Raw genomic sequence first — 71,794 nt, forward strand, 5'->3', positions numbered from 1 at the left:
CACTCACGGTCTCCCCTACCAGAAAGTGAACACCTTAGGGAAGTCACCGGCCTGAGCAGCACCCAGCACACGGCATTTCTCAGTCGTGTGGGGAGCAGGTTCTCAGCTACTAGAAGAGGTCAGGGTTTCTGCCGCCTATTGGCTGTGTGATCGTGGCCAACTTACGCAACCTTTCAAAACTGCAGTTCCCTCACCTGTGAAGTCTTAACACAACAAGGCTACTTTGAGGATAAAATATGGTAATACATGTGGAACACTTAGAATGGGGCCACGCACATTAGTGAGGACTTAGGAAGTGCTGACAATCATTACTATTCCGTTAGCAGATGAACCTGTTCTCTCCCATGACTCACACTCCTTCCTGAAAACACACCACACCAGGGATGCCACGGCTCCTCAGGTGTTCCCAGGCAGCCGTGGTGCTATTTGTGAGGTCTCACCTAGTCCCGTCCCTCCTGACCTGGACAGTGCCCAGCACTTTGCTGCAGGGCCCTAATGAACTAAGGGAACCCTCCACCATGTCTGAGCCCCGGTCCGGCAGCCTCGGACCCACCTTATCCGCAACAACCAATGGGGCCACCTATCAGGGGTACTCCTACCACGGATACCCACAGTATGCCTGGCGGGGTGAATCTCAGGAGCCTCCTAAAACCAGTGTACGTGTTGGAACGGGAAAGGAAGAAGGACAGCAGCGGGTGGCAGGCGGCCTTAGTGGCGGGCAGGGCTGCCCTCTGCGGCTGCTGCTGCCTCCTGGACAACCTGGGCTGAGCAGCCAAGAGCAAGTGCTCCTTCCGGGCGTGCTGCCTCCTGCAACTGGAAGAAATGACTAGAGCTGCACAATTTCCGTTTCTTCTTTCTTTGAAAAGTACCTATCTACAGACTTTTAAATTTTAGCACCTGTGATGGGTGTCAAATGATATTTCACTATTCCAGTGTACCGTCCCTCATGACTAGTGAGTGACCCTGAACGTAAAAATACAAAATTTGAGTGATTTGCTTTTACAAATCTTTTGAATTGCTTTCATAAATTTTTAACCCATTTTTTCTGTTAGTCTTTTTTTTTACTGATTTATAGGGAGTTTTTAAATATTCCATATACTAGTATTTGTCATGTTTATAGGTTTGCAAGTATCATCTACCTATCTCTTAATCTTTCTTATAGCATATTTTCTAGTATGGCAGTTGTTTAATGTCATGTTCATCAATTTTTCCCTCATACTTTGTATGTTTCAGTCTTTGAAAAATAATTTCCTATCTTAAAGATAAGCCTAATTTTCCTCTAAAATTTTTTCACATAGAATCTTTGGTTCATCTAAAGTTATTTATTTATTTACTTATTTGTTTTATTTATTTATTTTTAGAGACAGGGGAAGGGAGGGAGGAAGAGAGGGAGAGAAACATCAATGTGTGGTTGCCTCTTGCACGCCCCCAACTGAGGACCTGGCCGGCAACCCAGGCTTGTGTCCCGACTGGGAATCAAATCGGTGACCTTTCGGTTCCTAGGCCGGCGCTCAATCCACTGAGCCACACCAGCCAGGGCCTAAATTTATTTTTGATCATGGTATAGGATAAGGTTCTGGTTTTCTTTTTCCATTTTGATAGTTCCAACACCATGCATTGATTAGGTCATCCTTTACCCACTGATCTGAAAAAAAGATTAGTCATACACCAAGTTCCCATAAATGACTGGGCTAGAATCAGAAGCTGGTGTGCTAAGCATCTTCCCCAGCCCCAGCACATGCCTGTTTTTCTCCCACAGTATTGTCTTGGCTATTCTTGGCCTTTCACTCTTTAATCTGGATTTTAGGATGAGTGTGTCAGTTTCTATGGAAAACCATGTTTGGCTTTAACTGGAATGACATGTAATTTACAAAGTAACTGGGGAAAGAGTTGATATATTTACAGGATTATCTTCCTATCATGAACATGGTATCTCTCCACTTACTTTTGTCTTCTTTTAGATCCCTCAATAAAGTCATATAATTTTCTTCAAAAAATAAAACAAAACAAAAACCATACTACACCAGAGCAGGGTTTCTCAACCTTGGCACTATTGACATTTCTTGTTGTGTGGGCTCTTCTTGTGTTTTATAGGATATTTAGCAGCATCCCTGGCCTCTACACTCCAGGTGCCAGCAGCAGCCCCACCTCTCCTGTTCTGACAAACAAAAACTCTCGTCTGAGATTGTCAAATGTCTCAAGGGTGGCGGGGGCGGGGGGAGATCCTCTTCACCTTCTATTGAGACCTATTGAACTAGAATATGCAAATAAGTTATAGAGAGCCTCTAGCCCACCCTAATTTCCCACCATTCCACTCAGCTGCCTTGGAGGAAACATGTGATAGGTGCTGTAAATATCATTGGAGAACTGCAACTGGAGCTCAGGGCTGCCCATCAGGAGCTGGGCCACCTGATCCACCTGAAATAGTGTCTTCTCCAGGATCACAACGGCATCCTCTCCATCCCCAGAGGCCTCATTCACCTGTGGGCAGAGACACAGGTGAGTCCTGGAGAACAGAGGAAGAAACTCCCAAGGGCATCAGAATTCCCAACATTTGGGATTTCCTATCCTATAGTTTCCTTCTGGGCAAGTCTAACCAATGGCACAGATGTTTCTCCTCCCAGAGAAACCATTAACCTAAATCCTTGTAGCAGTGCGCACGTCTTCTAAAACATGCGAAGCTTCTCATCTGTCTTCAATTTTACCCTCACAAGGCCTCTTAAATTCTCCCCATTTTGCAGACATAGAAACAAAGGTCTAGAGAGATTAAGTGATTTGCCCAATATCACATGAATGAGTCAATACTGAAAATGAAACCAGAATCTGGATATCCCAACTAACCTCTAGCTTGAACGCTCTCATGGTTAAAATCTTAAGCAGGTGCTGCGGACTGAAGACAGATGGGGCTGAGAGAACCAGGCAGAACCTTGTGAAAAACAAGGGACATGGAGAGAACCGTGGTTCCCCTGCTCCTCCCAAAATGAGAGCTCCTTCTAGGAGTTCTGGGGAACCCTAATACTTGCCCTTGGCTAGGCCTCCTCACTGGCTACGGGATGGTCTCCAGTCTCTCCCCAGCCCCTGCTAGGGAGCTGAGCACGTGGTACTAGAGCCGCCGTTTGCCTCTGTCTACCCTAAGGCCCTCTGCACTTCTGAAGCTCCGGGGTGGCGACTTGCATCTCTCCATCCCCAGGACCTAGCTCAGCGCTGGTCTCTCAGTGCACGGTGTGTGGAACTGAATTACCCACTTAATACACTCTTCCCTCTGTTAGGGCCGGAGTCCTGTACCGCAGGAATCTTATTTCCTACAGTGCCTTGTCGTTCCCAAGCGCACGGATGAGCTAAACGGTCCGGCAACGTTTACTGGGTTCCTCCCACCTTTACAGGTTGAATGACTAAATGGTGAATGACTTGGAGAATTTAACACTTTTCTTTAAAAATCCGCAACACACCCCGCAAGTGTTAGTGGTTAGTGTTAGCGAACGAGGGGTTAGGAACATCAGCCCTCCGCGAGTGAAGTCTGCAGAACCCCAGGGCTACCACGTCCCCTCCACGCCCTCCGCCCCAGAGCATTCTAGAACTGGGCTTTCTCACCCTCCCCGCCCAGCGATGTGATCGGTACTGCCCGGCCGAGCGCCGACAAGACCCGCCTTCCGGGCCGTGACGGGTCAAACACCCGCGTTCCCGCACAGCGCTGCCCGTGGTCCCCTGCCGTGTAAGAACAGGATCTCGTCCCGCGCGGACTCCCTCGGCACTTTATTCACTCTAAAGCCGGAGAAAGGAAAGTGGACGGGGGCCGAGGTGCCATTCCCAGCGCCGGCTACCTTGGCTTCCTAGTCTTCGGTGCCAGGGCCTTCCGCCCCCGCAGCAGTCAGCTCGCGCGCTCTCTCGCTTGGCGGAGATGCCCCGCCGGCCTTATTGCCCGCGGGAGTGTGCGCCTGCGCGGACCCCGGGCGCGCCCCGCCCACCTGCGTGGCCGGCCGCGACTACAACTCCCGACGTGCACCGGGCGCTGACTCCACCCCGCCCCCCGCGCCGGGAGCTGTCCGGAGGAACCGGTTTCTCCGAGGCTGCGGCCCTGGTTCCCGAAGGCTGGCGCGCCCGACTGGGGCGAGCGGTGAGGGAAGAGAGTGACAGCGAACCCTTAAACCTGCGGCTAGCGCTGCTGCGCGGGGGAGGGCGCCCCGGCCGCCCGGGCCGTGCTCTGAAGTCTTTGAGACCTTGTTCGGAAACCGACATTTTAACAAAAATTATACGAATACTGATTCGTTAACGTGGAAGGAATGCTTCTGAAACTAATCTATTGAGCCTTATTGCTTGGTCGATTTTTTAGAAATAGAGAGCACTTAAACCACTTCTGTTTTTCACCCATTTGACACAGTCGTCATTGCGTTCGGTTCTTTATAGATTCAGCCCTTGCTGAAAAGGCGAGTGAACGGGGCAGCACCACATTTCCGCCACCGGCCGCTTTTCTTGCGGGGCGGGGCTTCGGCCTCGTCCGCACCGGCTTCGCTCACGTGGCTGCTGTGCGATCCCGAGGGGTGACGTGCAGCGCGCATGTGATTCATCTATCAGTTTATTCTCTTCTTTTAAGGGGGAGATATAAAAACTGTATAGTTTCTGCTTTGGAAGTTTCTTCTGTGCCCATTCTTTCTGGCTAGTCCCGTTTTCCTTGGTGTTATTTGACAGATCTAAATCTTGTCAAGACTTGGTACAGCAAGTGTGAGTAAAAAATTCTGTTTTCACCAGTGTTGGTCTTATTTTGAGTTTGTTTTTTTCAGACAAAATAATGGTGAGGGCAATTTTCAGTCAGTCGGTAAATCATGACGTGTGCTATAGGTCAATGACTGCTTTGGGGTTCATTATTTCTACCATAAATATATATTATGAGTTGGGTGAAGTGCTAATTGTTTTGTGAAGCAAAGCGCATCAGTAGGGGAAGCATAGGACCCGGACTAATTATCTAGAAGCACGTGCTGCGTGTCCACAAGTTCCCTGGGTAATCCCTCACCTTCTGGAAATACACGGTAGGAGGTTATAAACTCTGCCACACTAGAACAAAGTGTCCTGGAGCAAAAAGGCAATAGCAAAACCTGCTCAAAACGAGGCCTTGATCTTAACATCTGTAGATGTGCTGCTCTTCCTCCCTTCCTTTGTTTTTTCTTTTTCTTTCTGTCCCCTCACTCCATCCATGTTTTTTGTTTTTTGTTTTTTTAATTTTCTTTCTTGTACCTGCAAAGATAATTTGAGCAGAGTAGCTGTGTTTTAACAAAAAGAGTCCTGATTTGGGAGCCATGAAGTCTGGCCCCAACACTGACTAGCTGTGCAACTTCCGGGAAGTCATTAACCCTCTCTAGGCCTCCATTTCTATTTGCCAGACGCTCTCCATCCTGAGTAAGACAGAACACTTCCATGTTCATAGAATTCATATTCAAATAGAGATGAGTAAACAAATATGATACTTTTAGGTAATGATTAATGTGTTATTTATAAACAGCAATGGGGAAGAGCTGGGCACAGGAAGGACTTTAGATAAGGTGGTCGTGGGTGGCCTCTCAGGAGGTGACATTGAGCTAAGACTTGAATGATAAGAAGGAAACAGCCAGGACTGGCCCCTCACCCACATGTGGTAGATAAAGATTCAGAAGGATATCTCAGGAGGGAGGAATTCCAGCCCCACACCAGGCTCCCCAGCCCAGGGTTCCAGTGCCAGGAAGATAAGTCCCCATAAGTTCTGGCTGCCAAAACCAGCAGGGATTGAGTCAGTGGAAGAAACTGCAGGAACCCTAAGCAGTTCCTCTTAAAGAACTCACATATGGACTCACCTACTCAGACTCCCTCCCTCTGAGCTCCAGTGCTAGTGTAGTAGCTTGAAAGGTACCAGCGGCACACAGGGAGAAACTGAAGTGTCTGGCATCAAGGCTAGCATAGGCCATTGTCTCTTTTCTAAAGCCTCCCCCAACAGAGCTGGCAAACTCGTGCCATATCTGAGACTCCCATCAACCTGGCTAGCTCTGTTTGCCCTGCCCTGGAGAGCCCAGGAGACCCTGCCCCACCCAACTTACAGGCCCACTCAAGATGCTTTTCTATATGAATGACTGGTCTTGGCTCAGGCTGCACAACTTCCTAAATCCCATCAAACAGGCAACAGCTGGCCTCCGTGGGCCCCAGGCCTGGCACTAGCAGCAGCCAGCCTAGATTCACAGCTTGGCTTCCCCGGGCAATCTCCAAGCCCAGCACATGTAGCAACCATCTCAGATTGCTTTATAGCTCATGTAGGATGGCCCTGGGCAAAACATAGGTGGGGGCTGACCTTGCCCTGCACCACCAGGGAAATCCCAAGACTAGCGCACTCAGTGGACAGCTACAGACCACATCGGAACAACACCACCCTGCCACTGCACAGCTGATCCTCCAAGGAGGGCGGAGGTTGGTGGTAAATGGTCAGAGCCAATCCTTGCAGCTGACTGCCCTGGGTAAATCCCTCCCATTGATCTGCCAACAGCAACCAAGGCTCAACTACGAGAGGAGGGTGTACTCAGCCCATACAAAGGGCACACCTCGAGTACCCAGCTTGGGTGGTAGGGGAGGTTGTGCCACTGAACCCTACATGGAACTTACTACATTAGGCCACACTACCAAGATGCAGAGTCAAAACAGCTCCACCTAATACATAGAAACAAATATAGGGAGGCTGCCAAAACAAGGAGACGAAGAAACATGGCCCAAATGAAAGAAAAGATCAAAACACTAGAAAAAGAGCTAAACAAAATGGAGATAAGCAATCTATTAGATGCAGAGTTCAAAACACTAGTTATAAGGATGCTCAAGGATTGAGTGAGGACCTCAAGAGCATAAAAAAGATCCAGTCAGAAGTGAAGGATTCACTAATTAAAATAAAGAACAATTTGCAGGGAAACAACAGTAGACTGGATGAAACCAAGAATCAAATCAATAATTTGGAACATAAGGAAGAAAAAACAACTAATCAGAGCAAAAAGAAGAAAAAACAAAAAGATGAGGGTAGTATAAGCAGCCTCTGGAACAACTTTAAGCAGTCCAATATTCACATCATAGGGGTGTCAGAAGGTGAAGAGAAAGAGCAGAAACTGGAAATGTATTTGAAGAAAATAATGAAAGAAGACTTCCGTAATTTGGTGAAGGAAATAGACACACAAGTCCAGGAAGCACAGAGAGTCCCATACACGATGGATGCAAAGAGGCCCACTCCAAGACACACCATAATTAAAATGCCAAAGGTTAAAAGATGAAGAGAGAATCTTAAAAGCTGCAAAAGAAAAGGAGTTACCTACAGGGGAGTTCTTACAAGGCTGTCAGTGTGTTTCTCAAAAGAAACTTCACAGGCTAGAAGGGATTGGCAAGAAATATTCAAAGTCATGAGAAGCAGGGACCTATAGCCAAGATTGCTCTACCCAGCAAAGCTATCACTTAGAATGGAAGGGTAAATAAAGAGCTTCCCAGACAAGGTAAAGCTAAAGGAGTTCATCATCACCAAACCATTATTATATGAAATGTTAAAGGGACTTATTTAAGAAAAAGATCAAAACTATGAACAATAAAATGGCAAAAAATACATATCTATCAACAATTGAATCTAAAAAACAAACTAAGCAAATAAGAAAAACAGAGACAAAATCCTGGCTACAGAGAGCGTTTTGATGGTTTCCAGACAGGAATGGGTGGAAAGGTGAAGGGATCAAGAAGTACAAACAGGTAGGTACAGAATAGCCGTGGGGATGTAAGATACAGTATAGGAAATGGAGCAGCCAAAGAACTTATATGCATGACCCATGGGGGCTGCTGGGTGGAGGGGTGGCAAAGAGGGAAAAATCAGGACAACTGTAATAAAATAATCAATAAAATTATATTTATAGTAGTAACAAAAAATATGAAGTATTAAAGAATAAATATAAAAGATGTGACTGACCAACCTGAAAAAGATATAAAGCTTTACCAAAATACATTTAAAGACATCAGAAAATGGACACATACCATTTTTGTGAAGACAAAACATAAAAATCTATTTTACTAAATGAATCTCTCAACTTTATGACAGCCCAATAGAAAAAAACAAAGAAAAAAAAAGCATTTTCCTGGACCTTAACAAGAACAGGCATGTTCCTAGAAACTGAAAAAACAATTTCTATGAAAGAGTAAAGGAAAAGTCAAAGTGATTTTGATGAATAAGAAGGGTAGGAAGGACTGACATGCAAGTTATCAAGGATAACTAAAAACCGCAAGAAGCCACGTGCTACTGATACAAGGAGACACAAACACCAATGGAGGTGACCGGAGAACCCATGACTAGACCACATATGACAAGCAGTGACATTACAGTCAGTGGGGGGTGAGGATGGGCTAATAAGTAAATAACAGCTGTTCAAATGGGGACAAAAAAGGGATCTCTGACTTATAAGCCAAGAGTTAACAACAACAAAAACAAACCCAAAGAAAACACCTGGGCGCACTAAAGACCTATGTGTGAAGTATAATACTTCCGAAAGAAAATGTAGGAGTAGGGAAGCATTTCCTCAGGAAGACAAAAAAACACAGACTACAAAGTAATAGGTAAAAGTTTTTATATTAAAAAAATTAAAACATCTATTCTTTAAAAGATACTGTCATATCATCATGTTTTTTTAAAACTTCTTATAATTTAGAGGAAAATACTTAAACATGGAGGAATAAAATAATGCCTGGGATTTACTTCGGAAGATTGGGGGTTGAGGGAATGAGTAGGGTAAATGTTGATATAGGCTTAGCTCTCAGTTGGTAGTCGTTGAAGCCGGGTGTTAGGGTTCATCATATAGGGATTCATCAGATTTTCATTAAAAAGGGAAAAAGGACACTGGCTGGTGTGGCTCAGTGCATTGAGTGCTGGCCTGTGAAGCGAAAGGTTGCCGGTTCAATTCGTGATCAGGACACATGCCTGGGTTGTGGGCCAGGTCCCTGGTTGGGAGCATTTGAGAGGCAACCAACTGGTGCAACTCTTGCAAATCAAGGTTTCCCTCCCTCTTTCTCCCTCCCTTTCCCTCTCTCTAAAAAAAAAATAAATAAATAATCTTTTAAAAAAGGTAAAAAGGAAAATAAGAACATTATGATAATAGGATACCAGTTTTCACCCACCAGATGGGCAATTCTTTTTTAAGATTTTATTTTCAGAGAGAGAGGAAGGGAGGGAGAAAAAAGAAGAGAAACATCAATGTGTGGTTGCCTCTTGCACACCCCCAAATGTGGACCTGGCCTGCATCCCAGGCATGTGCCCTGACCAGGAATCAAATCGGCAACCCTTCCGTTCTCAGGCCAGCACTCAATCCACTGAGCCACACCAGCCAGGACAGCAGATATTTTTAAACCTGCTAATTCTAAGTGTTAGCAAGAACATCAAATAGTGGGAACTCATATACAAATGATAGGAATATAAATTGCCAAAACTAACTTCCAAGAAAAATTGGTATCTTTTACTAAAACTAAATGTGTATTCTTTACTACCCAGCTGTTCCCCATCTAGGCTAAATCCTAGAAAAATCTTGCTCGTGGAAACATACAAAAATGTTCATAAGCTCATTATTTTTAATAGCAAAAGAAAAGAAACTAGGAACAAGCAAATGCTCATTTGTAACAGAATGTGTGACTCTTTAGTGGTATGTTTACATAGTGGATTGAAAGTGAATTTACTGCAGTTACGTGACTCAACATGGAGAAATCTTACAAACATGATAAAAGGAATTTGCAGAATACAACATCATAATGCTATTTATCTAAAGTATAAAACCATGTAAAAGTAAGTAGGTTGTCAGAGATGCATACATATGTAATCAATTTGTAGACAAAGGCTGAGAATGATAAATTCAAAATTCAGAATAGCGGTTACTTCTGGTGGAGAAGGGAGGAAAATAATTAAGGGCACAAAGGGAGCACACTCGGGATTGTAACGTTTTGCTTCTTAAGCTGGGTGGAAGGTACACGAGTGTACATTATAGCATGCTTTAGTCCTTTTGTATGTAACAAAATAATTCATAGTCAAAAATTTTCACAATATATACAAATATCAAGTCATACAACTGAAACCAGTATCATGTCATATGCCAATTGTATCTCAACTACAAAAAGATATATGTATAAATATTTTTCAGTGTAAGGAGGGGGAAGTGAGAAAAGTATGCATTGGTGGAACAAAAAACTCAACAACCAACTTTTACTGAGAACAGGTGAACAAAACCGTGCCTGTCCTACGAACTACACAATCATCTGCCAGAAGAAAAATGCAGGCTTCTCTCGGTGCAGAGGTGAAGCAGCTAGAGAAAAGCATGAGTTCTAGCCAGACCCCTGATGAGGCCCCCATATGTCAAAGCTCTAGTGGGTGGGCTTCTGATTCAAGGTAAAAGGTCTGAGCTTTCCTTCTCTTCACCCCACCTCCTTACAGTCCTCTCCTGTCTATTCAGATGGTTTCTAGGTTTGAGTCTTTAATGACATGCATGCAGTAAAAATAAATACAGAACCACGTTGAGTGTATTTTTCATGTAGCTTTCTGAAGTGAAGGAGGGCAAGAGAATGGCAGCAGTGTGAGTGTGAAAGACTTGACACCTTTGCCTTCCTCCTGACATCTGTGCCAGGGCTTTCCCAGGCAACGGGAAAAGCCATCCATGCCGAGACATGCGCTCTAGGCTTCTGGCTGATTCGTCAGGTCAGTCACCTGCTCAAGAGGAATGCATCTCTATACCGGTGCCCGACCTCGGGGGAAGAAGACTTAGGAATGTCCCAGACTCATGTCCAACAAGGAGAAGGCAACACATTGGTGGTCATCTTGGTATCGCCACCTCTTCCTACCGCCTCCAGTTTCTAGCTTCCCCATGGCCTTCCTCGGGAGTCCCCAGCTTCCTCATGGCCTTCTGGGGGAGTCCTCAGATTCCCAAGGGCTTTCCTAGGGGAGTCCCCAGCAATAATGGAAGCCTGCTGGGCAATCTGATCCCCCAATCACATACAAAGTGTGATCAACTCTGGCTCCTTAGGCCTTGTCACACCTGCTGGATCCAAGGCCCTGGGCTCTCTAACTTGAGTTCCAGCTTTGTCCCAGATTTCCAGGTCCCATGGTGATATCAGAAGTGTCATCTGAGGGTCTTCAGATCTGAAAGAGACCAAACAGAATCACAGGGCTTGTCACCCTTCCCATATCCAGCATCTGTTTCCCCCAACAGGTCTCCACCTCCTCTAACTTTTTATGTATTTACTTCCAAAGCCACTGCCATATAATGTCCTCCCCTAGGTACACTTACTGGAGGCAACTCTTCCTTGTTATTTGTACCATTTTGCCTTTCTACACCAGGGTTCCTCCTGGTATTTTCCCAGCTCTTGGTGGCCATCCCCAACCTGACCTCCGTAAGGGACACCCATGCTATGAACACTAATAATGATGATAATGACTAAGCTTATTGAGGACTTGACGTGTGCCCGTTACGAGTACATTCTGTGCCAGGCCCTGCTCTGAACACTTACTTAGCAAATATACTTATTGAGGTATATGGTACCAGTCTCATTTTCCCAATGAAGAAACCCAGGCACAGAAGCATTAAGTCACTGCCCAAGAAGCACACAATGCTTCAGAGCCTGCATTTTGAACTACTGGGCTCCAGGGTCTGTCTCCTGAAAGCCCAGGCAGATCAGGCGCTGGCCCCCCTCCTAGACCCCTCCTCGAGAACTTACAGAGCAGGATGGCCTCCTTGACTTGGTGGAAGCCTCGGTCCGGGCCCCGGCCAGCCACAAAGTACGTGAAGCGCGCTCCGGCGGGTAGGCGTCCCTGGCCAGGGTGCGAGCAGGGGGATGGTGCGGTCCTCGGCGCCCGGGGCCTGGCTCAGGGCCTGCAGCAGCTGGTACCTGCACCACAGGTCACGCAGGAAGCCAGGAGCGATGAGCAGCACTCGGCAGTGGCTGCTGTCCAGCGCGCGGCACAGCTCAGACACGATGGCGCTGCCGGGGCCGTGCCCCGCAGCTGCAGGAAGCAGCGGAGGCTGGCGGAGCTGTCCTCCAGGAAGGCCACCAACTGCTGCGCGGCCGCCAGGTCCTCGTCGCTGTGGCACACGCGCACGTCGTAGTCCTTTGTCCAGCGGCCACCACTGCTACTGCTGCTGCTGCTGCTGCTGCTGCTGCTGCTGCTGGCGGCGCCCTCGTGTGCAGGGCGCAGGGTGGGAGATGCGGCCGAGGGGGCCGAGCTGAGGCCCGGGGGTGGGCGGTCGTCCTGCGGGCACCGAGGCGGAGCGTCGCTGGGGGCGCTTTCCTGGGACACAGGCATCTCCTTGGGCTTCTTCGACAGGGCCTGCCTGAGCCGGCCTGCGGGGACACTCCGCTCAGGCCTGATTCTCTCCGGGCCGCCGCCTCCCTGCGGCAGAGAGCAGCCGGCACCAGGAACCCAGCCCACCTCCCTGCACTGGTCGCCCGCCGACTCTCAGACCCACTGCCCGGCTATGCGCACACCCTCGGGCCTCGCCCAAAGTCCCCGCCCCCTTAAAGTTTTCCAGAAGACATAAGAACCCCGACTGCTTTATAAGTCCTGGGACGTCAAGTACAGCCAATGACTGTTAATAATACCATACTGAATATTTGAAAGTTGCTAATAGATTTTTAAAGTTCTGTACACAAGAAAAAAATTCTGTATGGTAACAGATGTTAACTAAATTTGTGCTGATCATTTTGCAATATATATATATGCATGTTGTACATCTGAAACTAATATAATGTTGCATGTCAATGACATTTCAATTTTAAAAAGCTAAAAAGACTCCTCGTTATAACAACACTATGAAGAAGGAGGGGGAGGCGGGAGAGGGGGAGGAGAGACAAGGAGAGGAGCACGGGGGTGGGGGGTGAGGAGAAGGAAAGGGGAAGGATAAAGAGGAGTAGGAAGTGGGGAACGAGAACAGCGACAGGAGTCTGCTTCCACGCACCAGCCATCTTGCCCAAAGGCTTCTTAGACTTGGAGCCAGAAGCTGGGAATGAGGTGGGTGATGCCCTAGTGTCAGGCTTAAAACCGACCCCCAGAGACCAGGCATTGGTGACATGGGAGAAGGGAGGGGACCCAGTCTTGACCTCATGGAACGGCCATCCTACAAGACACAGAGAGAGAGAGAGAGAGAGAGGTTACAAAAGCTGCACTCACCCTATTCTCAATCCCAGGGGCGGGCTCCCATGTTCTTTCTCCCCTAACGCCTGACAGCAGCTCAGCCTCCGAATGGGCCCCCAGCGCTCCTGGGAGAGGCCCCACTGTGACTGCGGCTGGTTTCTAGAAGCACCCAAGCCTGTGTGCTGTGGTCAGACTTACAGAGGATGAGTTCAGCATGACAAGGAGGGGCCGCTCTCTGCTCCACCTGGCCTGGAGTGCATTCGGGGTCTGGGGAAGGGCAGCTAGCAGGCAGGTCTTGACAGGGGCTTCCTGTGTAAATGCTGAAATGGGAGGACAGTTGTTGCTTGGACAAATTATTTTGTATCCAGGTAGAGATGCTGAGCAAAAGAGAGTAAACACATGCAAGAAACCTCGGGAAACTTTCCCTCTGAATTGGCCTTCCCCTGAATAACTCCCTCCCTCCTTCCCTCCCTTCTTACCTCCCTCCCTCCCTCCCTCCCTCCTTCCCTCCCTTCTTACCTCCCTCCCTCCCTCCCTCCCTCCTTCCCTCCCTCCTTCCTTCTATCGCTTCCTCCCTCAGGTATCAGCTCAAGGAAGCAGTGCCACATAGTGGCAAAGACTGCAGCCCGTGCAGGCCAAGGCCTGGGCTCTCACCTTCTATTAGCTATGGCCTTTAGCAAGCTACTTAATGCTGCTAAGTTTTAGCTACTCCACCTGTGAAATATAAATCATACCAGAACCTGCTTCTCAGCATTACTGTGAAGATTACATGAGATCATTTATGTAAAGTACTAATGGTACATGGCATATAATGCTCAGAAAATCAACAAGGAAACAGAGGCCTGAAATGACACACTACAGATTAATTTAATTGGTATTTCTGAACATTTCCCTGGGAGGTCCCCCATTCCGCACGCAGCTCCCTCAGTGCAGATGAAAGAACTGACTCAGAAACGAATTGTCTGAGGAGAGAGGAGGGTGAGTGTCTCTCACAGGAGATCACCAGTCACGCTTATCTCAGTCAGGGTTTTATTGAATTTGCTACATGCAAAAATGCACGCGGTAAGCATGCAGACTTCCCCCAAATGGTTGGGAGAAACAACAAAGGGAAGGTATGAATCAGCACAGGGAGACAGGCAGCAAGACAGTGAGGCGCCAAGGCATATCATAGAACTCCAGAAGCCTCTTTTCACTTAAACATTTTGTTTTCACATCCTACTGATAAGAATGTGGGGCTACACAGAGCAAGCAGGCTTTATCAGCTTTAAAGAGTACATTGCATTCCTATTGTACTTCTAAAGTCCCCCTGGAGTGTGGGACCTGCAGTATGGTACGTGGGGTGCATTTGCCAGCCATTTAAGTCTTATAGGTCCATATTCTGGTTCTGGCTCTACACAGCGACCACAGCCCCTTGTGCTATACATACCCATTTCCCACATTTCCCCCAAAGAAGCAGAATATACATTCTTTGCAAGTGCACATAGGACATTTTCCAGGACAGACCGCGTTAATATACAAAACAAGTCTCAATAAAGGTAAAAAGACTGAAATCATATGAAGTATCTTTTCCAACCACAATAGTATGAAACTGCAAATCAATTACAGGAAAAAAAAAAACGGAAAAACATAAATACACTGAGACTAAATAACATGTTACTAAACAATGAATGGGTTAAAATGAGAGAAAGGAAGAACTCAAAAGATACCTTGAGATGAATGAAAATCATAACAATCTAAAATCTATGAGACACAGCAAAAGCAGTCCTAAGAGGAAAATTCATAGCAATGCAAGCCTACTTCAAGAAACGAGAAAAATCTGAAATGAATAATCAAACCTTACACCCAAAGGAACTAAAAAACCAAGCAAACACAGTTCAAAGTGGGTAAAAGGAGGGAAATAATAAAACCAGAGTGGAAATAAATGAAATAGAGTCTAAATTTAAAAATACTATAGATTAACACACACACACACACACACACACACACACACACAAGATCAGTGAAACCAAGAGCTGGTCTTTTAAAGATAAACAAGATTGAGAAACCTTTAACCGTACTTGAGAGAGAGAGGGAGGGAAAAAGAGAGAGAAGCACCCAAATAAATAAAATCAGAAATGAAAGCGAAGTAACAACTGACACCACAGAAATACAAAGGATTATATTATATGCCAACAATTGGAAAATCTGGAAGAAATGGATAAATTCTTAGAAACACACAATCTTTGAAGACTGAATCAAGAAAAAACAGAAAATCTGAACTGACCAATTTCTACCAAAAAAGAAGCAGTATTCAAACAAATTAACAAACAAAATCCTGAACTGGATGGCTTTAGACATGAGTTTTACCAAACACTCAGGGAGGAATAACACTTATCTCTCTCAAACTATTCCAAAAAATGCAAGAGAAGAGAGGATTCCCAGTCTCATTTTACAGGGCCAGCATTATTCTGATTCTAAAACCAGATTAAGACACTACAAAGAAGGAAAACTATAGGCCAATACCCGTGATAAACATAGATGCAAAAATTCTCAACAAAATATTAGCAAATCGAATCCAGGAATACATTAAAAAGATCCCACACCATGATCAAATGGATTTATTCCTGGGATTCAGAGATTGTTCAATATCTGCAAATAATTAACCACAGAAACAAAATGAAGGATAAAAAGATGCAAAAAAGGCATTTGACAAAATCCAGCAGTCATTTATGATAAAAACTCTGAGCAAAGTGGGAATAGAGGGAACATATCTGAATATAATAAAGTCCAGCCATATATGACCAACCCACAGCTAACATCATACTCAATGGGGAAAAATTAAAAGTGTTTCCCTTAAAATCAGGAACTAGACAGGGATGTCCACTTATTCAACACAGTACCAGAAGCCCTGGCCACAACAATCAGACAAAAAAAAAAAAAAAAAGAAAGAAAGAAAACACATCTAAAGGGCCCTAGCAAAGTAGCTCAGTTGATTAGAACATCATACTGATATGCCAAGGTTGCAGGTTTGACCCCCAGTCAGGACACATAAAAGGTCAACCAATGAATGCATGTATACGTGAGATAGCAAATCAGTTGAGCGCTCTCTCTCTCTCTCTCTCTCTCTCTCTCTCTCTCTCTCTCTCAGTTAATAAATATAAAAATAAGATAATTTAATTAAAAAGAAATAAAACACATCCAAATTGGAAAAGAAGTAAAACTGTCCTATTTGCAGATGACATGATAATATACAAAGAGAACCCTAAAGAGTCCATGAAAAAAACTACTAGAACTGATAAATGAATTCAGTAGAGTAATAGGATACAAAATATCCAGAAATCAGTTGTATTTTATACACCAATAATGAAATATCAGCAGGAGAAACAAAGAAAAAATCCTATTTACAATTGCATCAAAAAAATGAAATAAAATATTTAGGGATAGGTCTAACCAAGGCAGTAAAAGATCTGTACCCAAAACATGATAAGACAGTGAAGAAAAAATTAAAGAAGATACAAATAAAAGGAGGTATATACTACGCTCATGGGTAGGAAGAAATAAAATATCCATACTATCCAAAGCAATCAATAGATTCAACGCAATTTCAACAGGAATACCCATGGCATTTTTCACAGAACTAGAAAAAAAATCCAAAAATTTCTATGGAACCACAAAAGACCCCAAATTGCCAGAGCAATTTTGAGAAAAAAGAACAAAGTTGGAGGTGTTACACTACCTGATATCAAACTATACTTCAAGGCTACAGTAATCAAAACAGCATGGTACTGGCATAAAAACAGACACATAAATAAATAGAACAAAATAGAGCCCAGAAATAATCCCACACCTATATTATCAATTAATATATGACAAGAGAAGCAAGAATATACAAAGGGATAAAGACAGTCTATTCAATAAATGGTGCCAGGAAAACTGGACAGATACATGCAAAAAACAAAAAAGAAAGAAAAAGGAAACTAGACCACATTCTTACATTATACATAAGAATAAAGTCAAAATGGATTAAAGACTTAAATGTAAGACTTGAAAATATAAAACTCCCAGAAGAGCCCTGGCTGGTGTGGCTCAGTGGATTGAGCACCAGCCTGCGAACTGAAAGGTCACCAGTTCGATTCCCAGTCAGGGCACATGCCTGGGTTGTGGTCCAGGTCCCCAGTTAGGGGCATGAGAGATACAATGAATTGATGTATCTCTCGCACATTAATGTTTCTCTCCCTCTTTTTCTCTCTCCCTTTCCCTCTCTAAAATAAAGTAATTTAAAATAAAATTTAAAAAAAAAGAAAATATAAAACTCCCAGAAGAAAACATGGGCAGTAAAGTCTCACATATTTTTATTTGCAATATTTTTTCTGACATATATCCTCAGGCAAGGGAAACAATAGAAAAAATAAACAAATAGGACTACATCAAACTACAGCAAAGGAAACTGTCAACAAAACAAAAGACAGCCCACTGAATGGGAGAAGATATTCATTAATGATATATCTGATAAGGAGTTAATATTCAAAATTTATGAAGAACTCAGACAACTCAAGCCAAAAAACAAACAAACAAACAAACAAAAAAAAACATAAAAACAACAACAAAAAATCCAATTAAAAAGTAGGCAGGAAAGCCCTGGCTGCTGTGGCTCAGTGGATTGAGTGTCAGCCTGTGAGCCACGTGTCGCTGGTTCGATTCCCAGTCAGGGCACATGACTAGGTTGCACATCGGTCCCTAGTTGGGGGCACAAGTGAGAGGCAACCACACAGTGATGTTTCTCTCCCTCTCTTTCTCCTTTCCCTTCTCTCTACAAATCAATAAATAAATAGACAAACAAATACATAAATAAATAAATCTAATGAATGTTTAAAAAAAAAAAAAGTAGGCAGAAGACCTGAATAGACACTTCTCCAAAGAGGACACACAAATGGCCAATACACACATGGAAAGATGCTCAATGTCACTCCTCATCAGAGAAATGCAATTAGAGCCACGATGAATTATCACCTCATAACCATCAGAATGGCCATCATCAATAAATGAAAAAACAACAAGTGCTTGCGAGGATGTAGAGAAAGGGGAGCCCTCGTGTACTGTTGGGAATGCAGATTGGGGCAGCCACTGTGGAAAACAGTAGGAAGATCCATAACTGCCTTATGACCCAGCAAATGCACTTCTGGGTTATATTCAAAGAAACCCAAAACACTAATTTGAAAAACATATGCGCCCTTACGTTCATCCTCCTGTAAACTTATTCAAATCTAAAACCTTGGGTATATTTCAGTCACATAAGAACATCTCTTATTGACCAAACATGAATGGAAAATATAATTAATGTGCTATATTTTGCAAAAAAGTAGCAAATTGGTCTTCTTATTTTTACAAATTCCCTTCATTTGGAAACCATATCATATATATATTAAAGGTCATTTTAAGCTAAAACGATATGAATTTATTGTGTAGTTACTTTGCTGCAGGTCTCATGTAAATGCACAAGCACTGAGTGTAGTACAGATTGTGTCAGCAGTGAACTTATGGATGGATACACTTAACAAATTAAGCCAATTACATATCCTTATACATCAGTCCCCTTGATTTACAAAATGACTACCTTTTTTAGATTTTTTAAAATGGCTTAAAAATACTTAAGATCTTAAGGATGAACAATGCTGAGGACTTCCACTACCAGAATAATAAAGACATTATAAAGAACCAGTAATTAAGGCAGTGTGATATTGCAGAAGGACAGACAGATGACTGGAAGAACAGGGTGTCCAGAAGCAGACCCACATCTGTGCAGTCTAGCTCATGACAAAGCTGGCAGTGGGGAAAGACGGCCTTTTCAATAGATGGTGCTGGATCAGTTCAGATAGACAGCCTTGTGCGGAAAAAAAATCTGGGTCCAGGACTTCCGGCCAAGATGGAGGCTTAGACGGACACGCTAGGTCTCCCTCTACATCTATAGAGGAATACAACTACTTCAAAACAAAGGATAACTAGAAATTCCAGAAAATAAAACTACACGGAAGTCCAACATATGAAGTTATAAACCAGCGGTGCCATTTGGGCAGGTAAGAGTTAAAGTGGGCAGTGCTGTTTGCGGTGGCACCCGGAGCCGCGGCGGCGAGGAGTCCCGGCGGGCCCCTGGCGGTGCGCGACCCCGGCGAGGAGTCCCAGCTGCGGCCAAGCCCTTGCCGGTGCGCGACTCCGGCGCTGGGGAGAGCGGCCACTGCATCGCCTTGAACAGTGAGGCCCAGGGGGGCGGGAGGACGGATCCTGGTCTCCTAGCTGAATAACTGTGTGAATCCATCTTGGACCCCCCGCCCCCAAAGAAAGCACCACAGGGCTGCGAAATAGGTCGCGGACAAGCAGGCGCGGTCGCTAATTTGTGACGCGTACACAGGCACTGCCCCCGACAGCCAGCCCAAGAAAACAAAAAGCATCTGTCAAAATGAGGCAGGCAACTTTAGAAATACCGGTAACACAACTCACCAGGCAGCAGATAGAGAACCTGACAGATGAACAGATAAGAAACCTGTCAGAGGCTCAGTTCTGGGCCATTGTTATCAGGTGGCTTACAGAATTCACAAAAGAGCAGGAAAAAGATATGAAAGAAGCGAAAAACTTTCATAGCGAAAGGAACAAAACAATATACGAGACAGAAGGAAAGGAAATAAAATCCAGAGTTCATTTCAACAAACTGGAATATGGAGAAGGAAAAAGCAGTCAACCAATGCAGCGAGAGGTAATGGGAAGCAACAACGAAAGGATCAGAAACCTCTGGGACAGCTATAAAAGGCCCAACATAAGAATCATTGGTTTGCCAGAGAATGAGGAAGATGAACTAGAACTTGAAAAATTGAGTGAAAATATAATAAAGGAGAACTTCCCAGACTTGGGAAAGGGAATAGACCTGCAGGTCCAGGAAGCAAGGAGAGTTCCCAAGAAACTGGACCCAGGGAGAACCACTCCAAGACACATTATAATCAAAATGTCAAAAATTAAAGATAAAGAGAGAATCTTAAAAGCAGCAAGAGAGAAGAAAAGAATTATGTACAAAGGGGTCCCAATTAGACTATCAGCTGACTTCTCAAGGGAAACCCTACAGGCAAGAAGAAACTGGCAAGAAATATTCAAAGTAATGAAAATCCAAAACCTACAACCACGAATACTCTATCCAGCGAAATTGTCATTCAGAATAGAAGGACAGAGAAAGTGTTTCCAGGACAAAATAAAACTGAAAGAGTTCATTAGATCCAAACCACTGTTATATGAGATGTTAAAGGGACTGGTTTAAAAAAAAACAGAAGCTAGGGAGATGAAACAAAGGCAAACTAAATAGGCAACGAGAGGGGAAGAGGAACTGTGGGTACGGGAAGCATATTGGGGGGAGGTCAAGAGGGAGGGGGAATGGGGAAAGGGAGGGAGATGATATAGGAATTGGGGATCAAGGTAGGAGGGAATGGAATAGACGGAGAGAGGTTGGGAGGAACTGTATGCACAACTAATGGACATAATCTAAAAGGGGGGGACAACTGGAGGGAGGGGGGCCACCGGGTGGAGGGGAGCAGAGGGAAGGGAAATTGGCACAAATGTAATAATTTAATCAATAAAACACATTAAATCTGAAAAAAAAAAAAAAAAAATCTGGGTCCATATCTCATACCATCCAAATAATTAACTTCAAATGGATAGAAGAGATACATGAGAATAACAATAAAGCTTTTAGAGGAAAGTACAGGAGATTATCTTCCTGACTTTGATTATCTTCCTGATTCTTTGCTTTTTAAAATATCTTCCTGATTCTTAAAAAAATGAGATATAATTGACACATTACATTAATTTCAGCTGTACAACATGACTCAATATACAGGGTAGGTTTACAGTTGTTCATATGGAAAATAATGCAATAATTAATAAAAAATACAAGAATAAACTGTTTCACATGCTCACAACTGTAAAGCTACTTTCGCCCCACCCTGTACGTATATATACACTGTGAAATGATCATCACGACAAGTCTATTTACTGCGCTGTACATAGTTACAATGTCGTTTTCTTGCTCTGAGAACTTTTAAGATCTACTCTCTTAGCAACTTTCAAATATACAATATAGTATTATCAACTACAGTCACCACGTTGTACATTATATCCTCATGATTTAGTTATTTTAAAGCCAAAAGCTCGTACCTTTTGACCCCTTTCACCTATTTTTGTGCTCCCTCAAAGATTTTTTTTCTCACTGGACTTAAATAATACAACCATGTGGGGGGGGGGAACCCAATAAATTGGACAACATTAAAATGAAAAACTCCTGTTCATCAAAAGACTAGTAAAGATTTTTTCAAACTGGACTTAAATAATGCAAACAAGGTAAAAAACAATTGAAAAATACAGAAATGAAAAACGTCTGTTCATCAAAAGACATTATGAGAGTGAAAAGGCAATCTTCTGAGAGAAAAAAGATATATTTTGAAGTTACATATCCATAAATATTCCACATACAGAGAATTTAAGAACTCTTACAAACTAGCACGAAAAAGGGAGAAAATCTATTACAAAGTGGGTGGAAGGACTGAACCGACACTTTACAAAAAGGACATCCAAATGGCTAACAGACATAGGAAAATAAGCACAAGTCATCAGTCATCAGTAAGATGCAAATTAAAACCTCCATGCAACACCGAGCGAAATGGCTGCTGTGACAGAGACAATGCCAAGTGCCCGTAAGGATGAGGAGAACAGGAACCGACACTGCAGGGAGCCATGTGAATTGGCACAAACAGTTTTGAAAGCTGACCATGGACACACCCAGCAAGTTCACTCTGGAACAAACCCAGCAGAAGTGCTGACATGTGTCCACTGAAGGACAAACATAAGGAGGCCTTCGCGGCACTATTGAAAATCACCCCAAGCCGGAAACAACCCATGTCCACCAATCCAAGCGTCCAGTGGAAATAAACTGTGGTCTGTCTCTACAGTGCAACATCACATATCGGGGCGAACCAGTGAATTACTGCCCAATGCGACAGGGGCGACTCTCACACGTCGAGAATAAAACGCCACGTGCAAAAAGTACATAACATACGCATGGATCAACAGTTCAAAGCCAAGCACAACTATCTTATGAGGCTGGAAGCCAGGAGGGTAGTTCCGCTCAGCTTAGGTGGATGCAGTGATTGGAAACGGCGGAAAAGGGCCTCTGCAGCCTAGCAATGTTTTATAAATTCTGAGTGCAGGTAGCGCAGGTAAGAAAGGTTCACTGTGGAAACTGGGTACGATGTACACTTACGATTTGTGCAATTAAAAAGAAAGGTTTAAAAACCGACAGATGTGACTTCTTGTGACAGTCACTGACCGCCTGTGCCCCTGGGTGAGCTGCAGAGCTTCCCCTCTCCAGGCTGCACTGACCAGGCTGGGTGGCGACTTCTCATCCACGCGTCTGTCTCCAGGAGGAGCAGTGACTCTGTCCCGTTCCGTGGTGGCGCTCCTGCGCTGTTCGCGTCGCCCAGCCCACGTAGGTGTTGGTGAAATGACTGCGGAAGGAATGCCTGCAGGTCATTACCGAGTAAAGCCATGTTCTTGCTGAAACTCGGTCACCATCGGAAGCGCAGAGGGAGGGACCGTGAGCACAGCAGGGGCGGCTGTGGGGGAAACCCCACGGGGCCAGGTCCTCCTCTCCGGCTCGTGAACTGCTCCCTGAACCAGCTTCTTCGCCACAGGATGGTGACAGCTGCCTCGGAGGCCCTTTTCATCGCGCTTCCGTGCTCTGGGTGGCCGAGGCGGCAGGTACAGCGGCAGGAGGAAGGCAGCGGACCGGCAGGTGCGCCCGAGGCTGGGCCGAGGGTGGGGCACGGGTCCCGCCCACCCCAAGGCTGCCCACCCTCCCTGGACCCCGCCAGCGCCACGCGGGGCCACCGTCCCCCCCCCCCCCCCGCTCCAGGCCCTCACCTGCGCGGGGGGCCGGGGTGCGGTGCAGGCGCTGCGGTGAGACTCGGGCGCGGCGCTGTGCGCCCAGGCGGAAGGGAGGTGCGGGCCGGGGAGCCGCCCCCTCCCCGAAGCGCCCGGGCTGCGCTCCGCCTCCCCCAGCGCCGGCCGCGCAGCTCCGGGGTGCGGGTGGGGTCAGCCCCGCAGGCCAGCCGGGCCTCCGGGGCCGCGGAGACGGGCCCTTGCCTACCGGTAGGCTCGCGGGCACCGACGGAGTTGCCGCTTGGGCAGAAAGTTGCAGAGCGGCCCTTGCCCCGCAAGGACAGCCGCAGCCTCCGGGAGCAGGGTCCCTCTGCTCTCCCGGCTCTGAGCCTGGGCCGCATGGTCCCCCCGCCCACACGCCTTCCCTTTGCCCACATCGGCCCTCCACGCCCCGCTTCTGGAAAGCCGTCTTTGTAGCCTACTCAGGTAAGCCCTACTCACCCCTCCCTTCCCTCCTCTCTCCCCAGATTCCCGCAGCAGCGAGTGTGACTCTGAGCTTGGGCTCCCACGGCTTAGCCCTCGCATTAGACTGAAGAAGCCCTGATGCCAGGGAGCCATCTTCCGGCCCCACACGGAGCAGAGGCGCCCAGGCGAACCCTGAGCGCGGGGCTGCGCCGAGGGGAAGGCCTCGTCCCTGCCCGTCGCAGTTCACTAGGGACACGTGCGCTCCCGAGTACAGCGCTCTCCTAGCGCCTGAATAAGGCCTGTGGGAGGACAGAGGATTCGCTAATGCCTTAACAAGTTCATTGGTTGGCTCGAAGAAAGTAGCTTTTGGACTGGGAGCCAGAGGAAGGCCTTTTTCCTCCGACCCATAAACAGGGGTGTCGGTACTGAAGGGTGCATGGACTGGGCGCCTAAGGAGGCTCCCTAACAGGGTTAACAGGGGTGTCAGGTCTGACCTGACCATCCCTGCCCCTATGCCCCTGGCAAGTTCCTTTTTTTGGCTCCAAATTCCAATGGCTCCTCTTTTCCTGGCTCTTTACTCCCCATCCTCCAGGGCCTTCTAGTGTGACTTCACTGGCAACAAACTCCCTGCCCTCCCCCCAAACCAGCTGATCATCAGCGAGGCCCGCCTCCATCTTTTGCTTCATTCTTCTCCCCAAAGCCACTTTGGGGTGGGGCATTTTACTAGCTGTCTCTACTGCCATTCACTTCTCCCTTCTGAACAGCGGCCCACACCTCAGACCCCACAGAGAGGCACTTCCTTCCGGAATGGCTCTCCCTGCCCCCCCCCCACTTGGGTGGCATCTAGCCGGCATGCGTATTTAATCCTTTGACAACCCCTCCTAGGCCAGACCTCTCACTCGCCTGGCTCTTATGCTGCCCCTGGCCACCTGGTCAGCAGCCTCTGGCCTCTTCTTTGGCCCCTCCCTTAAAGTGATGGAGTCCTTCCAGCTTACCCCCTTTGTCCCCTCCTCTTCTACCCTCCTGCAGCGGTGTCCACAGCTCTACCTCTATCTCAGCCCAGACTATCCTGACGCCTCAAAAGTAATTCAACCCCGTCAGACATCTCTAGAGGTGTCCTACAGGCACTCTTAGCTCAACGTGTCCCGAACAGTGCCACGCTGTCCCTCACAACACCGTCCTCATCTCTGAAAGGCATGGCATGCCTCCAGCTGTTCAGTGCAGAGAGCCTTACCTGACCCAATTTCTTGTGGCCACTGTAGCCTCTTGGATCGGTGTGCTCCTTGCCATGACTGTGCAGCACCCCCCGCCCCCCATTGTTCCTGCTGTGTGCTTCACAGCAGCCGCCTTCCTCCTGCCCTGACTTCATAACCTGTTCTCCACAAGGCAGGCAGGGTGAGTTTTCTAAAAGGAAAATTTGATCATGTTGCTTCCCCATTGAAAACCCCTCAGTGGCCCCTGCCACAGAATGAAATCCGAGCTCCACAGCATGGCAATTCAGCCCCTGGCCCTGAAGTACCTCTTCTCTTACCCCATGATCTTGCTAGGACAAATGACCTAGCTAGTCCCTTGAATCTTGCTGCTGCTTGGTCCCAGGCCTTTGCATGTGGTTTTCCATCTGCCTGAAATCACCTCCCTCCCCCTTGCACTCACTTTGTTCAGCTGCTCACCCTTCAGGTTTGCTGCTGCTGTGTGTCTAATGTGCAGCCGTGGACCTGGACACCAGACAGCTAGAGCTGAGTAGATACTGAAGAGGAATGCACACCTTCCTTCCCTCCACAAGCACACCTCTCCCAGAAGTGGGGGAAAGGAGGCACTAGCTTGCCAACAAGGATTTTAGACCGCTCCTCCCAGCCTGGTCTCAAAGGCCAGCAGGCACTTCAAAACCAACTGCCATGGGGAGAAAAGAGGGACAGAAAACTGGCAAGATGGAGTTAATCACATTTATTGATTGATGATAAACCTGGGCAAGGCTGCACCGGAATGCTCCCTGCCCGGCTCTGCAGGGATATGCAACAAAGGGCAGAGATGCTCTTTCTGGGTTGGTACCAGGAAGGAGCCAGTCCTGGGCCATAGTGCACAGGACCACTGAGGTGTCCTGTCCAGCTGGACTACCTTCGTGGGTGGCATCAGCCTGGGCCAGGGATCAGTCCTAGGGTCCTGCCCCATCATTGTCTGTCAGCCTGGGCCTCAGGCGCAGGACCTCAGACCTGCAGTCTGCCCACCTGCCCAGCCACATGGCGACAGAATCACCTGGACAAGAGGAGGGGGGAGGAGACCTTGGCGTGGTGCTGGGGAGGACGATGTGAACATGGGCCAGGATCTGAGCCAGGGGATGACAGATGGGGAAATGGGGCCAGTGAAGAGCTTACAGGCTCAGAAGATATTGTGGTCTTTGACCTTCTCTCCCAAGTAGAAGCGGCTGAAGAGGAGGGCGTTCAGGTCGATGGTCTGGAAGTGGCCCTCTAGCACCATCTCCGCCACCGCTCGCCCCACAGCGGGCGCCTGCTGGAGCCCATGGCCACTGAAGCCCGTGGCAAAGTACATGTTGAAACAACCAGTGGGTGGGGGCCCACCACGCCGTTCTGGCCAAAGGTGTTGTCATGGCGGCCAGCCCAAGCGGTCTGGGCCTGCAGGGGCACAAGAGGCTGGGGTTCTCGGGAAGGCTGCCGGTCCACCCCGCCCCCACTCCTGGTCAGGGCCCGCTGCCGCTGCTGCTGGGGGCTTGGTGGGACGGGCCCTTAGACCAACAGAGTCCTTCAGCAGTTGTGAGGCAGATGGAGGAAGGCTGGGGACGGGCTCTCCAAGGGGCCGAGTGCTCCAGGTCATGTCTCCTAGTTACCTTCAGACTCTCAAAAGCTGGTATCCTCTGGGCCAAATGGGGCCACACCTTGTTCTGGAAGAAATCATGGTCCACTTCCAGGTCCCCTGGGTCTGGTTCCTCCTCCTGGGGTGAGAGGCGGGGACAAGGTGTATGGTACCTGGGACACAGGACAGAGCCAGATCTCACTGACCCCCCTCAGAAGGTGGGGGATGGGGACAAGAGAGCCCCACTCCACCTGGAGGGGCTGCACCCCCAGGAGCGGCTCTGGGCCCTCCTGGAGAGCCCACCCCTTTAATGATCGTCAGCCTGTCCCCCCCAGAGCCCCCGACCCTGCTTCGCTCACCTTGGTGGGGCTGCAGCCACCCAAGTAGTTGGTGCCCAGCCCTTCCTGGCGGAAGGAGGCCCCACAGGTGTCTGCAATGAGTGGCGCCTCCAGGCCCGGTCCCTGGGGGCAGTGCCACAGCAACACGTCCCTGCCGACACGCGTGGGGTTAGGGCGTGGCAGGAACGGCAACTCTCCCCTCTTCTGGCTTAATAACCTTTTATGCTGTTTCTGCCCCCCGCCCCCAACCTCCTCAGCTGCCCTGGGGGAAGTCACCTTTTCCTTGGTTCCACAGGGAGCGTGGTGCCCTGCAGGGTGCCAGGCGGCCCCTTCCCAATACCAGCCAGCTCTGCTATCTGCCCAGACCAGGCCCTAGCTGCATTGATCACGATGGCGCACTCCACAGGCTGGTACTCCAGGCCGTGGTCCCTCTTCACCTGCAGGCACCAGGAGGGGAGGGGAGGGAGGGCCTGGTTCACACACTGGCCACCGAGAGGGGCAGAGTTCTTCCTGAGCCTCAGTTTACCCACACTAGCAAGGGGGTAGAAGATCAGAATGATGGTCATACCTTTCTTGTCCCTACACTTTGGTGAGGAAGATACTTAGGCTAGGGACTTACATGGACTTCGTGGATCCTTTTCAAAGTCACCTCTTCCCCAGTCATGGTCTCCATCTGTTCCTCAGAGGAAGCCATGAAACCTGCAGGAGAAAGAAAATTAAACAAGCCCCTGAGGTCTTGAAGAGGAAGGAGATGGGAATTCCATTGGTGTCCTAAGGAAAGAAAGCTGGGCAGCTGGGAGCTTTCCCACAGACACTAAAGCAAAGAGAGAGGATCACAGGAACGACCTTGGCCACACTCAGGACCGGAGCGTGCTGAAACCTTCAAGCAGATCACGAGGCAGGCGGAAGCCTAGTCAGCGGCTGGAGACAGGATGCCCAGGACCGGCCCTCAGGGGAGAAGCCCCTTCCCCACCAACCCTTGCTTGGCCTGTGAGTGACAATAAGACGCAGTCTAGGCCTGCGCCCTGGATGGCAGAGGATATAAGCAGTGGGCGTGGGGCCTCGGACTCACGTGTCACCTCGCCGTGGCAGAAAAGGACCCCCATAGACTGGGCCTTTTGCTGGAGTCCCCGGAGCAGACACCAGGGGTCAAACCAACCTTCACCCTCCAACCCTGCGAAGAAAAGAGGACTCATGAAGAGGGACTAGAGCCCTCCTCTCCTAATGTATTTCCCAACCCGCCGCTCTTTTTTGGGCTCATAAGCTGGGGAAGGTCATGTTGACCGACTGGACTGAGTCAAATCCTGTGGAAGAACAGAGCCGGCACGGCCCAGGGCCCTGTTGGCCAGGAGGGGCGCGCCTCTCCTTGACTTGGCTGCAGGGTGCTGAGACTCCCAGTGGGGAGCCTGTGCCCCTGACCCTGGTGCAAGCAAGCAAGCCCCACCACAGGACGCCAAGGCTACTCCCTCTGTGTTTATCCAGGGAAACTTGTTCTGCAGCTGCTCAGGAGACATCAAGACACACTTTGGCTCCTTCCTGCCTGGAAGAAACACATGGGTCTGTATACGTGTGTGCGTGCGCGAGTGTGTGTTAGAGAAACGACTGTGCAGAAAGGAAGCGGTACGGACCCAAGTCCACAAGCGGGGAGTCTACCTCATGGATGCCCTGTCTCTGCCTGATTCCCCCACCGTCTCTCCGTGCTGAATGGGTGGAGGACAAGCCTCCTAAGCGATTCAGCGCCTGGCCCCTTATTCCTTTCCAACACCCTGGTGTCCCTTTGGCCGCACTGAATTCCTTGCCATCCCCAAACTATTCCATGTCCTTTCACAACGGGGTGAGCCTCCATTCCACCCTACTCTGCTGGGGACAGCCTTCCTGCCCTCCTCCTGATACAATCACATGCAGGAGCACCCTCCCCCCACCCCCGGGACCCTATTGTCCAAAGGCAGCAGCACAGGTGCTAGAAGGCCACACCTGTAAGCCAGACCGCCTGGTCTGAATCCCAGCGCCACCACTCACTGGCTGTTTGTGCCTCTATTTCCCCACACGGAACACGGGGATGTTCTGCTGATTACGGGAGTTAATATTTGTAAAGCATCTAGGACACTGCCTGAGGTCACTTGTGAGACGTGGAGAAGTGTTTGTTGAAGATGCCTGCCCTCGACTGATAGGGACTGTCACTTAGGGCAGGACTGCCACGTCTGCCAGCAGCCTACTTCGTACACGAGCCATACTCACTTGTTTGTTGTCTTTTGTCTATCGCTGCTTTTGTGCTTCAAGTGCAAGTTGAGTGATTGCTAGACTGCATGGCCTGGAAAGCCTAGAATACTCCCTCTCTGGCTCTCACAGGAAATGCCTGCTATACCTGGGCCCCTCCCTAGAAGTCCTCATTTATTAGGTCTGGGATGTGTCCTAGGTGGTTCTCGTCATCTGGCCATTGAGGACCTGGCGCAGCAGCACTTTGTCCTTATCTATACACAGCGCTTAGCACAGGGTGTTGCAGTTCTGCATGCGCCTGCCTTTCCTGATTGACTAAGTTCCCAGAGATGGGGACCCGTCTTCTTAGCTCCATCATCCCAGTCCTGAGCAACTCAGAGGCCGTGCCAGGCACCCACCTCTGCACTTTCACGTTGTTCTCCATGAGTGCGGCATCCTTTTCTGAAGCCAGCAAAAGATAACCCGAGGGGTTGAACTGGGGGCCAGGGGAGGGTCGTCGACAATAGCCAGGTAATCCTATGGGCAAAAATAGCTCCTCCGAGAAACTGATTTAAAGAAGGATGGAGAGCGTTCCCGGCTTCCCCACTGACAACTCTCAGGACTCGGCCCTGCCCAGAGGGAAGCCCTCCTCCAGGCACCCCACTGGGAAACAAGGAGGGGCTTTGCTTCCTCCTTGCCTGCACCTGTTCCCAGTTTCCCCGAGCCAGCTGGGCTGCTCCTCTCTCTGGGGTAAAGGAGGGATCACCACCCCAACCTCCAAATCGCATTGCACGTACATTGATGTTCCATAGAAAGTCGACTGAAAAGAGGGAGAGCTGGATGTTCTCAGGCAAGGCAAGGAGAACTCCTGACGGATCCCGCCCACCGACAGGCCAGTGGAGGCCCGGGAATACTGCGGGAGGACAAGGGAAGCTGAGGTAGACCAGAAAGCACCCTGCCGCACAGCAGCAGAATACTGTCATGGAAGCTGTGAGCCATGCACCTCAACTTGAAGGGGAGTCCAGGTTTACAATCTAAGAGGCGCTGACATGGACAAACCCATCTGTAAGTCATCCAGCAGCCCAGAGGGCCATTCTTATTGACGTCCTCACTAGCAGCTCTGCAGAGCAGAGTCGGTCATCAAGAAAGGGCTGGGCACACTCGTACAAAATGATAAGGCCATTTTGCCCCGGAAGGCCAAGGGCAAGGGGTTAACATTTAATCTACTAATTGGAAACTAGAGGGATATGGCCAGAGTAGCAGGATTCGTGGCTAGCTGGCAGCAGGAACAGGAGCAGATAAGGTCAAAACTTCAGAAGTAATGAAACCTAAAAGGGCGCTGTTTCTATTCATTATAACTTGAATGCAGGCTCTCTTGGACAGACTTGTGGCATCTCAATGGATCCAGAACTGTACAATGTCCTTCAAAAGCAAAACCTGTATTGTCAAGGTCTGGAGTCTGAGGGAGGAAGAACCTGGGACTATTTCTCAATCAGGTCCAAAGCTCAGTCTCTGCCCTTTGGACTGCCAAAAGATTGAGGTCTTTTCTCCCACTTGCTTGCACCTAGAATCCTTAGTAAAATCCAGGTCCAAGCCCCACTCACAACTCTGTCCTACCCCAGACCTCACCATGTGGTCCCGCTCCACCACCAGCACCTGGACCGCACCTCATTGCTTCTCCAACCTCTTTGGCCAATAGGCCACCGACAGGCCAAGCACCCCACCCCCGCAATCACCACGTCCGAGTGTTCAGGGGGCAGGTGGCTGGTGTCATACAGTGGACTCCAGTCCTCTCCAGGAAGAACTGACTGGATCTCCTTCTTAATTTCGGACACCTTTCCAGCCCAGTCTGTGGGACGCAGTTATGGTCAGAAAGGGCCCTACATTTCCCTTTCAGGCGCTAGGGACTTAGGGGACGGCACAGAAAAAGGTGAGCTGAACTGTCACTGAGCTGGCAGTCCCCGCTGTCATGCTCTCATAAAGTCGACTTGCACCAGCAGTATTCCGCAGCTTCGCTGTATGGCCTGCGTGCTACTAGGCTCTTCTCCTTTTCATGCATCATGCTCAGCACAAGATTCAGCTCCCTAAAATTAATACTCTATGCCCTCTGCCTAGGACAGGTGACCTAAGTATACTTACCTCCCCTGCAGATCTCTCTCTCTCGTGAGCCCCAGGCTCATACACTCAACTGCATGACTGCATTGTCATCTCCCCTTGGATGTCCCAGGCTCCTGAACCAAGAGGTCCCAGCACAGTAACCTCTGAAGCATGGTACCTCTGAGTGGCACCTTATCTTGGATGTCACCACCAGCAAACTAACATCCATGTCCTATTTATTAATCCTGATGGCTTTGACTCCTAAAATAGCTCCCTAATCTGTCCCCTTTTCTGTCACCATTTCCCTAGTCCAAACAGCCATGATCTCTCAGATTAATGCAAAAGCCTCCTATTCCCACTAATTCCCCTCTTGCCAACCACCCCCACCCGCAATTCGTTTCTACATCGTAGCTTGATCTTTTCTAAACACTAATTTAATCATACGCTCTTGCTAAAAACCCTCCAGAGGCTTTCCATTACTCTAAGGATTAAAGTCCAAGGTCTGTAAACATGGCCATGAGACATGATCTGGCTTCAGTTCATCTTGCGGTTCCCCACCCCCGACTCCAGCTCCTTTATTTCCTTGATGGAGTTTTATTCCCTCCCATCATAGGGAGTCCACACAGGTGTGCTCTCTGCTTTGAAAGCTTGGGTCCACTCCTTTGCCTAGTTAACTCTGCTTCCTTTAGATATCAGCTCAGGTATGTTCTTAGGGAAACCATTTCTGACTGCCCCCACTTTCGTTTCGGCAGCCGTCCGTCTCGAGAGACGATGGTGTAGCTTCTTGAGAGTCTATCTGCACCGCCGAGAATGGTTGTGCAGTCCGACTCGGGAGTGACACGGTATCTGTCTCCTCCCGTGTTGAATCGACATCTTGCGATGGCGCTGGAGTGTCCTCTCCAGTGAAGCTGAAGCTACAGAGCCTGGGCAGGGTGATATGGAGGGTCTGCTGTTGCCCATGCAGCAGACCCCCCCCTCTCTTCGCAGCTGAAGGATCCAAGGGAAAGACAGAGTCAATACAGCTTGGCTTCAGGTGCGCCGCAGGAGTTGCCGGTGTTGACTACAACGTCAAACCGCCTTAGGGACTCTGGCTCCGGATTTTCCGTCGGGGTTTACTCCCTTAGCCTTTCCCCTGAAGAGGTATGCCGCAAGGCAGCGGAGGTTTTTTGGAATCAGAGTTTTCCTTCTCTGATGTGCCCTGACTGGAAGATCGAACCAGCGACACTTAGCGCGCAGGCCGACGCTCAATCCACTGAGCCAAACCAGCCAGGATATGCTGCCCCCACTAGACTGTCAAATTCACTCACAGCTCTGTGAGCCTCTTTTGCAACATGCAACACATTTGCAACTTGTTTACTTGTGATTGCTTCCTACTGTCCTGTCTGCCTTCTTCACCACTGAATCTCTGGCCTAGCAGAGTACCTGGCACATTCTAGGTGCTCAATAACTATCTTGAATAAACGAACCCTTTGTCATTAACACCTAACTCACAAATGTCCAAGTCTTCTCACTGTTTCCAAGACAAAGTTCAGCAGCATTAGAATCTTTCTTTGATCTGGGCTTCCTTTACCTGTCCATACATTTCATACTACTGCTCAAACTGTTTAGATGGCTTTGGCTAGCTCCTTGCATAAGGACAATACTTTCCTCCTCCTAACCTTTGCTCAGTTTTCCAGACACTGTAACACACACCTTCCCAAAGCCAGTAAACATCCTTCAAAGCTGATCTCAGTTGCCATCTGCTCCACGTATCAATATTTCTACAATACTGACTTGGGGTCTATCCAGTCTTGAACTGGTCTAGAAAGTCTTCCCTCTCCACGTTCAATGCAGGCACCTCTAGGGCATATACTGAACCATCACCCTCTCTTCCCTCCTTCACGGCCACAACACTGAGCACCGCATGCTGCACGCGAGCAGGACTTCAGACGTATGTGCAGCCAGTGAGTCAGCCTGTTGTCTTACTCTGGTAGTAAGCTGAGGTGTAGAGACATCTAGGACTCGTCACCTGAGAAGGGCAACCTTGGGATCCATACACCTACCCAGGCTTCACAGGCTCCAGTGGGCAAGCTTACCCCCTTCTCCCAGATGACCCACTGTCTTCGAGGCGTGGGTCGGGGTCCAAGTCCCGAAGGTCACATAGCTAGAAACTGGGAGTACCCCAGAACCATGACACCCTCCGGTGCCCTCAACTTCACCCAGAGTCAAGACTCTTCTGAGCGTGCTTAGCCCCCGACCCAAGTGGCCTCGGCCTGCGCCTGGCCCTACAGCCCCATGTAACATGGCTCTTCTGAGCGTGGTCTCGTCAAGCGCGACCCTTTAAGTCTGGCACAGCTCGCAGGTCGTCACCGCTCCGCGCCGCCCGGCATTCAGGCTGCACACCCATTGGTTCCTTCCCAAAGGCAATCGTTGAGGGGCCCAAGACTGGGTTTTCTGGGGAATAGTGTGAACTCTGAGACATATTGTCTTCCCAGGAAAGGGGAGGCAACAACTCCTTCACTCATGAAGCGCTCCCACTCAAGTATAAACTGGACAACCAGTTCGAGCTGGCGTTTGTGGCAAGTGGGGGAATTTTAGAGGGACAGGTGCATTCTCAACACGGTCCTGGTTATTAAGAGAACCCAGATTAACTGAAGAAGGCGTTATACGACGAAGTAACTGAGAAGACAAGGAGGGTGCGGGTGAAGGGAAGAAACTCGGGCCCAGAGAGCTGGGCCACCCTCAGCTCAGGGACACCTGCCGGACGGCTCAGCCAATCTGGAGGCCTGGGCTGAGCTGGCTTCCCTCTGTTCTGGGACGGCGTGTAAGCAGATCTGTTCGCTCTCTGTTTCTTTCCCTACACAGGTTGGTTTTCAGAAGATCTTAACACCGACGTATGTCGACAAATTGACAGATGATGTGCACCGGCTGCTTCAGGACAAGTACCGCACAGAGACCCAGCAGCAAAGTGCTTTGAGTCTATTGAATGGCACTTTTGATTTCCAAAATGACTTTCTGCAGCTCCTTCGGTGAGAGGCTTTTCTGCTCCAAAATCAATTTCTGTGACTTGATGAGCTCCCTCCCTTCCTGAGGCCCATTCAAGGGTAGTAAGCTGTTTATTGCTGCCCAGTCCTACGTTATCTTCCTGGTGTGAGGGTCCTTTCTCTGGACATTATTCCATTCTCCTTCTCTTTAGTGAAGCAGAGAGCAGCAAGGTCCGGGTTCCGAATACCACGAAGAAATATGAAGATTCTGAGAAGGCCAAGAAGCCTGTAAGACCCGTGATTGAGACAAAGGGTGAAAAGCCCAAGGAAAAAGCAAAGAATAAAAAAAACAAGGGGGCCAAGAAGGAAGATTAGTTTGCACTCCATGGACACTGAGGGGCTCCCTTTTCTTCTGTCGTTGCCCGTCTCCCTCATGCAGGTGCCCACCACCTGCACTGGCATCCCCAGTCCTTGGGAGCCCCAAGGAGTTTGCTCATTTCCCTTAACGGATTTGGAAGATGTTTTTCCCATTGTCTATTTTGTGGGAATCGGGTCCTTCTGCTCCACTGAGTTTTCTCCTAACAGGTTCTGATGTCCCTTTGGCTACCAGCAAAACGGTCCCTGCACAGAAGTCAGTGGGGGCTGAGAATGGGGTAGAGCTTTCCAAAGAGGGGCTGATACAGAGGAAGCGGGAGGAGGTCATTCAGAAACATGGGAAGGGCATAGAAAAGCCCAGGTGAGCATTGTAACCTTTGCCATAGTCTAGCCATGTTGGGGGCAAGGGCCTTCTCCGGTTCTTGGGTGGATGTTTCCTGCTTCTTCACCATAACCTTCTGTGTTGTAACCCTTTCAGCAAGTCCACAAAGTCAGATCCTTCAAGGGGCAGAAAAGTACCGCGGGTGTGGGCTCTGGGTGGCTGTGTTATCAAGGAAGACCTGGATTACAGCTCCCCTACCACCAACGGAGCCCCAGAGGTTGCCCTGCCTGAGACATCAACTTGTAAGTCAGCCAGGGCCAGAGTGAAGGTTACCACTAAAGAGAATTGGGGAGGAAATAGACAGGAGGGCAGTACCTTCGATTTCTTTGAGTGGGGGGACAGAGCAATGTGGACAGGGTAAATCCTGGGCTTTTTCCCCTCTCAGAACCTTTAGAATGCCTAATCCTATCGCCTTTCCCCATACCCTGCAGATTCAAGGGACTGGGCCTGGGGGGCAGCTTCAGGATCTGGACTGCAGCAGCTCAGATGACGAAGGGGCTGCTCAGAGCCCTACCAAACCCAGGTAGGAAATCTCAGGCGGTGGGTGGTGCGTGTAGCTCCAGAGTACATGAGACTTGACTCCCGCCCACTGGCTTTCTATGTATTCACGTATCCGTAATCTCCTGGCCTGCAGTGCTACCAAGGGGGACTCTGGGTGGCATGTTCGGGATGCTGAAGGGCCTTGTGGGCTCCAAGAGCTTGAGTCATGAAGACATGGAATCTGTGCTGGACAAGATGAGTGATCACCTCACTGGTAAGTTCTAAGGAACAGGTGGACTCGTGCGGATGGCGTAGGACGGTGGAGAGGAGAACAAACACGTTTCTTAGCTGTACTGTAGGGGTTGCTGACTGATGACACGGTGCTCACACCACACCTGTCCCCCTCTCCCCTCAGCTAAGAATGTAGCAGCAGACATTGCAGTCCAGCTCTGTGAATCCGTGGCCAACACGTTGGAAGGGAAAGTGATGGGGACATTCAGCAGTGAGTATCGCCCTGTAGCAGAAGTGCGGTGTGGGCGGGGGCCACTGTGCGAACCAGGAGTTGAAGTGCATGGACCTTCTGACTTTCGACAAATCTCTTAAGCTCTGAACCTCTTATTAGGTGACTTAATGCTTGTGAAGTGTTTATTAGGACAGTATCAGATATGGTATGGGTTCCCGGGGCAAGATCCTGGTGTAGTATCATCCCGATTCAAGTTGCTTGAAGAAAGCCATTGGGCGTTCTTTGGGTACATTCTTTGGGATTCTTGGCTGCATCCCCTCCTCCCCCTTTCAGCAGTGACTTCCACAGTAAAGCAGGCTCTACAAGAGTCCCTGGTACCGATTCTGCAGCCGCAGCGTCATGTGGACATGCTCCGGAACATCATGGATGCCCAGCGTCATCAGCGTCTGTATGTTGTCACCTTCTGTGGGGTTAATGGCGTGCGAAGTCTATCAATCTTGCCAAGGTCAGTGCAGTTCCCCATCTGTCTGACGACATTTCTTCACTGTCTTAGCAACTCTGGCTCTAGGTGCCAAGTTTCCTTTGCCTCTTCTGCAGATCCCTTTCTGGCTGTTAGAAAATGGCTTCAGTGTCTTCATTGCCGCCTGTGACTCATTTCGTGCCGGGGCTGTGGAACAGTTGTGCACACACCCGACGTTTGAGCGCCCTACAACCCCCTGAGAGTCACGGTGGTTGCACCATGGTGCAGGTGTTTGAGAAGGGCTACGGCAAAGACGCTGCTGGCTTCGCCATGGAAGCTGCTGCCTTTGGTTCAGTGCACACAAAGCCCGGGAGCTTGTCTGGGCCCCTTCCCTCCTTGGGTTCCCTTAAAATATGCTGAGCAGCAGGGTTACCCTACCAGCACCTAGGCTCAGTGCCAAGTCAGGACTGGGGGCTTGCGGGGCTCTGCTTTGGGTAATAGGAGTAGGTGCAAGCAAAGCCAGGACATCCCAACTGAAGAAACCTCTGTTCAGTCGCCTTAATCAAATTGCCATCCTTTTCCTATGCCTAGAGGGTCAGCCATAAAATATTTTTCTCTCACTACCTTGTAACCACGTCCAGAGTCCAAGAAGTAAACTGATAGACAAAAACGTCGCCAGGCCAGGACTCCTTGGGAGAAAGCTGGGAATCTGCGTGACAGTCCGTGAGTTGGGAGTTGACCCCTTTGTTTCTCTCTAGCATGTAATCAAGGCTTTGACGTGGTGCTCGTGGACACAGCTGGCCGCATGCAAGACAGTGCCCCTCTCATGACTGCCCTGGCCAAGCTCATTACTGTCAACACGCCCGACTTGGTGCTGTTTGCGGGGGAAGCCTTAGTGGGCAACAGGGCCGTGGGTCAGCCGGTGAGGGCTACGGCGCGGTTCTTCCCAACCTCAGCTTTGGCCAGTTAGGTGCTTTTTACTGTGAATGTCCTGTTTCTCCTTTCCAGCCCAAGTTCAGCAGAGCCCTGGCTGATCATTCTGTGGCTCAAACACCTCGGCTCATTGATGGCATTGTCCTCACCAAGTCTGACACCACTGGTGACAAGGTAAACATGAGTGTTAGCTGGGAGGGCAGGGACAGGCCATCCTTCCCAAGGGAGCTGAGGCTGTTTGCTGCAAAGCCTGTCACTAGGCGAGTGGGCAGAAGGTTCCTTGGGTTGACTGGGTGCCCCCTTTTCCACGTCAGTGGGAGCTGCTATTTCTATGATCTTCATCACAAGCAAACCCACTGTGTTTGTGGGCACTGGCCAGACCTGCTGTGACCTACATAGTCTCAATGCCAAGGCTGTGGTGGCTGCCCTCATGAAGGCTTAACATGCTCTTGCCCGATACCAAATTGCCGCTTCCCCCAGAATCCCTGTTCCCGTAGCAAGGCTGTGCTTTAGAGCGTGTGAGCAACTTGTCTTCAGTGCAGTACAAAGGCAGAGCGAGGGGACTCCTTCTAACCCCACCCCTGTTCAGTCCAGCTTCCACCTGCAAGGAGGGCCAAGTCATGTTACAGTCACTGCTCATCCCCCGCACCCTCACCACAGTCCTGCCCTCCCTACGCAGGCAGGAGTCCCCATCGCTCTGCCTGCAGACTTGGTCCCATTGCAGCTTTGACCGCTGGTCAGAAGATCAATGCCAGAACTTCGCTAACGAGTGTGGTCATAGGGACATCTGAGCATAATAAGCATACTGTGGCAGTGTATGGCCTGTTCTTCATGCTGCCAATTCTGACGATGACCTCATCCTACTTCTGCAAAGCATCAGCTAGGCCAGAAAGGTCTGTTACACATGAGAGAAAAATGAGTCCCCTCTTCCCTCAGAGAAGGGGAGCTGAGCTGGGGTGCTGCACTGGGCTTCTCAACCCTCCTGCTCTGCCCCACGCCCAGAACCCGGATGTATGCTTTGCATGTTCGCCTTCCTGGGAGAAAACCACCTGTCAGAAGGGTATCGAGCTGTCCTCCCCCAGTTCTCCTTCCTGAGGGACCCCGGCGTGTCCGCCCCCTGCCCACAGCGCCTGGTAGACAAGCGCTACGTTGAAGGATACAAACCTCTGCCGAGACTTGTCCTCTAGCTTGGTGTTACTGTCGAGCTTCTAGTGCAATAAGGGGAGGGCTGTCTGCCCGGAGAAGGGCGTAATTTATATGTGAGAAAATAAATTTCATAAATAAATGGCCTTTTAGTCTTGGAGTTACTGTATACAGGATTCAAAATTAAAACCCCACATCACATTACTGGGTTTATGGTGAGAAGGGAAGCAGCAGGAACCAGCAAGGCTCTGAGGAGCCCGGAACAAGGGGTCCTGAGAAGGAGGTCACCCCTCTGCCGGGGAAAGGAACAGAGCCTTTAAAATTTCAATGGAGTTACAAAAACTAGGCTTGTCAGTTTTCTAAGGTGACTACGAGTAGAACCACGACCCTGGGAAGTACATGAACAAATTTTTAATACAGCTCAGGTAAATAAAATACTGTACACTGTAAAAGGTCTAGAAACTAGAGCTTCAAGTCTTGTTTTAAAACACAGCCATTAAGGTCACTGAAAAACTAAGTACAAAAGTGTCACCAGGGCAACGGTGAGTCCCTGGCAGCTACACCCCAAGGCCTTCGTGCTGAGCAGCAGCCCCCTGAGTGGGTATCGCACTGATGAGCGGCGTGGACACAACCCGTGTCCAGCCTCGGGGTGAGGAGGGGGGCTGCATCGGGGTCCCGCTGGTGCTCGGGTATTCTCCAACGAACAGGCTGCATAAGGCCAAGAACTGGGGGAAAAAACAAAGGCCAAGAACTGGCCGCACGAAGGATTAAGTTGGAACGTCCCCTCCCCCCCCCACTGTCCAAAGCCCCAGCCTTCAACTTCTGGGTTCTGGTTCTTCCTAGGAGCCGCACTTGGGTTCTTGTAAGTTCACTGTGGAACGCTGCCCACGATAGTGCCTTCGAGCTTGGTCTAACGGTGGCAACTTCTGTGGCCCTCATGTACCAGGGTCTGAGGAGAGAGAAAAGGTAAAGAAAATTTCACAAAACGGGTTTACACATCGAAAGCTACCCAGCTTCAGAAAACAAGATAACAGGAATCCGTAACAGACTTGACAGAATCCTTTCCAAGTAGCAGAGGTAAGTCGCTATTCTCCAAGGCCTTCACTAGGTCCGAGGACCACATTTTCTGTTGACAAACGGGCAGAGCAGACCAGGAGACGGTGTACCCCTCACTTCCCTGTGCGCTGCAGGTGAACCATTTAGCTGCCCTCTCGCTGCCCCTGCTAAACAGGACATTGGTGTCAGTTGTGGGACGAACGAGCCAACGCTAGAGTGGAAGGAAAACCAGCCAACCAACCGACGGGAGATGGAAGCACGTGTTCTAACTAGGAAGGACGGCATTATTTGGTGATGAACGCGTTACAGAGGAGAGGACGAGGCGGGGGCAGTAAGTTAGTCTTCGAACACTTGTATTAAGTAATGGAAACAGTAAGGTCCCTGAGTGCGCTGGCATTGCTTGTAAACAAAACGTTTACATGGGCAAAGTGTGTCTGCTGTCCCTACCTAGTCTCGGGGGCCAAGTTTAGGGAAGAGGAGCAACAGGCAAAGAGCAAATTCAAACAAGAGTGTAAAGTAGCAGATACTCCCACAATATAAAATGGGTTAGACCTCTGCCGTTTAATACCATGCCATTAGCCATGTGTGGTGGAGCTGCCATTAAAAAATCTGACCCTGGCTGCTGTGGCTCTGGATTAAGCACCGGTCTGTGAACCAAAGGAGCGCTGATTCAATTCCCCGTCAGGGCACATGCCTGGGTTGTGGGCCAGGTCCCCAGTTGGGGGTGTGCGAGAGGCAATCACACAATGTTTCTCCCTTTCTCTCTAAAAAAAAATAAAGTCTTAAAAATAAAATAAAATTGCAGTCCTCACCTCTGGCTCTCTAAAAAAACAAAGTGCTCCTCTGTCACTCATCACATTTCAAATATTCAGTGGCCACATGTGACGGTTATGGTACTAGACAGCAAAAGTTATAGAATACTTCTATCACTGCAGAAAATTATATTGGCTAGCACTGGGATAGATAATGATGTAGGAAAAAGTATAAAACAACACATGGAAGAAGAGAATTTGGCCAATTCGAGTACAAACAAAAGATAGCACTCAAACACAAAATTGTTGTTTCCCTCTTGGAAAGCATGTTAGCAGTATTTATCAACCTCTAAAATGTTCATGCCTAAGGAAATTACCAGCAAAAGGAAAAACTGGGTAAAAGTAATATTCATCGCAATAGTTCTTGCAATTAAAAAACCTAGAAAGACATTAAAATTGCCTAACAGGGAAATAATTAGGTAAACTAACGGGCACACTGGATTGTAACACTCATTAAAAATAGTGGTTATGAAAATTTAACAGTGAAATGCTCACTTTCCTGACCAAGTCTAGCCTGCATCTCCCCCAGGGCCTTCAGGGTTCCAGCTCCGGGGATACATATGCTAATTAGAGGAACTGTGCATGACACTTGAGCTTTTGCAAGAACAGGCCCTTGTCAGAAGGCACCCATCCGAGGACGCAGGGAAACGTGTACAAAATAATGACTTGATCAAAGATTTACAGGAGCCTCAAGACTGGACTCAGATGGTGAGGGGGAGGTGCTGTTCAAGGGCCCCACCAGGAACAGAGATGCGGGGATTTCGTGCTTCTCCTTGGTGCCCTGTGGGTACCTTGCGGTCCAGGCTCCTCACCCAGCTCTTGCCTCATCCCCTTCTTCCTTCCCTTGGTGTAAGATGCTTCAATTCTAGGCTCTCTTAAAATGTATTTGCTGAAGTTATAAGACCTCCGTCCCCCATCTTCTCAATCAATAAACATTTCCTGACCCAAACTCTCGACGCTTTTGATTATTGGCCTTTGAAGCACAGGGCACACGAACCTTGAACCAGTAACGAAACCGGTCGTCGTCGTCGTCGTCGGCAGCCGTCCGTCTGGAGAGACGATGGTGTAGCTTCTTAAGAGTCTATCTGCACCGCCGAGAATGGCTGTGCAGTCCGACTCGGGAGTGACACGGTATCTGTCTCCTCCCGTGTTGAATCGACATCTTGTGATGACGCTGGAGTGTCCTCTCCAGTGAAGCTGAAGCTACAGAGCCTGGGCAGGGTGATATGGAGGGTCTGCTGTTGCCCATGCAGCAGACCCCCCCCTCTCTTCGCAGCTGAAGGGTCCAAGGGAAAGACGGAGTCAATACAACTTGGCTTCAGGTGCGCCGCAGGAGTTGCCGGTGTTGACTACAACGTTGAACCGCCTTAGGGGACTCCGGCTCCGGATTTTCTGTCGGGGTTTACTCCCTTAGCCTTTTCCCTGAAGAGGTATGCCGCAAGGCAGCGGAGGTTTTTTGGAATCAGAGTTTTCCTTCCCTGATGTGCCCTGACTGGAAGATCGAACCAGCGACACTTAGCTCGCAGGCCGACGCTCAATCCACTGAGCCAAACCAGCCAGGGTACCACACTATCTAAGGGCATAGATAATTCCATCACATACTGTAGCAGCCCACAGGCAACCAACAGAGGACTCTAACTAACAACTTTAAAATTAAATAAATATGATTATTTAAAGACCTTCCTCATGTTTTATAACTTCATTTTGGACTCTCGTTCATGCACACACGGTTATATAACATATCTTCAAGCACCAGTTTAATCATTGTGTGCACAGATAAAAAATACCTGGGTATAAAATTAAAAAAAAAAAAATTGAGCACTCTGATCAGAAACAAACAATGAAGAATTTATAACCTCAGTTATTGAATTTCACTACACACAAGAGTCAACTACTATTGAATGCCAGGCACTTTTACATTTGTTATGAAAAATACAGTGCCCCTTTAATGTCTATCAAAATCACATTTATCCTATACTCTTAATTCCATTCCCAGGAATATGTCCCACGGACGTGACTGCAAACAAATGGAATGACGCACACAAGGCTCTCGCTGCTCTGTATCTGCAACAGTGGGAGACGGGCGACAAGCCCAGGACACGTACACAGGAGGCTGGCACAGACAGACCTCCAGGATATGCTGCTAAGAGAAACGACGAGGTGCAGGACACGTGTCTAGAATGCTACCTGTTGACACGGGATGAAGGCAGTGAGACAAGAATAAACATAATCCCATTTGCTTCTTTTTGCAAAAGGATCAGTAAGAGGATACTCCAAAGGCTAGCAAGAGTGGAGCGGGGGGTGCGCTGGGGGAGAGGAGGCAGGCAAGGACACGAGTGGGAGGGATGGGTGGTGACACACGTAAACCTTTTCACATCACTTTGACCTCTGCAATGTGTATAAACAGTGCCTATTCAAAAGAGAATTAAGTTTAAAATTAAATAAAAAATATGGCTATTTAAAGAACTTTCTTGTGTTTTATAACTTCACTTTGGACTCCAATACACGTACACACAGTTACATAACACAACATTCAGGCACCAGTTTAATCGTCATGCACACAGATAAAAACGCCTGGGTATACAATCAGCTAATCATGAGTGTGGGATATATTTTCTTGTTTCTAAGAAATACAAAAGGTTACAGCCTGGAAATAAATGTCATGAGTCACTTATTTTAGCTAGCTCTCTTTTAGTTCTGTTTCTGTAAGTTATTACATTTTGTGTATCAACAGAGAAAGAAAAGAGGTTTTTCGTTGCTGCATTGATTTCCTAGGACTTAAAAATGACCATTTTTCTCTCTTGCAGCAGGTGACTCGACAACTGAATCTCCCGTCAGTGGCCTCTCTGACTCAGGACAAAGGAAGGAAAACAAAGATAAGTCCCAGGGTCAAAAGGACACGCCGAGCTCCCACATACTTTTCCGGGCATTTTCTCATCCCTTTCAACACTGAACGGAACCCAGTGCTGCTCCGTTCCCTTCTGCCCCGTGACTTCCCTTTCTGATCCCAGACAGAGTGAAAACAAAGGTACATCTCCAGTGCATTTGCTGTGGGCCGGACACTACATCCATTCTTCCCCACAAGCCCCAGTGTGCAGGCGCCTAGAGACTCTGAGAAGTGCAGTGCTTTGCCCCGGGTCGCCTTACATGGCGTTTTCTTCTGGTTCTGAACGTTCGCTTCCTACTGGAAGAAATTGACTCAGTAGATGGGGCTGTCAGCCCTCCGTATTACCGTTGTTAAGGCTCTTTTTGTTTGTTTTTGTTTTTCATTATGGACATTTTCAAGCTTACACAAAAGTAAAAAGAGTACATATATAAAAAACAACCCATGTGCCCATCATCCAGTCTGAACAACAATCACACCACAGCCAATGTTATTTAACATAAATTCCCCACCCACCTCTCACTCCTTCCTCACTTCACTGAATTTTCTGAAGCAATTCCTAGGCACCATATTATTTCATTCAGACACCTCAGCAGGTTCTCTAAAAGAGAAGGCCTCCCCTCTACAGATCAAATAAAACGTAACTGCAACACCACTATCACATCTAAATAAAAAAAAAAAGCAAGCCTATTAATCCCTACTGTGCATAAGAAGGGGCCACACACTAACCTCACAGGCTCAGGGCAGCTCAGCAGGACAGGCTCACAGGCTCAGAGACAGGAAGTAAGCACAGCGGACGGTCTGATCATCCCATTTCCTAACTGAAGGCGAGTCACAGTGGGTAGTCAGGTCTGTAGATTCCCTGACGAAGGTCCATCCTGACCTGAAGGAGCCTGTCCGCCCTCTTTCTGTGCCTAAGATAACAGGCCTTTGAGAGGTGAGAGCACGCCCCCTTTCCCAGGCCCCTGGGGCACCGCTCCCCACAAGAGCAGGAACCCACAGACCCCTCACTGCTGTGACCTTGCCCCCTGCACAACTTCTCTGTGCTGCAAACGCCATCCTTAACCGTCCTGCGCCCACCGAGGTAAAAGCAGTATGTCTGTACCGGTTTTCCTCTTTATCCAACCCCAGAGATTTCGCTTTCTCCTGCCTCCCTCATCACCAATGGATTTCATGGACCGCCCTCCCCCTGTATGTCTCCTCCTTTGATTCTAATCTATTAAATAAGCAGCAAAACTGCCATTCTCAGAGCATTTAATGACATTTGCTCCTCAGCATGTGATGTCAGTCTGGCTAAGATAAACTCATAAAACTTCTCCACAGGTTTGGATGTTTGTTACACCAACATTAGCGTGAACCAAGACAGAGAACCCAGCTGGGCCAGCATTCCTTGTGCTCTCCATCACCAAAGGCTTTCAGCAAGAAAAAAACGCCAGCCTCACTTAAGGATGAAGCAGTAAAAATGAACTCCATTAAATATGGAGTACACGTCCTTTCACCATTCTACGCGAAGCAGCAGGACACACACAGCACTTCTGCCCGCTGCAGTCTCGTGGCTGTCTCCAGGCAAAGCACCTGTGTGACTGTTTGAACTGTGAGCTAAACTAACCACCTGTCTTTTTTCCCATCAAACATCATGTTTACTTCAGTGACTAACAAACCACGGTTATTCAGATTTGGGTATTCTCAGGCATATTTTCTCTAAAATGAATGAAGGGAACCTGTCGTTTTGAGGAAAACAATTATTGATTGCTGCCTTTGCTGCCAATGATGAAATCTGATCTTTCAAGCAAAACTCAGCATTTTAGAAAACTTTTATCTGCCACGATGATTGCTTGACAGCTCCCAAACATCTTTGTGATGAGACTGGTGGTAGTATTAATGAAGGGACTTTTTTAATTGTGTAGTGAAATGTGTCATCTGGAAGCTATGTATAACTCAGTGAAATAATATTTTCCAAATGACTAATGCATGATGTTACAAGATCACATACAGGTAAAAGATTCATTCTATGTGCAAGACAGATCAATGGATTTATTTGATGCAATGGAATGGAAAAAGTTCAGATTCAGATTACCATTAATATGGATATGGTTTGACTTCAGATTCCACACTGTTGTTAATCTTCGGGAAGCCACCACTTACTGAGTTTCTGGTATAGTATAAACAAAGAATATCTACACATCTTTCTTTTCCAACTATGTATCTGTGGGACCTGATATTTTTTTCATGTATTAAACCAAACTAACATAAATATAACAAACCGACTACATAAAGCAGATATGAGAATCCAGCTGTCTTCTATGAAGCCAGGCATTAAAGGGATTTGCAAACATGTGAAACTACTCTTTTTGCAATTATTTTTGTTTTAAAAAACAGAATTATTTTTCATAAACATTCATGTTAACATATAATAGGTTTACTATTATTTAAAATGAATTATTATTTTAAAATGTTCTCAGTTTTAATTTTTAATTTTGGAGTCTTGACAAATGTCCAGAACAGGGAAAGGTATTAGACAGAATGTAGGTGGCATCATGTTTTAAAAGTTCATTCATGTTGTAGCATCTATTAGTATCTAATTCCCTTTTTTTGTCAAGTAATACTCTATTGTATGAATAGGTCACATTTTGTTTATCCATCCGACAGCTGATGGACCTGTGGGTTATTTCTGCCTTTTGGCCACTATAAGTAACGCTACAAACATTCACTTATAAGTTTATGCATAAACACATGTTTTCACTTCTTGGGTATGTATCGAGAAGTGGAACTGCTGGGTCATATGGTAACTATATTTGATTACTTGAGGAACTGCCAGGCTGTTTTCCACCTCGTCTGCAACATTTCACATTCCCAGCAGGGCATGAAGGCCCCTGGTCCTCCACATCTTTGCCTGTACTTACTGATTTTCCATTCCCGCCATCCTAGTGGTAGCGAATGTGGTGTCAATGTGCATTTTTCTAACAAATAATGAGGTCAAGCATCTTTTCCTGTACTGACTGACCATTTGTGTATCTTCCTTGAAGAAATGTCTATTCAAATCATTTGCCATTTTTAAATGGAATTATTAGTGTTTTCATTGTTAAGTCTAATAAGTTCTTTATATATTCTGGATACTACACCCTTATGATATATATAAATTGCTAATATTTTCTCTCATTCTAGGGCTGTATTTTCACTTTCTTGGTAGTGTTCTTTGAGTCTCAGTTTCTAACTTTGGAGAAGTGCAGTTTATTTTCTCCTTTGCTGCGTGTGCTTTTGGTGTCATGTTTAAAAAAACTACCTCCAAATCCAAGGTCATGAAGTTTTAAACCTGTGTTTTCTTTTAAGAGTTTTATAATTTTATCTCTTATATTTAAGTCTTTAATCCATTTAGAGTTAATTTTTTGTATATAAGATGAAGGTCCCACGAGCGCTTTAAAACCTGTTAATTCTTTCCATTATTCTAGGTTAGCAATAATTTATTCCATTAAGGATAAGGAAATGAAAAGAAGAAGTATAAAAAAAGGTCCTAAGGTTCTAAAATGAGTCATGGACCAGAAGGAAATTACTTTGAAATCCATGTCTTTTAGGCTAACTCTTAATATTTCTTTCCTACAGGCCTTAGGACTTAGGGGGTGGGGGTAGATCAACACTGATAATTAACTTTTTAAGGAGTATGAATTATAGGTACATATTTAAGGTGCACTTGACTTAGGCTTTGGCTATTCTAATATTTCCAGATATTTCTTAAGTAAATCCTCATTTTTAGGACATCTATAAGATAAAACAAAACCAAGAGGCTCTTTAGCCACCAGGAAATTGGTATCCAACTCAGTGTGATAAAGCAAGACAAAATTCCTTATCAATAGTCTGAGTGACTGCCTTTGAAAGGACATTGAAAACTTGCGTTGCTTCATCCATACAATGAGAACTCTCTCTAATCTTCCTGAGGTTCCCTAAAAGGCACGAATGCCTGTGAACACAGCTTTTATAGCAATGAGTGCAGAAAAGTAAATTCGAAATATAGCTACAGTGAACAGTGATGTCATTTTTTACACATAAAAGCCTCAACATCATCATCATCATCACACACACACACATACCACATACTAAAATGGGGTCAAAAGATAACTAGCACGAATAAGATCCATAAACACTATTTACAGATGCGGCAAATGCTATGCAAACCTACAGGCTCGAAATGACTATCCTGATCACATTCAGCATGCACAGGACGGTTTGGGGAAATTTCAAATGGCAGGGTACTCACAGGAGAGAGCCTATGAATAAGGTCATGGACCACACAAACAAGATGCTCGTCTTCGTTGAGACGTTCCTGAAAATTTCCGCTGTCATTCTCACGTAGAAATCGAAATCCAATGGCAGCATCCAGTAAGGCCTGGATTAAACCCTTCCAGGATTTCAGGGCTGGGACCCGAGGTGTCGCCGCAGCACTGACACCTGTTCCAATCACCAGCATGAGCTCCTGGGGCTTCTTCCTTGTCAGGCACGGAAACAGCTGCCTACAGAAGTTAACAGAAGAGAGGATGGGGAACATCCAACAGATACGGGCACACGGAGAGACTCTCTAAAACCACCGCTTTCAGCGGCGCCTCTTACAGCTGCAAAGCTGGCGAGTGCCGCTTTCTGACGCCTCCCCCAAGCGGCGTGCTGAAGGAGCCATGTGCCTGTCTCAGGGACCCCAACGAGCAGTCTCACAGCCGGTTTTCCCCGTCACAGGCCTCTCGGTCTAAGGAAGCCCACTGATCCCAGGGAAAATGCCAATGACATTACAGTTCAGCTGAGTCTGGCCAAGTTATATTTTAAACTAATACTAAATTTCAAAGAACGTGTTTGATGTAGATTCCTGAGAACAGAACCCCATACAGATCAAACTGCTGTTGTTGAGAAACAGAACAGGAGATGAAAGGCAGCCAATTAAAAAAGTTAAGCCCACATTCTGTGAACATTATTAAGATAACACTGAGCGTGACTAAAATCGGGCAGGAGATAGTCAGAGATGGGAACAGGTTTGCCTTCAGTTTCTTCTAGGATTCTGCAGGCCAGAGGAAGAAAGAGTGGCCGAGAGAATTCAAAAACACGGGAGGAACCTCAAGAATCTCCACAAAGACAGGACTATGGAGCGGATACAACATAAAGTGAAAACTGCCCCTTTCCCACCAGGCAAAGCACAGACAGAACCTGCCCAGTGGGTTCTGTGCGAGACAGGTGGGCCCAGGCTTCCGTGTGTGGTCTTTCCCCCACTTCGTCCTGCACACTATCATGAAATCTGTGTGAGATACACTGGTTTACTTTCATTTTTGCTGAGGCGTGTTCTTTTCCCCCAAAATTGTCTTTCTCAACCTTTTGTTCAAATAATAAAATAAAGAGAAACAGGATCAGCCTTTCAGCATCACCTACGAGAGAGCAGCACTTGCAGCTTTGGGAAAACCACCTCTAGAATCGCCTTCCGCGTCCCTAAGTCCTACACTCAGTCGTTCAATGAATAGGAAACGCTTATAAAGCACCAGACACCACGGTAGGCACTAGTGGTGCGTTTATGAACAAAATGGAGTCCCTCACCTCAAAAGTTTAGTCCACTGGAAAAGAGAATTCTAGCTATTAGAAGCAAATGATGAAAAATGACTTTCAGTTCAAGGGAATCAAGACAGTGAAGCATACCCAAATATAAACTCAGAAAATGCCTAGAATGATTCACGAGAACTGTAAGTAGTGGTTAACTCTGGGGACTGGGGAGAAGAACTTGTTTACTTTTCACTCGATTGTGCTGTACTATTTGAATTTTTTACTTCATACATTACAGGTTTGAGGTGGAAGTGTTCCTAATTTAAGACTTTCAGAAAGAAAAAAGAAAGAAAAAATTTAACAGTTGTTTTTGATATCTGGTTCTTTCTAAAACCACTAAATAACAGTAATTCTTTTAAAAGACATCAATTCATAAAAAGCAGAACAGGACCCACTGACAGCAGACAACAGAGATGAATACGGTTTTAGAAGCTGTGGCGTCAGAGCTGACGCCTCTGCAGAACTTCGGGGCCGTTCAGGTGTATCTCAAGGTGAGGGCCAGGCAGGGCCAGAACAGGCAAACTCAGGGCAAGGCTGTACCAAGCAGGCAGAATTCTGAGACTGGAGGCCTGCCTTTCAGAAAGGCTGAAGCAGAGGACTCTCGATTTGAGAACACTGTGCCAAGTAAAGGGGTGCCCCCTTCTCCCAGAAGAAGACCGCCACACAGTGGCAGTGAACCTTACACCTGTAGCCCATTCCCCATTCAGTCTGGAGGTGGGAGGATTCCTTCTCCGGAGAAATGGCCAGCACCGGAGAAGAGACCCCCCAGCTGCTGACAGGGGGAGCCGGCCCCACACCTGACACCCACAGTGAAGCCCACCAGCGACCAAGCCCCTTAGGCACACCCACAATCTCCAAGTGGCTTTTTAAATATAAGCCGACAAATAAGGGTCACCTTATATTTAGACAAAGCCCCCAACACGAGCATTTCACCAAGACAAAACTAGCAGACAAACAAATTTGGAGGAACGAGACAATAAAGGAAAAAGAAGAAAAACTGAAAAGAAAACAATGGCATCTTCATAGAGATTAAAAAAATATATAGCATCTATGAAACAGGAATAGAATGCTATAAAAAGGGATGGGCAAACACCAGCTACCTAGATAATTTTATTCTCAGCACCCTGAAAATTTCATTGATGTTACCAAGAATAAAATAACCATTCCTACAAGCTTCTAATAAAAAAAAAGAAAAGAAAGAAAGAAAGAGGTCATACAATACAAATGACTACGAATCAGAACAGAGTGCCTATTTTGGCAGAAACACGTAGGTGTCAGCAGAGAATGAGCAGTAACTTCATAACTCTAAGGAAAACAATTTCCTACCTAATACTCTACACTCTGCCAAATCATCGAAGTGTATAGTAAAGACATTTCAAATATCTTCAAAAGCTCTTCTCCTACGTATTCTTACTGAGGAAGCTAAATGAAGTGCGCACACACACGAGAGTCAGGAAACAGGATCTGATATTGGAGATGAACAAGGAATCCTCAGGGTCATGGCGAAGGACAGAGGCAAAATCGGCAACAGGGCAGCGCAGGGAGCAGCTGTTCAGAGCAGAGCACAGTCCAGAGGAAGAATCCACGGAACAAATGCAACTAGTACGTTACTGAGGTGTCAGTGTGCCTAGGAGATTGACTCTTTTGTCATAGAGTTTAAAAATAAATTGACAGGAGCACAGAAAACAAAATGAACCAATAAATAAATAAATAAGACAATTTATTAAGAACTTAGAGGCATAAATGGACAAGAACTGTCATCATAACATATTATTAGGCTCCTCTATGAACATTTATACAGCCACGTAAGGTAAATATTAAAAACTGATTTAACCAAAAACGTGATCTAAAACATACGGGGGGTGGGGGGGTGGGGAGCGTGTCTGGGATGTGAGTGTGTGAAAGCAAGCCTAATTCTCATCTTCCATAACTGGAGAGAGACAGTCATAAAACCCAAACACTGAAATATGGCAGTACACACTGTATTTAAAAACACGGATGTAACTATTAGAGAAAACATATAAAAAAGCTGAAAGTGATAGTCTCTGAGGGGGAATGAGTGAGGCATTATGGGCCTTGAAGTACTGACTTCTAAAATTCTGTACATTTATCATCTTGATAAAAAGTGAAAATTAGATCCAAAACAAATTTAATTTTACATGAAGGTCAATATTAATCAGTGAAAAGTACTGGGATGTAGAGCAAGTGTGTCACTGCTCATTAACTGCCATTGCTGGTAACGCACGAGGTTCCTCAGACTCCCCTCACCGGGCTTTTTGGTGGGGGGTGCGCCATCACCGTCTGTATCAGAGGCCTGGTTCCCTCCAGAAGCCATCAAGTTTCTAAAATATATTAATCACCATGGACCATAATTAGATGTACCATTCAGAACAGCATATACATTAAACAGTTTTAATAAGCTGTATAGCCTAAAGGTGTTCTAAGGTAAACTGTGCTTAACAGAAATCCACTGATTCGTGGGCAACCAAAACTTAAAAGAATTAAATTCATCTGTAAGTAACCTTGAAATTATGACTTGGGTAGTCCATACTGCCATTTCACTTCTGTTCCTGAAAGCTCCCCCCAACCTCTGAAAAACCCCAACACCAATGTCAACTGATGTCAATTACTGGCCATCATTTTCTGGAGCCTAAGAAATATCTTTTATTTTCCCATAAAACAGTCTTGGTGAAGACTTGGAATAAAACAAACCACAGATCAGTGTGCTAATAGCTTCCAATTATAAAAACACTGGGTCAAACGCAGAGCAATCAGACCTCATTTGCTGTCAGACATTCCTTGTTGCTGGACAGTTGTGTCCTCACAGGCAGTGAGACATGTTTCTCTAGCTGAACACCCTGTGATAAATTGCCCTGGCTGGTGTGCCTGTTGGTTGGAGCATGGTCCCGTAGACCGGAAGGCCACAGGTTCGATTCCTGGCTAGGACACATGGCCAGGCTGCGGATTCAATCCTGGTCAGTGAGCATGAGAGAGAGTAGCAGATCGATCCTTCTCTCACATTATGTTTCTCTTTTCTCTCCCACCCCTTCCTCTCTCTCCAAAATCAATAAACACATCCTTGAATGAGGATTTAAAAAAATAAAAAGGGGAATAATAGTACTTCATATGTTTATGGAGATTACATGAGTTAGTATTTATAAATAGCGCATGGTACATTGTAAGTACTATAGGACCGCAAATAAAATAGCTTAGTAGCTCAATTGAGCATTTAATTCAGAAGATGTCTGTCTTCAAAACTTAATAAACATTAAATTACTTTCCTTTATACTTTATTTTCATCTTTCTCAATATACGGTATTTTTGACATGGGTATAATTTGTTCAGATATGGGTGTACAGAATGATATTTAAGGAAAGAGCATAAGCACATACACTTTTCATTGTGTATTTGTAGAAAATCTCCCCAAATTGATGCTGGATTCTATTTCTGACAGATGATCAATTATTCGTGTCTACACCTCAATACCAGGCTTACTGATTTTTTTTCTCTATAGAGTCAACTGTTCTGAAAGTCCACTGCAACTGCATAATTTAAAAGAATTAAATGTGGCTAACAGCTCCTGACAAGTTGTTACTAAAATGTCTTGGGTCATCTTATTCAGGAACTAAATGAGAAATAATTCAAATTGCCCACCTTCTATCTGTTCATATAGCCATTTTCTTTTCTAACAGGAAATCATCACATCTTCAGTTTAAATAAAGGATGTCTCATATGATACAATCTCACACTTACACCCCAGTGGCATCTAAGCATAAACCATAGCTTACTGATTCTCAAGTTTTGTCTCAGAAAAAAAAATGTTTTAGCATTTTATCCTAAACAATATGCCATTACTGCTAAAGAGCTTCCAAGCTGATTGTGAATTCCTAACATGCATCAATTAGTTCACACATTAATTTTTTTATGTGATCCCTATTTGAATTTTCATTTTAGTATTTATGAATAGCAGAGGTGGAAAAAGCTTTTCTGCCACAAGAAAACAAAGACGATTATCTACGGCAATGTCTTCATTACTCCAATTACCGCTAAGCACTGAGAAATCCTTCAAGGTCAATAGAGTTCAGTAAATAAGTCAGATACTTGTACATGCTGAGAAAAGTACCATATTTTTTGCACTGTAAGATGCACCTGACCATAAGACACACCTAGGTTTAGAGGAAAACAAGAAAACAAAAATTCTGAACCAAATGGTGTACTAAAATATTTAATAAAATATAACAGAATAGTATTTCAACCATGTAAAGGGAATAGCACTCAACAGCGGTATTAAGAACCACCATCACTGTCATTAACAAATGAGGAGAGACTTTAAGGTTCAAGTACTCTTCTAGTTTTCTGGGAACCCCAAGAACGCATCATCGCTAGCGTCAGAATCTATGAAGCTCAGGTGCTCACAATCACTGATATCACTTTCTTCGCTATCTTCATACTGACCAGATGCCGAGATTCAGCAATAAAGTGGGGCATTTAAGCATCCCCAGGGGTTTCGCGTGGGCCCACCGCTTCCTCTTCTAACAGCTGCCGCCACTGCTGACAGGTCAGGTAATACACATCATGGTCTGTGACGTGATATTCGCTCCATAAGACGCACGGACATTTCCACCCCCTCTTTTTTTGGGGACTGAAGTGCATCGTATGGAGCAAAAAATACAGTAACTGCAACCTCAGCAACAAAAATGGTAAGACCTACAAGACTTCATGGAAGACAGGACACACACGCTGAAACCTGTCAGTGTGGCAGGAAATAAGAGTGTCTGTATCCGGTGGATGGAAAAGGGGAAAATCAAGGCAAGTGTTCTAGGAAAAATCCACTAAGAAACACTAAAGGAGGACAAGAGAAAACAGACTTGCAAATGAGTAAAATGCCATCTGTACAAACTAGAGGACGAGCGGATTTGACAAATCAAAGGCGGCCAGGCCAGCAGCTCTTGCTTTCGCGGTATCTCGGTGCCAGCCAAGATGGTAAAATCGAGTCAGTGAGGTTCCCAAGTCCAAGCTCCTCCTGCTGACCTATGCACTCTGCTTCCCCTGTGCCCAGTGTGCAGGCTTCAGCTCAGACAACTGGCCACAGGAACCTGGAATAATTCATGTTGGTATATGGGGAGAGGAGAGAAACAGGCAGGCGAAAAAGTTCTAAGAAGGGCATTTTTGCCTGGAAGTGAAGGGCAACAATGACTAGCTTAAGACATTTCTTGCTTTAAAAGCCTTCCCCCACACATCTATTTTAAAATAATTAAAAAAAAAAAAGTGACAAGAATAAAGACTGGCTTATTTCTCTAACCTAAACATAGAAAAGGGTTAACTGCATTTTCTAAGGGAAAAAGACAGCCATTCTCGGCCTTGGAAGAAATCAAGTCCCTCTAATCGTGGCTTTTGGACTAATTCCAGCACCTCTGGTTTTTAGCAGCTACGGGTGTAGGAAGAAAGGAAAACCCCAGTGTAAGGTACCACAAAAGAGCACCCAACAAGGGCACTGACAAGTAACAAGTAAACTATGTTACTCGGGGAGCTGGTGAATTCAGTTCTATTCCGTGGATTGCAGCATTTTCTAGCAGTGCAGAGAACAAATTTTCCATTTCTTATTCCAGGCTCAAGGGCTCACGTGTTGCTTAACTAATTATTTTTAATTACAAAACCAACTAACACATCATGTATAACAAAACAAAACTGCTTCAACAAGGAATCATGGAGCACCTGAATTAAAGTCTGATTTGAATTAGAAGTTGGTGATGGAAGCTGATCTTCCCAAGCAAAGAATGAGAACGTCCTTGGCCCTGCTTTGCCCCCTGTGGACTGCGGAGAAGGCATGTCCTGAAACGACGACACGAGGTGCTAACAGAAACACTAAAATATACATATGTTTTCCAGGTCTCTAGCAGTATGATCATACAATTTCACCACAAATGACATAAGCTATTCATTAAAAACGAGAAGAAATCTTTGAGGCCACGACTGTGTGCCCTGATGAGTCCTTAAAAACTAAATCCCTTCTATTAATACAGTGTGAGTTATGTACAGCAATGCCCTCAACTGCTTGCTTTTCATGCTAACAGAATACACACCAAGTACGCTGTGTACAAACGCTGTCATGATAATAATACAAATGTTCAGTAAGAATACCCCACCTAATTTTCACCCCTTTCACTTTCTTGAAGATTTCTGACTTAAACAGTACTGAGTTTGAAAATTAGGAATAAAGGTGTATTTTGATAACATGATCCGTGGCAAATGTTAAGACTAAAAACCCCCAAGTACAGCTGAATAACAGTGATTAAGTGTCAGTACCAGGTGCAACATCTCAGAGGTCTCTGCATTGTGGGCCCTGTAATCCAAACCCCCTTAACAGCAAAATCAAGGACAGAATGTAAACTACAAAACAAACCTGTTTCACAATTATTCTTAAGAGTTAACTGAAAAGAAAAGAAAATGTTCTTCAACATCAAGATAAACAAAAAATTCACTCAAGTACAGTTTATTCATCACTTTCTAGTTCATGTTCAAGTACACAGTATCTCAGATGTAACCCAAAATAAGTGAATAGACATCCATCTTGGGTTCTTAACTATGTTTTCAAACTCAGTTATCAGAGTGCCCACTAAACAGGGATTTAAAAATAAGCTTGCTTTTATTTAATGCGTTCAAACTTTTTTAATTTTGTCATTCAACAGCTACTAAATGTCAACTAACTGCTAGGCCCTTGACCTTCCCACTGAGAAGGGCAGTGGCATTGGATTTCCTTTCAAAGAAAGAGGGCAGACGATGTCATTTCGAGGTGGTTCATGTCCAGTCCTATCTAGAGGAAGAAGCGAAAAGACCTGGCAGATTTTCCAAGGGCCCTTCTAACACACAGTTATGTGAACACTCATAGCATTTTCCCTTTTTCCTGGGAGAACAAAGCCAAAAACCCATGGCTTCTAAGCATTTTCTTGAGTGATCTTACCTCAGCTTCAACCTTGTGGGAAAACACACGAGAAGCAGTGAACAGCAATTCACAGACAGGACTCCAATATGAAATAACCATGACAAATTAGGAAAAAAATTGAGAAGAAAAGTTTAAGAAACTATAAAAGTATGCGCTACAAAAAACAATTAAATGAAATTCAGAAACAGCAGGGGGAAAAGATTAGCTACGGGCAAGCATGGCTGGAACAGCTCCCGTGACCTCAGTGGACACACGGAGCCTGGTGCTTTATAACGAGGACCGCGCATCTCAAATGGAGGAGGTACCGAAGAGACATACCAACACGGTCCCCTTGACGTGCCCCCGACTTTGGGCAATTCTGTGTCAGTCACTGGCCAGGACCTTAGGAAAGCAGCATGCCTGACTTAGACTGGAGAGTTAAGAAGCACATGCAAAATCTCATACAACACGCAATGCAGACCACCAAATAAAAAGGTTAAAAGAGTTTCGAGCCATGAAGCATGAAAGAGATAAGGGAGACAACAAGAGACCTGCTCGTGAAGAGCCTTTTCCCCTAAGCACAACCTTTACCCTGTCACTGCTCCCCTTAGAAACAAGTGCATTTGACACCGTGGCCACCCCCCACTATACAACAAAACCTTCAGCCCTGGCTGGTGCGGCTCAGTGGGTCCAGAGTCCGCCTGCGAACTGAAGGGTCGCTGGTTCGGTTCCTACTCAGGGCACGTGCCTGGGTTGAGAGCCAAGTCCCCGGTTGGCGCTGTGAGAGGCAACCACACATTGATGCTTCTTTCTCCTTTCCTTCCCTTCTCCCTAAAAATAAACATTTAAAATATTTTTTAAAAAACCAACAACCTTCAGCTTTTAACTGGGAGATTTATAAATTAGAATGGTAAAACCTTCAGTTTTTACAAAATGCTAGGTCTTCTATGCATGTGATCCAATATCAGTTTTCTTTACAGAAATTTTTATTATTTTTGTTTAGCTGCCTCATGGCACGGATTTAAGAAACTTCTATGTTACTTGAAATTACCTAATTCAAGTGAAGACAGGAGCCTGAGTATTTATAGATTACCACCTGCAGAACATTCACGGGATGGAAATTCTTTGCCTAATTGTTCATTTGTCTTGGTTGGTGAACTCCTTAAAACTGACTGAGGACAAACCCACTCCTAGAAAGCTGGGGAACTCCATTCCCCTCCCCTGAACACACTGGCCTCGCGGCCCTCCTCTGTACGGGCTGTTCCTTCTAGCTGTCCGCGCTTCCCCCAGAGCTCTGCACCAGGCTCCCTGCCTTTGCTCAAACCTTACCTTATCAGCAACCCTACCCTGACCGATTTAAAACTGCAACCTCCCGACACTGCATTCCTTGTTCTTCTTTTAATTTCACGTCACCACCCTCTAACAGACTGTATCAGTGGTACGATAAGGATGCTAACAGTGTGTATTATTTGCCACCCACCTCCTCCCACTGGAATACAAACTTCTCCAAGGCAGGGAGGGCTCTTTGTTTAGTTCACAATGTATCCCAAGGCCCTAGAACAGCCAGTGCTTGGTACATAGTAGGTATGCAAACACTTATTGAATGAATTAACTCAAATGTAAGATGTTTGTTGCTCATGATTACAAGAAAGAAATTTACTGTGCCACAGAGAAAGCATTTCCTGTTAAAAGAAACACCCTACTACTGCTTTTAATGTAGCAAGAACCATAAAAGGCCATTTGTAAAAAATGGAAAAAAAATTAGAGAAAACAAATTCCTGTGAAAAATGTGTGCACAGTAAATCGATATTTAGGCTATCATTTCCCAGATGTGTCAGTGAGTAAAGGTAATCTGATTCCAGCAGGCAAAAGGATTTCAGACTTAAGAGTTCAAGTCTATCCTCTGACATTAATTGAATATTTTTATATAGAAATTATTTTATTTTTATAACTCAAGTTTCTGAGATCTAAGATGTAAACTGAATTTTTTTTTCACCCAAGGCTATGTTTGTTGATCTTAGAGGAAGGAAGGGGAAAAGAGAGAGAGAGAGAGAGAGAGAGAGAGAGAGAGAGAGAAAGAGATTTAGAGACAGAGAGACATCAATGGGTTGTCTCCTGCACACGCCCTGACCAGGGGTTGAACCTGCAACCTAGGTATGTGCCCTGACTGGGAACTGAACCCGCAACCTTTTGGTGCACTGGACAACGCTCCAACTGAGTCACTGGGCCAGGGCTAAGGTGTAAACTGATTTTTAAAGGTGGATTCTTAAGGCAAGAACTCTGTGCGGCAAACGACTCAAGGGCATCAGCATTTAGGGCTAAGAAATCAGTTTCTTAGATTTTATATATTAAATCTATTCTATGACTAGAAGCTCGTAGCAGCAAAAGGGATTTCAAAACACAATTGGATTAAATCATGGTTAAAACCATGCAATGACTTCTCATCTCGGGTCCAAGACCAGGCGTGATCTGGCGTCTGCAGTCCACCCCACAGCACCCACCAGCCCTCTCGCACGCCCAGGCTTCAGAGCCGCACAGGGCACGTGTCCCCTTTCCTGGCTCACACACAGAACGTGGCTTCGAGGGGCACATTCTACCAGGGCCTCCGCCCCGTCTCATCCTGGGCCTCAGCTTCAGTGTTACCTCCTAGTGCGGCCATCCACCTCTTCACCCCGAGGGCTGCCTTCACACTTCAGCTCCTCATCTGCGTTTCTTAACACTTGCGATTAACGGCGCCTCTCGCAAGAATAAAACCTCTTCAGGACAAGTACAGCATCCGTCTTATTTGCCACATCAGGTCCACAGTCCCGAGCACACTTTACACAGTGAGTACAGGTTCAAATACTCGCTGACTGCATGAGTGTCACCTACCATCACTTAAAGTCTAGGAGATCAACGGATACTTGAAATTTTATGAGCTTAAAAATACAGGATGAGGCCTTAGGGTCAGGATGGGGGAGGACGTTAACGCTGCGCGTGCCCCTCCCTGCGAGCACACTAAGTTGGTTGCTGAGAGCTGCCTAAAGGCCAGTTGAGCAGTCCCTGAGACTAAGGACACGCACGAGGAGCCGCGTGCAGACTGGTAGGAGGGGCAGGGGTGTGAAACCAGAAGGCCCCACACCCCCACGTGGGGTGAAGAATCAGGAGGGGTATCTAGGCTGTGGAGGTCCTACCTGAAGGGAGGGGTCCTACAGCCACAATGGGCTCCCCGGTCCAGGACACCAGGGCTGGGAAGAGGAGTCCCCATAGGACCTGGCTGTGGAAACCAGCGAGGAGTGCATCCAAGGGAGACGGGGCTGTTAGGGACCCAGGCACTGCTCTCGAGAGGCTCGGGGTGGACTCACTCGGGGTGGACTCACTCGCTCTGGGCTCCAGTGCAGAGGCAGCAGCTGAAAAAGTGCCAGGAACACGGGGAGGAACCCACGAGTTTCAGGGTCAGGGCCACTCTCTCCAGAGGTGGAACTGCTGACAGACCCCACCGTCCCTTTGCTGTGTGCTCCTCCCACCCAGGTGGCAGGCCCTCCACCCGAGGCCCCATTAAGCCAACACCTGTTCGCCCTGCCCTGGTGCTTCCAGGACCCACCCCACACCATTCACACGCCTGGCCCAAACCTCCTCCAGCAGCTTTCCCACAGGCAACCAGCCTTGGCTCGTTGGGTGGACTTTCTGAAAATCTCTCCAAGGTCCACAGACCCCAAACAAGCAGCAGCTGGCCTCAGCGTGCCCTGTACCTCCTGCTACGTCACCCCTAGCCCAACACAAGCGTTAGGACAAGGGTCTCAAGGTCCGGGCACTTGTCACTAACTGCTACTCTTGTTAAACGGTAAAATGGAGCACGTATTTTGCAGACACAGTTATACACAGAAGGAGTTTGACAGGAACCCGCCGGTAAGTTGGGTATGCTTTGGAGCAGTCTTCACCTTTTCATTTTCTCCTTCCCAACTACATAAAAAGGAACGAAGACCACAAAACACTTTGCAGAGAAGTCCACCGAGTTGGCGTCTAAAACAGAGCGACATGCATTTCGTCTAGCTCAGTCCGCTTCCACTGTGTCGTCTTCCTATGGCCTGGCCATGATTATATTCCATATTTGCTTGCAGAGTCAAATGAGAGGAACTGTCTGCGTCACAAGTTGTGCAGTTTCCATGTTCAAATATGTTAAACGTCAGGCTCTGTTTTCTATACCCCACAAATGTGCACTTCCCTCGGAAGTAGATACTACTACCATCGCACATCACAGGTACCACAGATACCGGAACCGAAGCTCAGAGGCGCTAAGCGCCCGGCGAAAGATCACACGGCTACTACACAGCAGACGGAGGATGCTGACTCAGGTGCGTGTTGTGAGGACACAATGTAATCCTACCTCCTCAGACATGACCAAGACCATAAACCGTACCCTTGAGGGCCATCCCCTTTTAGGGGAAATAGACTGTCACCAAATATTTATTACACACTTAGGCTAAGCTTAATATGCAGCTAGGAGGTACAGGAGATTAACAATTACGCTTGAGGAAGATCAAAGAAAGCTTTATGGGAGACAGATACCTTTACAGAAAATTCAATGAAATCGTTAGTGCTTGTCTTCCTTTACCTGTTGGAAGCAGCTGACATTCCATTCCTCATCTCCTCGGGATACTGTGTTTCCCTGGTTTTCCTCCCATCCCTCTTCTAGTGGAAGCGCTTCGTCCTCTGCCCATCTCTTAAATGCTGCACCCAGAGTCTCCTTTAGGCTCTCCAGTTTCTTCACGTTACATACTCCCTCCCCTCCCCACCTTACCTACCAGATGATTAAAATACCAACTAAATGCTAATAACTCTCAAATCTGTATCTTCAGCTCAGATCCCAGCTGTGTTTCAGACCCAGGAGACTCCTACTCAAAAGTTTCAGTTCCTCCGAGCCTCGCAGGCAAAGGTACTTTAAGATAGTACAATACTTCAACCTAAAGGTCAAAACAGCCCAACAACCAGTTCCTTATCCTGTGCTGTAGTCTGAAGGGCAGAAACAATCTCTGGGTGAGAGAATTATAGGCGGTTACTTCCTTCTTTCTGTTTCAAGCACCAACACAAGTATTAATTGATTTGGAAAGACTGTCAGGTACCTTAGCAATGTACTGGAAGGCACATTCCTTGTATCAGTTCCAATAACCCCTGAATAAAAAGGGAACGATGGACCAAAGCAAATTTAGGAAAGTGGTTAAGCTTGCAACCTTTAGCTAGCGTGATATTCTTTTCAGGATATTTTAAAGATAAAACCTAACTGAAAGATAATCTCTTTGATCTGTAAATGAACTGAGGGATGAAAGCATTGTTTAGACCTAAAACAAGAATCTGAAAGCTAAAAAATAAACAAGCTGGTATTATCTGCCACATCGGTCACCAGAACCACTACAAAGGTGAGACTAACTTAGAAGAAAATGCTTTAAAATCATTGCTTTGCTGAACAGGTAGCATCAGCCTTAAAAAGTGGCCAGTAAAAATAATTGAGGAAAAACAATAGGTTCAGAGAAAAACAGGTGAGAGAGACCCTGTAACACACCTACTTTCTTAAAGAACGAAGGAGGTCAGTGCGAGACCCAGGGAGAAATCACAAGGAGCACCTCGCCTCCCCGGTGGGAAAAGAACAGGCCCGATGGAGGCCGTGCAGGCCACCCGCACAGGACAGTCACTCAGGGAGAGCGGGCACACGCAATCGTGCCGCCCTGTACTCTCCCCGGGAGGGAACCAGTCACCTCTGAGGTTTCGGTGTCTGTGGGGAAAGGCAGCTGGAAGCAGTGCGAGCGCCCCAGTTTCATGGTCCTATCAACTGAAAACACCCGTACTCTTAAGAGTGTGCCACTGCTTTTACACCATGAATTTTCTTATATGTAAGTCCCTCTTCTTGGTTTAAAAAAAAAAAACTTCTCTTCCCTCACTTACCCTAGTGTCTCAGTAGTATTAACTTTAAAAAATACTCAGCACATTTCTACAGCAGAATAAAGGAAGCAATGGTACATTTCTAGTGATGGAGGGCAGTGAGGAACCTGGGGTGAGAGGGAAGTTGGAGGCAGTGAGCATTAAGTCCCCGTGGACATGACCCAATGGGGTCTATAAAACTGTGATGAAGCTCTAACTTCTCACCACATGCAGGGCCTGCCTATTACTTTAGGGATGACACTCAAACCTGCTCCAGTGCAGAGCAGAAAACCAAAAAACTGTAATGGGCTTTCTCTGAAGGTATCACATCCATATAACAAGAACAGATACTAGGAAAAAGGATCAAAGAAAAAGAAAACATGGGTAGAAAAATCAGAGAAGTCATAGAAGAAAATGTCCCAGAACTGAAGGACATAAATTTCTAGAGTGACAGGACCCATGGAGTACCCAGAACAGAAAGTGAGGACAGACTCACACTTACTGTCCATCATCATGATATTCCACACCACCAGGGACAGACAATACCCTCAAAGCTTCCTGTGAAGGAGAAAAGAACAACAGCAACAAAAGAGGTCGCATCAAAAGGATCTGACTCACTATGGATCCAGAGCAACCACAGAAACCAGATAGTACAACAATGCCTTCAAAATCCTGAGGGAAAATTATTTTCAACCTCGAATTCTGTAACATTTCCAAAGGGTCAGCAAGTCTGTGGGCAAAATGAAGTCATTCAAATACCTAAGGACATAGGCCAAGAGTGGGACAACAGGGTGCAGCCCAGGAGGATAGCAAAGGCAAGTTCCCCTGTTGTATTTGGGGTATGTTCTTGATAGAAAAGAGGAAAGAGAAGAGGGGGAGGAAGACACAAGGCTCCAATAAAAGTGGAAGTGAGCCCTGGCTGGTGTGGTTCAGTGGACTGAACGCCGGCCTGTGAACCAAAAGTTCGCAGGTTCAATTCCCAGTCAGGGCACATCCCTGGGTTGCAGTACAGGTTCCCGGTTGCAGCCATGCAAGCAGGTGCCAACTGATGTTTCTCTCTCTCTCTTTCCCCTCCCTTCCCCTCTCTCTAAAAATAAATAAAATCTTTCAAAAAAAATTAAGAAGGGAAAATACCAACATTTAAAATTTGCCATTTTTCTTTCTACGCTTTTTAAGTAACCTCCGCTTTTGTGTGATGTATTCATAAACAGAAGAACTTTTAGCCCAGGGCCCTAGAGGGCTTGTTGGGCAGGAAAGAGCAAGGCAAACTGATTCCTGGGCCCTAACTTGGATTTACTGATTCAACATTTCTAGAATGATATGTAAATTTAAAGCATCTCTGTTGACTCTTATCACCAAGCAAGCTGAGGAAATGTTGACTTAACAGGTTAACCCAGGATACACACTGTAGTGTCTAAGAAGAAAAACACTGGTCACTTTCTTCTGGGGAAGAAACTTTTAGATTTTCCTTGTTGAAACATCCTAAGAAAAATTTGAAGAATTAAAAGAGTATGCTTGGTATCACAGTAGAGTCTTAGTCAATACTGGGATCAGTAATCTCAGTGTGGATCTGGTTTTCCAAATCAGTTAACATTTCAGTCTCGTGACAGCTACTGACAGCTACTGGAAGTTAATGTCATTAAATTAAGTGTCATTAAAGCCAACACAGCATGTTGCAGTCGTTAACAATTAAAACGTAGCAATCCACATTATAACTTATTGTTTAAAATTTCAAGTGGTCAAAGAATAGGTTTATTCAACTTAAGCAACTATATGCTGCAATGTCTTCTGGAATTTCTCTGACAGCCTCCGGCTTTTAACCAACTATACTGCCCCCTAGCGACGCAGCAGGGCAGTCCTAGTGGCTCCCCCAGGCACCTGGTTTGCTTGCCGAGTGGTTTAACGCCCTGTGTTTCTTCCTTCCACTTCCTGCTTGAGACCTCCTCTGGCTCCCCGGAACTTTGTATTTTGGCACATCTCTTGCCACAGGTCTATTACTATTCTGGAAGCCAGGGAAGGAAACATTTAGGACTTGAGGCGCTCAGCCGGTACAAGCGCGCCCCCGTCCTAGTCCCAGTACTCCTAGGCTTAGGGGTAGCCGGGTCGGCTGCCATAGGAACATCAGCCCTCACGACAGGAAATAAAAACTTCAAAGACCTTAGCGCCCAAATAGACCAAGATTTAGCCACTGTAGAAAATAGTGTAAGTAAACTAGAGGATTCCTTAAGCTCGCTTGCTGAAGTAGTCCTACAGAATAGGCGGGGCCTAGATTTATTGTTCCTTAAACAAGGAGGCCTTTGCTTAGCCTTAGGGGAAGCCTGTTGTTTCTATACCAACCATTCCGGAGTCTGTCCTTCGCCGTCTCCCCCGCCCCCCCCCCCCCCAGCAGCACCGGCACCTCACTGTCACGGTCCGTTCTGGTGCGTGGCTAATGAAGCCTGTGTGCTGCGTCTGCAGGTTGACTCTGGGTTGACAACAGCGAGCGGCGCGTGCGTTGTTGTGGCCGCGTCGGCGTGCGCTGCGCCGGCAGGCGGGGTGCGAGCATCGGGTCCTTCGGGAGCTGTGCCTCTTGGGGAGGTCTGACGCCCGGGTCGCGTGGCTCCGCTCTCCCCACGCCCCAACAGTTCCCCCACGTCATGCTGCTGCTTAGTTTTCATACCGGAGCCGTTATTTTATCTGATTTTACTTTTTCACAAAGTTTCCCGTTGCCTTTTTTCAAAAAACTGCGGTTAAAAGAATTCTGTGCCTTTACTATGTTTTTGAAATTATCCAGAGGACACTCAGTTGAATCATTCATTGCATGATATCTGCTTCCTTCCCGGAAACATTTCCACAACCTGCTGCCCCAGTCTGGACAGAGGGGTCTTGAGGCTTTCTCTCCACCTGAGGCTCCTTCCTTCCTTCCTTCCCTACCTCCTTCCTTCCTTCCTTCCTTCCTTCCTTCCTTCCTTCCTTCCTTCCCTCCCTCCCTCCCTCCTTCCTTCCTTCCTTCCTTCCCTCCCTCCTTCCTTCCTTCCCTCCCTCCCTCCCTCCCTCCTTCCTTCCTTCCTTCCCTACCTCCTTCCTTCCTTCCTCCCTCCCTCCCTCCTTCCTTCCTTCCTTCCTCCCTCCCTCCCTCCTTCCTTCCTTCCTTCCTCCCTCCCTCCCTCCTTCCTTCCTTCCTCCCTCCTTCCCTCCTTCCTTCCTTCCTCCCTCCTTCCTTCCCTCCCTCCTTCCTTCCCTCCCTCCTTCCTTCCTCCCTTCCTTCCTTCCTCCCTCCCTCCTTCCTTCCTCCCTCCTTCCTTCCCTCCCTCCTTCCTTCCCTCCCTCCTTCCTTCCTTCCTTCCTCCCTCCGTCCCTCCTTCCTTCCCTCCCTCCTTCCTTCCCTCCCTCCTTCCTTCCCTCCCTCCTTCCTTCCTTCCTTCCTTCCTTCCTCTCTCCCTCCCTCCCTCCCTCCTTCCTTCCTTCCCTCCCTCCTTCCTCCCTCCCTCCCTCCCTCCTTCCTTCCTCCCTCCCTCCCTCCTTCCTTCCCTCCCTCCTTCCTCCCTCCCTCCCTCCCTCCCTCCCTCCTTCCTTCCTTCCTTCCTTCCTTCCTCCCTCCCTCCCTCCCTCCCTCCCTCCTTCCTTCCTTCCTTCCTTCCTTCCTTCCTTCCTTCCTTCCTTCCTTCCCAGATGAGACCCACCACTCTCTGGACTCAGGGTCACTGTCTTTCTTGTTTTCCTCTCTTGTTTAGCTGAAGTACATTTGTAAGCACTTCTTCAGAAAGAGTGCATGAGGGGTAAACTTTAAATCCTTTATTTTTGCCCTCACTTTTGATTGATGGTTTGACTGAGTATAAAATTTAAATTTTATTTTCCTTCAAAACATTTAAGGCCACTGATCTATTGACTTCAGGCATTCATTATTGCTAATAAGATATTTGATGCCAATTTGATTCTCATTTCTTTATAGCTGGCTTGGTTTCTGTTTTTCTTTTTTTTATTGCTCTATTAGTTTCCTTTTCTAGAAGCTTATAGTATATTACTTTAGCTTTGATGTACTGAAATTTTGTAAGGCATGTAGGTTGGATTATTTTTTTCATCGTGCTGGGTACTTTTGGACCCTTTTGATTTAAAGTCTTTGTAATTCTTCCACTCTATACGCTTTTTCTGTATTTCCTTTCATTATTTCTTTTTTTTTGCTTACTGGAAACCCTATTAGTTGTGGAACTTACTAGGTTGAGCCTGTGTGCTGCTTCTCTTCTCACTCTTTCTGTGGTCTGGTGCATTGTCTTAGCTTTGTCTTCTAGCTCTTGTTGTGAAGGTTTTAATTTGGCAATTTTATTTTTAATTTTTCTTCCCTCTTGTTTTTTGATAATTACATTTTCATAGCGTCTTGCTCTTGCTTTGCAGAGGCCAAATTGGGTTTACTTTCTCTGACACACTGATTAGAATTGTTTTAAAAATTATCTCCTGACCCTTATGTGATCTCATTTCCTCTGGCCTCTGGTTTTGGTTGTTTATTTTGGTCATTCTTTTTCAGGCTGCTGGTTTTCCCTGAACGTCTGGTGAGTATTTGCTTGCTTGTATTTAGGATAAGCAGTCTGATAAGTCCAGTGAGCTGGCTGCATTTCCCTGCCTGTTCTCTGTACCTGTGTATTTAGAGCCCAAATCCTCTGCTGGGTTCCCATGGCTGGAAGTCACCTCCACGCAGCCCGTCACATGCTCTGGGCTGCAGCTCCTTCAGGGCTGTGTCCTCTGTTCACATGCTGCCTTCCACTTCTTTTCTTTGCACAATGAATTGCATTCTCTCGTTTTCTGCGGCCTCCCCATTCTATTCCCGTTACCATTATGGGTTTGTTCACGTTCATATTTCATTACTGCTATTGCTCTGGGTTTTGGAAACGATCTGAGAGCCACTGTTAAGTAGGAGTTACTTGGTGGCCTTCCATATATATCTAGATATGCTGGGTGGGGTCTCTGTAGGTGTAGGCAGCTTAGACCATAGAGAAGTTACCCCACCGAGGCCACCCCCAGACAGAGCCGGTGTTGGTGAGCTGAGACAGACACCTCAGTTTCCCCCAGGTGCTCATGCATGACCCATAAGATTGTAAAACTTGTGTCCCGTTGACCTAGCATTTGTACTTCCACGAATCTGACTGAAACAGTTGCTCACACACATGCACAAAGAGGTGCAAGAATATTCATTGCAGCATCATTTGTGATAGAAAAAAAACAACGCTCAGTGACCCCTGTCGGTGGCAGGGGGCGGGGGGCTGGTTAACAAGGCACGGTGCCCGCAGGGTGTGGGCTACTACACGGTTGTTACGAAGGAGGAAGAAGATCTGTGTGGATGTTATGGGAGAGCTCTTACGCAAACTCACTTAAGAAAAGAATGGAATAATGAACACCTAGCTATTGTATGTGTTTACCTCAAAGAAAAGGGTTGGACTTATTTAAGAATACATTCATGTGACACTTGGATAGATGGATATTTTTTAGGATCTTAACCTCCTCAACAAACAAATAAAAGAAGCAGATCAAAAGATTAGCCTGGATTAGGGCCCCTGGCTGCTTCCTTACTTCACAGCCTGCATGACCCTCATCATTCAGGGCTTGTCAATTCATCGACAAGTACTGCATACCCCCAAGACACGTGGACCCCAGAGTCTGGTGATTCGCACCTACCTGCGGAGACACACCGGTGCCGTGCTAAAGAAGCACATTTGGTCATCAAGGGTACACACAGAAGCTGGTGGGTTGGAGTTCAGAGGTGACTGCTCTCACTCCTGGAGACATGGTGGCCGCCTGTGATGGGCTGGGCTTGGTGATGGGAGGGGGAGGGGTGGGGAGGGGTGCCCAGTGAGGGCACAATGTGGATGGGGCTGTAGAGTAGGCATCTAGCATTGGCTGGGCTTTATTAGTGGGACAGGGGAAAGGGGAGTAAGCCCCCAGGAGAGTCTCTTTACTGCTTTGGTTTCACCAGTTGATGCCACCTAAAGACAGCAGGTTTCTGTCTTCTTTGCCCCCTGGGTGCTTCAAAGCTCCTGATGCCAGTGAGCCAGGGCTCCCTGGAGGCTTGGAAGGACAGTGGGATGAGAACAAGCAGCAGTTTCACGGTAGAGAGGTTCCTGCCACCTGAGTAAAATCCTGACTCAGACTCTGGACTCTGCCTTTCTCCGGCTCTGATTGGCCCGCCCACTCCTTTGCTGCCACCCCAGCGCAGAGCCCCTGAGTGCTGCCTCCTCCTTGCCACCTGAGAGCGGGGCCCTCTGTTCAGTTCTCGGCTTAGACTCATGATTCCACGAGGCCAGGGGAAGCCCTTGCGTTCAGAGCCTGTTGAGGAGCGAATAACTCCTGCGTTACTGCATTGTGCCGCCACTCAAAACTAGTGTTCCCTCTCCCTCCCTCTCTCTGACACACCCAGATGGGGCAAGGTCCCAAGACTGTGGCGGTGCTCGGGGGCCGTCAAGCCCTGGCATACCCCTGCTCCCACTCTTGGGCCACAGAGAACGGGGCGGGGAAGGGGGCTGTCTGATCCAGGGTCTTGCTAAACCAGCATGTGCCTCTTCTCTGGCTCTGAGAGCATCTCTGTGTTTTCAGTGAGACCAGTAATCAGCAGCTTGGGGTTCGCAGTGGGGGCTGGAAAGCTTCCAGCAGGGCCCTGACCTCACCCCGTGGCCCTGCCCTCAGGTCTGGGCTTCTCCTGCAGGAGGGGAGAGGGAGCTCTCCTCCCCAGCCTTCGACTGGAGCATGCCCACCTCCTCTCCAGCCCCTGGCCTGTTCTCTCTGGTCACCAGGCGCCAGGGCAAGGAGTGTCACCTAGCCAGGGGAGAGCCACAAGAGAGGGACGGAAAGGCAGTTCCTGGAGACCCCACAAGTGTCTCCCTTGCAGCCCCCTGTACGAGTTCTTTGATGGGGTGCTTTGCCGACCTGGGTCATCTAGCCTGTCCCCTGGGTGGCTCTGCTTGGCTCTTGTGGAGGGGAGATGGGGGGTGGGCTTCACACTCACCTCATGCTTTGCTGTTGCCTCTACCCTGCTTCCCTGGGCCTGCATGTGTGGGTCAGATAAGCTGAAGCTGGCTCATCACAGTGAAGGGAGAGCAAAGGCACAGACGGAGCCACGGCAGTGACCTCAGCATGTGGGAGCCATCAGTGAGGACTGGAAAGCAGTCTTGTTTGAACATGTGTATGGGAAGGAGAGCAGACTGTCTGTGGTTTGCGTTTTCATGTTTCATGTGCAGCAGCATTTTCCTGGGGACTTGGCTGAGCCAGCTTTGGCAGAGCGCAGGGAGGCAGCTGCTCTTTTCCCTGCACAGCCCTGCCCCCCACCTCTGAAAGCAGTAGTCCTTTCCCATCTGGGTAGGGAGCAGGGTGGGGGGGTGTTATTGATTGGGGAAGGCTTTTGGGAGACCCTAAGGGTCTCGGCGGGCAGGACAGAGCTATCCTACCCGGGGGACATGTCAACCCGCTCCACTGTGCTGCAGAGGAAGGAGCCTATGTGTGCAGGGCCGCTGTTCATCTGGGATGCATTGTGGGACTGTTCCCGCTGCCAGAACGTCCCTGTACGTACAGAGCTGCGGCCCTAAGCCCCAGAGGCGCCAGGCCACCACAAGGCCCCTCTCCTGGGGGACCCCGCCCCAGGCCTCCTTTCTCACCATCCTGCAGTCATATTCGGTGGGGGATGGGAGGTTTGTACCACATACACAAGCCGAGACAGCCATTGTTCCCTGTTGTGAGCAGGGTCCTCTTTAGTCCCTCTGTGCTCCCCTCAGAGCCTGTTCTAGCCCAGCGCCTGGCAGCAGTGTACCTCAGTGACGGTGACGATGACACTGCCCCTCAGACAGCCCCCTAGAGCTGAGGGAGTGGCCTCCCTGTGCCCGCACTCCCCAGGACACAGGGCGGTGCCGCTGGGGGTCTCTGCACGCTCTCAGTGCTCCCCCACCTCCCAGCCTGGGGCTGCGCCACTCTGGCACCTCGTTAGGCCCTTTGGTTTTGCTGGCAGGGGTTTACGTGTCTCCAGAGGGGTTGGGACTAGTGTTTCTCGAATCTGGCAGGGCCGTTCTTTGGAGAGCGTGGCTGCAGCACTGGCATCTCAGGAAAGGCCTGAAAGAGGGTGGCCCAGTGGCCTCGGGCAGAGCAGCCGGCCTGCTGGGTTCACATCTCAGCTCGCCCGCGCTGACCTTGGGCAAATTACTCAATCTGTGGCTCAGTTTTAAGGGGTGGCTTATTTTTATGTTTGTAATATGTTTGTTACATAAGTGGTACATATTTGCTTTAGAAAATATAATAAATAGCCCCCCAAAAACTTAAATGAAATTATAGTACGTACACTAATTCCACTGCCCAGAGATAACTCTCAGCATCTTGGAGTGTGTCCTGAACTTCAGTTTTTTTCTGTGTGCTTATGTGTGTGCAGTTGTGCGTGTACACATTTAAAACTCCAGTGGCGTCATGTGTACTCCATTCTGTAGACTGCATTGTGAGGGCCTCGGGTGTGTCAGGAGCTGCTTTAGGCACTGCACACACAGTGGACAAAGCAGTCTCAGCTGGAGGAGACGGGCCATGAGTAACAAAGGTCGAGTGGCAGCAAACAGCTAGGGAGAGATGCACAGCAGTATGGAAACCAGAAGGATGGGGATGGGGGCTTCCGGTTAAAAGGCGCAGTTTGAATGCCCCCTGCTTCCTTTAAAACCCTCACTAGAGATGATATTAAAGGAGTTACCTTAAAATAATTAATCCATAAATACTAGGAGGAGAGAGAGGAGATGAACCTAGAAAGCGAAGGGTGAAGGAGTAACTGAGCTAGCAGAGCTGAGGGCCTGCGACCCAGGCTGGCCAAGGGGAGATCCGGGCAGCAGTCCCTGAAATCCCTGACCCACTTCGCGGGACTGATTACCACTCCTTCCAGAGGTTAAGCTCTGAGGAGGTTAAAACAGAGGGTCTACAGGTCCCAGGTGCAGTTGAGGTGGGGTCATGGCACCGAAAGGTCAGGCGGTTAAGTGGAGGTTGAGATACTGAATGCTGAGGCCCTGCCTAGCTGGGTAGCTCAGTTGGTTAGAGCATCATCCCGATATCTCAAGGCTGAGGGTTTGATCCCTGGTCCAGGGCACATACATAAAGCAACCAGTGAATGTAAGAATAAGTGGAACAACAAATCAGTGTTTCTCTCTCCCTCGTTCCCTCTTCCTTCCTCCCTCTCTCTAAAATTGATGAAATAAAAAAATAAAAATTAGATATTAGTTGTTCAGATGACCCCATGCCCTCCTCTCCGCAGCTACTTCTCTTCCTCATCATTTGGAATGCTGTCAGCCAGGCTTCTGTGCCCCCATGTATGAAATTGGAAGCGTGGTCTGTGGTGCATCTTGACAGCCTGAGAGAGAAGACAGATTCTTGGAGGTTCTGTCGTGCAAAGGACTAGCCTGATCACCCTAAAAGAAAGCTCCAGGTGAACTCGCCTGGGTCTGCAGGGCCGCTCCTGAGCTCCTTAGTGCTCTCCTCTTCAGAAGAAGCGAACGGGCCAGGACAACCAGTGCTCTGAGTAAAGACTCAACTGAAAAATGGCAAGAAAAAGAAAGGAAGGAAAAGAAACATGGGGGAAACCAACTGTACAAGGAGAAAAAAAAATCAGAAACTGCCAGTAATCTCAGAGAATTATGGTACATTGACTGTGTAAGAACAAGATCCTATCAGGAAGGAATTTTTTTAAAAAGCTCTTAGAAACTAAAAATATAGCAGAAATGAACATTTTAATAACAGGGTAGATGAAGTTGAAGAAACCTTCCTTGAAAGTAGAGCAAAAAGACATAGAGGTGGAAAATAGGGAGAGAACAAAACTGAAAGATGAATCGAAGACGTTCTATGTCCAAGGAGGTGTTCCAGAAAGAAAGGGCAGAGAAAACAGGGAAGAAAATGACCGAAGAAGTAAGACAGTTTCTTGGGACAGAACATGATTTTTGATATTGAAAGGGCCCAATAATTACCCAGCTCAATGGATGAAAATAAACCCCATCCAAGACCCATCAGCACCATCGGGACTTGAGGACAGTAAGAAAAAAGGTCAGTTCACAGGACTGGGCATTGGAATGACCTTGGACTTCCCAACAGCAGTTTTTCAGTCTAGAAGGGCATAGAGCAGTGCTTTCAGGTTTGGGGGGTCACTGCTTCCTGTGCCAGTGTTCTTCAGGCAGACTCTGAATTCAGTGTGATAGTGAAGACATCCTCCGATGTCCCAAGTCTCTAAATTTGTCTCCCTCACGATTTCTCTGCAAGCAGCTTGAGTTTGTGCTTTAGTGCTGTGGTTCTTTAGTTTGGTTCCCGGATCAGCAGCAGCAACCGCACTCGGGAACTTGTTAGGAATACAGATTCTCGGGCCCCCCTGAGAACCACTGCTTTAGCAAAGTAAGGACATAAATGTGAAAGAGGAAGATGGTAGGTGCAGGAAACCAGTACAGGAGAGGTAGGGAGGGGCCCCCAGGGTGATAGTGCACAAGCGCCCAGGACACAGCTCTGCCAGCCACCTGCTAGAGCGGATCAGAGGCCAGGAAGGCACACTGCTCGTGCCTAATGA

General features: G+C 47.3%; 1 protein-coding gene and 2 pseudogenes across 2 annotated transcripts; 1 reads left to right on the forward strand and 2 right to left on the reverse strand.

Annotated features, from left to right (window-relative positions):
- Positions 1 to 11,126: 11,126 nt before the first annotated feature.
- On the reverse strand, positions 11,127 to 12,998 carry LOC149997351 (toll/interleukin-1 receptor domain-containing adapter protein-like; annotated as a pseudogene).
- A 12,422-nt stretch (positions 12,999 to 25,420) lies between these two features.
- On the reverse strand, positions 25,421 to 27,743 carry LOC149997352 (FAD-dependent oxidoreductase domain-containing protein 1-like; annotated as a pseudogene). Its single transcript, XR_016514218.1, has 6 exons — positions 27,710 to 27,743; positions 27,257 to 27,336; positions 26,978 to 27,074; positions 26,659 to 26,894; positions 26,334 to 26,438; positions 25,421 to 26,121 (listed from the first exon to the last, which is right to left on the reverse strand). The product of XR_016514218.1 is annotated as an FAD-dependent oxidoreductase domain-containing protein 1-like (transcript).
- Positions 27,744 to 32,833: 5,090 nt separating this feature from the next.
- LOC149997353 (signal recognition particle receptor subunit alpha-like) lies at positions 32,834 to 37,587 on the forward strand. Its single transcript, XM_090292285.1, is given in 16 exon segments — positions 32,834 to 32,860; positions 33,405 to 33,488; positions 33,775 to 33,938; positions 34,106 to 34,267; positions 34,465 to 34,629; positions 34,747 to 34,912; positions 35,082 to 35,173; positions 35,295 to 35,404; positions 35,546 to 35,632; positions 35,927 to 36,073; positions 36,076 to 36,098; positions 36,191 to 36,273; positions 36,275 to 36,402; positions 36,812 to 36,975; positions 37,062 to 37,170; positions 37,301 to 37,587. Coding segments are annotated over 16 exon segments (1,839 nt in total). The 3' UTR covers positions 37,429 to 37,587.
- Positions 37,588 to 71,794: the final 34,207 nt, after the last annotated feature.

Source organism: Furipterus horrens, unplaced genomic scaffold (genome assembly GCF_987537825.1).
Source record: "Furipterus horrens unplaced genomic scaffold, mFurHor1.1.pri manual_scaffold_11, whole genome shotgun sequence".
In the NCBI taxonomy this organism is placed as follows: domain Eukaryota; kingdom Metazoa; phylum Chordata; class Mammalia; order Chiroptera; family Furipteridae; genus Furipterus; species Furipterus horrens.